Source organism: Ranitomeya variabilis, chromosome 1, assembly GCF_051348905.1.
Source record: "Ranitomeya variabilis isolate aRanVar5 chromosome 1, aRanVar5.hap1, whole genome shotgun sequence".
NCBI lineage: Eukaryota > Metazoa > Chordata > Amphibia > Anura > Dendrobatidae > Ranitomeya > Ranitomeya variabilis.
The window spans coordinates 1,119,121,922-1,119,194,010 of NC_135232.1; the positions used below are offsets into that span (position 1 = coordinate 1,119,121,922).

At 43.4% G+C, this 72,089-nt stretch overlaps 1 protein-coding gene and 1 long non-coding RNA gene across 2 annotated transcripts; one reads left to right on the forward strand and one right to left on the reverse strand.

Moving 5' to 3' along the window:
- Nucleotides 1-5,178: 5,178 nt before the first annotated feature.
- On the forward strand, nucleotides 5,179-42,488 carry LOC143792903 (uncharacterized). Its single transcript, XR_013219993.1, has 3 exons — nucleotides 5,179-5,217; nucleotides 37,338-37,413; nucleotides 42,089-42,488. It is a non-coding gene; the product is annotated as an uncharacterized LOC143792903 (long non-coding RNA).
- On the reverse strand, nucleotides 16,872-36,167 carry CD8B (CD8 subunit beta). The gene is made up of 5 exons (XM_077279355.1): nucleotides 36,098-36,167; nucleotides 25,983-26,354; nucleotides 25,134-25,235; nucleotides 24,455-24,547; nucleotides 16,872-16,909 (listed from the first exon to the last, which is right to left on the reverse strand). The coding sequence occupies exons 1-5, from the start codon at nucleotides 36,165-36,167 to the stop codon at nucleotides 16,872-16,874; spliced, it is 675 nt and encodes a 224-aa protein (XP_077135470.1).
- Nucleotides 42,489-72,089: the final 29,601 nt, after the last annotated feature.

The window sequence follows — 72,089 nt, forward strand, 5'->3', positions numbered from 1 at the left end:
CATAGTATAATGCACCCCATAGTTCTTCATATAGTATAATATATTCCCCATAGTCCTCTATACAGTATAATGCAGCCCACATATAGTATAATAATGTCTCTCCAGAGTATAATGCAGCCACCCCACAGAATATATTGTAGCCCCCCGAGTATAATGTAACCCCCCCAGAGAATATAATGCAGCGCCCTCATATAGTATAATGCAGCCCCTGTATATATAATATATGGTATCCCCCTCATAGAGAATAATGCAGCCCCTCATAGAATATAATGTAGCCCCTCCATAAAATATAATACAGCACCCCATAGAATGTAATACAGCACAGCCTCCATAGAATGTAATGCAGCCAGCCACCATAGAATGTAATGCAGCCAGTCCCCATAGAATGTAATGCAGCACAGCCCCCATAGAATGTAATACAGCACAGCCCCCATAGAATGTAATGCAGCCAGCCCCCATAGCATGTAATGCAGCCAGCCCCCATAGAATGTAATGCAGCACAGCCCCCATAGAATATAATGCAGCCAGCCCCCATAGAATGTAATACAGCACAGCCCCTATAGAATGTAACACAGCCAGCCCCCATAGAATGTAATGCAGCACAGCCCCCATAGAATGTAATGCAGCCAGTCCCTATAGAATGTAATGCAGCACAGCCCCCATAGAATATAATGCAGCCAGCCCCCATAAAATGTAATGCAGCCAGCCCCCATAAACTGTAATGCAGCCAGCCCCCACAGAATGTAATACAGCACAGCCCCCATAGAATGTAATACAGCCAGCCCCCATAGAATGTAATGCAGCCAGCCCCCATAGAATGTAATGCAGCCAGCCCCCATAGAATGTAATGCAGCCAGCCCCCATAAACTGTAATGCAGCCAGCCCCCATAGAATGTGATGCAGCACAGCCCCCATAGAATGTAATGCAGCCAGTCTCCATAGAATGTAATGCAGCCCAGCCCCATAGAATGTAATGCAGCCAGCCCCCATAGAATGTAATGCAGCCAGCCCCCATAGAATGTAATGCAGCCAGCCCCCATAGAATGCAATGCAGCACAGCCCCCATAGAATGTAATACAGCACAGCCCCCATAGAATGTAATACAGCCAGCCCCCATAGAATGTAATGCAGCCAGCCCCCATAGAATGCAATGCAGCCAGCCCACATAGAATGTAATACAGCACAGCCCCCATAGAATGTAATACAGCACAGCCCCCATAGAATGTAATGCAGCACAGCCCCCATAGAATGTAATAAATCCCCCCAATGCCCCCACAATCCAGTTATCACTCAGTGATATATTTAAAAAAACAAAAACAAAAACACCGACCTCTCCTCGTGCCCCGCGCTGCTCCCCGCTCCGGTCTCAGCAGCTGCAGTCTGCCCGCCCGACACAGAAGGTGCGCAATGATATGACGTCACCGCGCACCCGCAGTGTCAGCGGCAGAGCGGGGAATGATGAGAGAGGGAGTGTAAGCAGACGCTCTCTCCCCCATCATTGCATTCAACTGTACCAGCGTCATAGACGCCAGTATAGTTGAATGTGGCGGCGCTGGCGGGGGGTGAGTTGGCGGCAGGGGGGAAGGGGTGTCGGCACTCGCGAGCGGCCCACGACTGCCACCGGCCCTTCTGGCATTTGCCAGAACTGCCCGATGCCAGTGACCCTGTCACAATATTTATTACTAGCTATTGAACCCGTTCTACGCCCGGGTGGAGAGCATTTATATTGGTATATGGTCTCCATCCTGGTATGTGCTGCTTCCATCCTGTGTCCTAACTTTGTTATGTGCTGCTACCATCTTGTACCTGCAACCTGTCATATACTGCTCTTATCCTGCGCTCATTTTCTGTCATGTGCAGCCCCTATCCTGTGGTCTTATCCTGTTTTGTGCGTCTGCATGTTGGCATTCTGTTATGTGATGATCACATTATGTCATGTGCTGCTTTGATCCTGCGCCCCAGTTCTGTCATGTGCTGCTTCTATCCTGCGACCTGTTTTGTGATGTGGTGCTGTCATCCTACGTCCCCATCCTGGTATGTGCTGGGGCCTAAGTAAGAAATTCGGTGGCATGAACTGCCACAGCGTCATGAGTGTGGGCTCGTGTCCACACGCCCCGTTTCCGGCTCCTAAATGTCCCCCTGCACCCGGAATCGGCGCCTGCGCAGTCCGCGCTTTCCGGCGCCATTTTCTTGAAGACACACTGCAGTGTGTCTTCAAGAAAATGGCGCCGGAAAGCGCGGACTGCGCAGGCGCCGATTCCGGGAGCAGGGGGACATTTAGGAGCCGGAAACAGGTGCCGTAAGTAAGAAATTGCTGTGGCATAAAGTGCCACAGCGTCATGAGTGCGGGCTCATGTCCACACGCCCCCTGCTTCCAGCTCCTAAATGTCCCCCTGCTCCTGGAATCGGCGCCTGCGCAGTCCGCATGTTCCGGCGCCATTTTCTTGAAGACACACTGCAGTGTCGGCGCCATTTTCTTGAAGACACACTGCAGTGTGTCTTCAAGAAAACGGCGCCAGAAAGCGCGGACTGTGCAGGCGCCGATTCCGGGAGCAGGGGGACATTCATGGGCCGGAATCAGGTGCCGTAAGTAAGAAATTGCTGTGGCATGAACTGCCACAACGTCATGAGGGCGGGCTCATGTCCACACGCCCCCTGTTTCCGGCTCCTAAATGTCCCCCTGCTCCCGGAATCGGCGCCTGCGCAGTCCGCGCTTTCCGGCGCCATTTTTTTTTCTACAATACGGACACTGGCTATAATCTAACGCTAGGAGCGTCGCGCCTGCGCTGTCTATAAAGGCTTCGGACAGAGTGACGCTCCCAGCTCCCATAGATACCGACATCAATTACTCACATGTAACTCTTCTATGGATGATACTATTACTATACCACTGTAAAGCCTCTAGAATATAATCACAATAATACTGTCCATTATACTGATCCCATCTACAAGAATATAACTACTATAATACTGCCCCCTATTCAAAAGTATATAACTAATATAATACTGACCCTATGTACAAGAATATAACTACTATAATGCTGCTCCTATGTACAAGAATATAACTACTATAATACTGCCCCTATGTACAAGAATATAACTACTATAATACTGCTCCTATGTACAAGAATATAACTGCTATAATACTGCCCCTATGTACAAGAATATAACTACTATAATACTGCCCCTATGTACAAGGATATAACTACTATAATACTGCCCCTATGTACAAGAATATAACTACTATAATACTGCCCCTATGTACAAGAATACAACTACTATAATACTGCCCTCTATGTACAAGAATATAACTACTATAATACTGTCCCCTATGTACAAGAATATAACTACTATAATACTGCCCCTATGTACAAGAATATAACTACTATAATACTGTCCCATATGTACAAGAATATAACTACTATAATACTGCCCCTATGTACAAGAATATAACTACTATAATACTGCCCCTATGTACAAGAATATAACTACTATAATACTGCAACTATGTGCAAGAATATAACTACTATAATACTGCCCCTATGTACAAGAATATAGCTACTATAATACTGTCCCTATGTACAAGAATATAGCTAGTATAATACTGCTCCTATGTACAAGAATATAACTACAATAATACTGCTCCTATGTACAAGAATATAACTACTATAATACTGCCCCTATGTACAAGAATATAACTACAATAATACTGCCCCGATGTACAAGAATATAACTACTATAATACTGCTCCTATGTACAAGAATATAACTACAATAATACTGCTCCTATGTACAAGAATATAACTACTATAATACTGCCCAGATGTACAAGAATATAACTACTATAATACTGCTCCTATGTACAAGAATATAACTACTATAATACTGTCTCTATGTACAAGAATATAACTACTATAATACTGCTCCTATGTACAACAATATAACTACTATAATACTGCCCCGATGTACAAGAATATAACTACTATAATACTGCCCCTATGTACAAGAATATAACTACTATAATACTGCCCCTATGTACAAGAATATAGCTACTATAATACTGCTCCTATGTACAAGAATATAACTACTATAATACTGCTCCTATGTACAAGAATATAACTACTATAATACTGCCCCTATGTACAAGAATATAACTACTATAATACTGTCTCTATGTACAAGAATATAACTACTATAATACTGCTCCTATGTACAACAATATAACTACTATAATACTGCCCCGATGTACAAGAATATAACTACTATAATACTGCCCCTATGTACAAGAATATAACTACTATAATACTGCCCCATGTACAAGAATATAACTACTATAATACTGCCCCTATGTACAAGAATATAACTACTATAATACTGCCCCTATGTACTAGAATATAACTGCTATAATACTGCCCCCTATGTACAAGAATATAACTACTATAATACTGCTCCTATGTACAAGAATATAACTACTATAATACTGTCCCTATATACAAGAATATAACTACTATAATACAGCTCCTATGTACAAGAATATAACTACTATAATACTGCCCCTATGTACAAGAATATAACTACTATAATACTGCTCCTATGTACAAGAATATAACTACTATAATACTGCTCCTATGTACAACAATATAACTACTATAATACTGCCCCTATGTACAAGAATATAACTACTATAATACTGACCCCTATGTACAAGAATATAACTACTATAATACTGCTCCTATGTACAAGAATATCACTACTATAATACTGCTCCTATGTACAAGAATATAACTACTATAATACTGCTCCTATGTACAAGAATATAACTACCATAATACTGCTCCTATGTACAAGAATATAACTACTATAATACTGCCCCTATGTACAAGAATATAACTACTATAATACTGCCCCTATGTACAAGAATATAACTGCTAGAATACTGCTCCTATGTACAAGAATATAACTACTGTATATATGCAAAAATCACAGCTGTCACCGCCACTTATGTGGTTAAAATTGCAAACAAAATCTTTATACCGTTGAGCTTTGTGTAAGCGATATATAAAGCTGCATTATAACCATTAATCATTCTTGTTACAATTGCATCAGATAAACAGTAAATTGTTGCTATAACAACCACTAGGGTTCCAATTAGCGTAAAGGATATAAATTAGAAGCTCGGCGGCAGGAAGCATGGATAAGTGTTTACTTCTGACTCCAGGTAGATGTAATCACCTAACATCCGCTCTTTCACCTTTCCTGACCCTTACACGCTCTGATGATAGCAGGAGTTTATACAGCTCCATGGGTGCAGTAGCGCCCACTAGGCTATCTACCACTAGGTGGCGCTGTGATATTGTGTATGGTATATCATCTCCTTTCAAAATAGATCAGAACTTGGGAGCATGGCTTATAAGAAGGGGTTAAATGTATTCATATACATATGTATATACACACTCACAGTACAGATGTAGCTGAGGTGAACATGGCTGAGCTCCAGGGAGTCTAAAACAACCTACTACACGGTGCAGATGGCCGAGCTCCAGACAAGAGCAACAGCCTACATAGTGGCGTAACCAAAGTCTGATGGGCCCTGGAGCAAAATTTGGGCCTGGGCCCCTACCTGCATTCTGAATCACATGCGACATATGTTTTTCCTCCCTACACAATGTAATAATGTACCCCATCCTGTACTATTGTCACCCACCCTGGGCCCCTTTCTGGTAAGGTGTCCTCCATCCTGGGCCCCTTCCGTTAATAATGTCCCCCATCATGTGCCCTTTCCCGTAATAGTGTCTCCCATTCTGGCCCCTTGCGGTAATAATTTCCAACATCTTGGAACCCTTCCTGCCCTAATGTCACCTATCCTGAGCCCCTTCCTGTGATAGTGTCCCCATCCTTGAACTCTTACTGGTATATTGTACCCCGTCCTGTGCCACTTCCAAAAATAATTCCTCCCATCCTGGTGTTATGTCCCCATCATGGCTCCTTTCTGTAATATTTATCTCCTATCCTGGGTTCCTTCCAGTAATAATAATAATTTAATAATAGTAATTTTTAATAGCGGCCAACATATTCCGCAGCACTTTACAATTAAGTGGTGATATATACAGACAGTAAATTGAACACAGGGTGAGACAGTGACATTAAGAGTGAGGGTCCGGCTGCTCGCAAGCTTACAATCTACAAGGAAACGGGGGGACACAATAGGTGAAAAGTGCCGGTTATTTCAGATTCCGCAATGATAATAAATAGGGATTGTCATATAAAAGTGTGATAACTGTGTAAGTGCAATAATCAGATAGTTATCATGTGCATGGAGGGTGTGGAGACAGATGAGTAGGAGGGGCAGATTCTGAAGAATATTTAGAAGGAGGCAGTAAGGGAGAGTTAGGTAAGTGAGTTGAGGTGGTAGGCTTGTTTAAAGAAGCACACTCAAAAACATGTGGGCTAGGTATCAGTTGGATCGTCTGGGATAGTGCATTCCAGAGAACTGGCGCAGCACGGGAGAAGTCTTGGAGATAGAGGTACGAGGTTCAGATTATGGAGGATGTTAGTTTTAGGTCAGTTTCATAATGGAGGGCATGTGTAGGGCGATAGACGGAGATGAGGGAGCAGATATAGGGTGGTGCAGAGCTGTGGAGAGCTTTGTGGGTGAGAGAGATGAGTTTATATTGTATTATGTAGCAAATGGGCAACCAGTGTAATGACTGGCACAGGGTGGAGGCATCGGTGAAGGGGCTGGACAGAAATAATGTTCCCCATCCTGGGCACCTTCCTGGTATAATGTCCCCCTTCCCCTTCCATTAATAATTTCCCCCATCCTGTGTAATGTCTCTATCCTTGCTCCTTCCAGTGATATATGTTCCCATCCTATGTCCCTTCCTGGTGTAATGGGTACACTTCCAGTAATAAAAAAAAGACCAAAAGGTATGAACTGGGATATAAACTGGTGTGCATGCAGCGTGTGAGCTGAGTACTTAGTTAACATGGTTTTTGATTAAAAAAAAATGCCAAAGCCATCCCACCTCGTCACGGCAACCATAACTGGGGGGTCCTAACTGTAATATTAACGCCTTCACGACATGCGCCGTACATGTACAGCGCATGTCATGTCGCTCCCTTTCATATGTTTTGAACAACTGACATGTGCCTCTAACAGCCGCGGGTGGAATCGTGATCCACCCGTGGCTGTTAACACGTTAAATGCCTCTGTCAATTGCTGACAGCGGCATTTAATCTGATCATCGCCTGTATTTAGCAGAGCCAATCAAAGTGCTGCAGCTTCTAGTCTCCAATGGAGGCCATTAAAGCAGGCAAAAAAATAAAAAAAGTTTTTAAAAATATAAAAAAATAAAAATATATAAAAGTTCAAATCACCCCAAAATTCGCCTCATTCAAAATAAAACAATAAAAAAATAAACATAGACATATTTGGTATCGCCACGTTCAGAAACCCATGCTCTATCAAGCTATTAAAAAAAATTAACCTTATCGGCAAACGGCGAAAAAAAAGGTAAAACGCCAGAATTACATTTCATTTTTTTGATGGCCGCAACATTGAATTAAAATGCAATAACGGGCGATCAAAAAAACGTATCTGCACCAAAATAGTACCAATAAAAATATCAGCTCAGCACGCAAAAAATAAGCCCTCACCCAGCCTGAGATCACGAAAAATGGAGACGCTACTGGTATCGGAAAATGGCGCACTTGGAATTTTTTACCCGTTTTTAAGCACATGACATGGTAAAATCAATGGTGTCGTTCAAAAGTACAACTAGCTCGGCAAAAAAAAAGCCCTCACATGGCCATATTGAAGGAAAAATAAAAAAAGTTATGGCTCTGGGAAGAAGGGGAGCAAAGAACAAATGCAAAAACGAAAAAGGGTTGCGGTGTGAAAGGGTTAAAAACCTTACAGTTTTTCAAGTGACACGCATGTGGATAAGGGCTGTGATGGACTGCGACCAACTGGTGGACACACAGCCATGAGAAACCACATCAATATAATGCCCAGCTCAAAGGAAACGCAGGCCACACATTTACATGCACATGAGGCAGACAGAGAAAATACCCAAAGGTATGAACTGGGATATAAACTTGTGCGCACTTGTGTAAGCGCACGTTCACATTGGCCATTGAACTGAAAGAAAACAAAGACAGAAACATAATGACCAAATACCCTGCAGTAAATAATAAATAGCATAGTGCATGAAAATAATGTACTGTATTTAGTTAACATGTTTTTTCACTTGCATTATTATATGTTCCCCATTCTGTGTCCCTTCCTGGTATAATTTCCTCCATCCTGGTGTAATGTCCCCATCCTGGTGTAATGTCCCTGTCCTGGCCCTTTTCACTAAAATATGTCCCTCATTCTTTTCCCCTACCAGTAATTATGTCCCCCATTCTGGCAATAATATTCCCCATCCTGGTAAAAATGACCCCCATTCTGGGCCTCCTCTTGGTATATATGTCCCCCATTCTGGGCCTCCTCTTGGTATATATGTCCCCCATTCTGGGCCTCTTCTTGGTATAAATGTCCCTCATTCTGGGCCGCTTCTTTGTATAATGTCCCCCATTCTGGGCCTCCTCCTGGTATGTTCCTCATTCTGGGCCGCTTCCTTGTATAATGTCCCCCATTATGGGCCTCCTCTTGGTATATATGTCCCCCATTATAGGCCGCTTCTTTGTATAATGTCCCCCATTCTGGGCCTCCTCTTGGTATGTCCCTCATTCTGGGCCGCTTCTTTGTATAATGTCCCCCATTCTGGGCCTCTTCTTGGTATATATGTCCCTCATTCTGGGCCGCTTCCTTGTATAATGTCCCCCATTCTGGACCTCCTCTTGGTATATATGTCCCTCATTCTGGGCCGCTTCTTTGTATAATGCCCCCCATTCTGGGCCTCCTCTTGGTATATATGTCCCTCATTCTGGGCCGCTTCTTTGTATAATGTCCCCCATTCTGGGCCTCCTCTTGGTATATATGTCCCTCATTCTGGGCCGCTTCTTTGTATAATGTCCCCCATTCTGGGCCTCCTCTTGGTATATATGTCCCTCATTCTGGGCCGCTTCCTTGTATAATGCCCCCCATTCTGGGCCTCTTCTTGGTATATATGTCCCTCATTCTGGGCCGCTTCCTTGTATAATGTCCCCCATTCTGGGCCTCTTCTTGGTATATATGTTCCTCATTCTGGGCCGCTTCCTTGTATAATGTCCCCCATTCTGGGCCTCCTCTTGGTATATATGTCCCTCATTTTGGGCCGCTTCTTTGTATAACGTCCCCCATTCTGGGCCTCCTCTTGGTATATATGTCCCTCATTCTGGGCCGCTTCCTTGTATAATGTCCCCCATTCTGGGCCTCTTCTTGGTATATATGTTCCTCATTCTGGGCCGCTTCTTTGTATAATGTCCCCCATTCTGGGCCTCTTCTTGGTATATATGTCCCTCATTTTGGGCCGCTTCTTTGTATAACGTCCCCCATTCTGGGCCTCCTCTTGGTATATATGTCCCTCATTCTGGGCCGCTTCTTTGTATAATGTCCCTCATTCTGGGCCGCTTCTTTGTATAATGTCCCCCATTCTGGGCCTCCTCTTGGTATGTCCCTCATTCTGGGCCGCTTCCTTGTATAATGTCCCCCATTCTGGGCCTCTTCTTGGTATATATGTCCCTCATTTTGGGCCGCTTCTTTGTATAACGTCCCCCATTCTGGGCCTCCTCTTGGTATATATGTCCCTCATTCTGGGCCGCTTCTTTGTATAATGTCCCTCATTCTGGGCCGCTTCTTTGTATAATGTCCCCCATTCTGGGCCTCCTCTTGGTATGTCCCTCATTCTGGGCCGCTTCTTTGTATAATGTCCCCCATTCTGGGCCTCCTCTTGGTATATATGTCCCTCATTCTGGGCCGCTTCCTTGTATAATGTCCCCCATTATGGGCCTCCTCTTGGTATATATGTCCCTCATTCTGGGCCGCTTCCTTGTATAATGTCCCCCCATTCTGGGCCTCTTCTTGGTATATATGTACCTCATTCTGGGCCACTTCCTTGTATAACGTCCCCCCATTCTGGGCCTCCTCTTGGTATATATGTCCCTCATTCTGGGCCGCTTCTTTGTATAATGTCCCCCATTCTGGGCCTCCTCTTGGTATATATGTCCCTCATTCTGGACCGCTTCTTTGTATAATGTCCCCCCATTCTGGGCCTCTTCTTGGTATATATGTACCTCATTCTGGGCCGCTTCTTTGTATAATGTCCCCCATTCTGGGCCGCTTCTTGGTATATATGTCCCTCATTCTGGGCCGCTTCTTTGTATAATGTCCCCCATTCTGGGCCTCCTCTTGGTATTTATGTCCCTCATTCTGGGCCGCTTCCTTGTATAATGTCCCCCATTCTGGGCCTCCTCTTGGTATATATGTCCCTCATTCTGGTCCGCTTCTTTGTATAATGTCCCCCATTCTGGGCCTCCTCTTGGTATATATGTCCCTCATTCTGGGCCGCTTCCTTGTATAATGTCCCCCATTCTGGACCTCTTCTTGGTGTATATGTCCATTCTGGGCCGCTTCTTTGTATAATGTCCCCCATTCTGGGCCTCCTCTTGGTATATATGTCCCTCATTTTGGGCCGCTTCTTTGTATAACGTCCCCCATTCTGGGCCTCCTCTTGGTATATATGTCCCTCATTCTGGGCCGCTTCCTTGTATAATGTCCCCCATTCTGGGCCTCTTCTTGGTATATATGTTCCTCATTCTGGGCCGCTTCTTTGTATAATGTCCCCCATTCTGGGCCTCCTCTTGGTATATATGTACCTCATACTGGGCCGCTTCTTTGTATAATGTCCCCCATTCTGGGCCTCTTCTTGGTATATATGTCCCTCATTCTAGGCCTCTTCTTTGTATAATGTCCCCCCATTCTGGGCCTCTTCTTGGTATGTCCCTCATTCTGGGCCGCTTCTTTGTATAATGTCCCCCATTCTGGGCCTCCTCTTGGTATATATGTCCCTCATTCTGGACCGCTTCTTTGTATAATGTCCCCCCATTCTGGGCCTCTTCTTGGTATATATGTCCCTCATTCTGGGCCGCTTCTTTGTATAATGTCCCCCATTCTGGGCCTCTTCTTGGTATATATGTCCCTCATTCTGGGCCGCTTCTTTGTATAATGTCCCCCATTCTGGGCCTCCTCTTGGTATATATGTCCCTCATTCTGGGCCGCTTCTTTGTATAATGTCCCCCATTCTGGGCCTCTTCTTGGTATATATGTCCCTCTTTCTGGGCTGCTTCCTTGTATAATGTCCCCCATTCTGGGCCTCTTCTTGGTATATATGTCCCTCATTCTGGGCCGCTTCCTTGTATAATGTCCCCCATTCTGGGCCTCTTCTTGGTATATATGTCCCTCATTCTGGGCCGCTTCCTTGTATAATGTCCCCCATTCTGGGCCTCTTCTTGGTATATATGTCCCTCATTCTGGGCCGCTTCCTTGTATAATGTCCCCCATTCTGGGCCTCATCTTGGTATATATTTCCCTCATTCTGGGCCACTTCTTTGTATAATGTCCCCCATTCTGGGCCTCCTCTTAGTATATATTTCCCTCATTCTGGGCCACTTCTTTGTATAATGTCCCCCATTCTGGGCCTCTTCTTGGTATATATGTCCCTCATTCTGGGCCGCTTCCTTGTATAATGTCCCCCATTCTGGACCTCCTCTTGGTATATATGTCCCTCATTCTGGGCCGCTTCTTTGTATAATGCCCCCCATTCTGGGCCTCCTCTTGGTATATATGTCCCTCATTCTGGGCCGCTTCTTTGTATAATGTCCCCCATTCTGGGCCTCCTCTTGGTATATATGTCCCTCATTCTGGGCCGCTTCTTTGTATAATGTCCCCCATTCTGGGCCTCTTCTTTGAATAACGTCCCTCATTCTGGGCCGCTTCCTTGTATAATGTCCCCCATCCTGGTATAATGTCCACATCCAGTAATAATGCCCCGCCTCCTGGGCCCATCCTGTAAAAATGTTCCTTGTTTTTTGCTAACACATTTAAAAAAAAAAATCACAAATGATTCTTCTCACCTTCACCTTCTTTCACGACGTCCGGTGTCCTCGTCTATCTCTGGCGTAGATGTCCGCAGCTGACTCTGGCGTGAGTGCTATGGGTGTGGAATAATGTCACTGCTATATGGCATCTGATATAGGCACGCATGCTGAGGTTAGCTGCCGGCCTCTGATTGGTTGGAGGCCTGTATTGCAGTGCAGGGAGCCTGTAGGTCACTGTGGCGTGATTCTCGGATGCGCCTTCAGCTGACATAGGCCCTGGTGTCGGCGCGCTCCATCCTGCATGGACAAGGTCATGGCCGCAACCTTTATGACTGCACTCTTTACCCCAAACTAAAAGGTGCAGATGTAGCAGAAGTGAGCTTGGAAAACATGGCTGCTTTCTTCCAGCACCACACTTGCCCATAGCTGACCCCCGGCTGTCATGTCAACCCATTGGTGACCCGCGATCACGTCATGAGTGGGCCGATTGGCAGAAGTACAGAGATTGACAGGTTAATAATTGCGGGCGGCGCTCCGATCCACCCGCGATTGTTAGCGGCAGGCGGACGCTGTAATACACAGCCATCGTCAGCCTAGTATTGGGGCGGGCTCGCTGCCTGAGCCTGCCCCATACAGCCGCTTCTGACTTGTGCAGTATATATATGGCGCATGTCATGAAGTGGTTGAAAACAGATGAATCCTTCTAAGCTCTATGTAAAAACATGAGGTCAATTTTGTGAGTCACTGCAAAGTCTATGGTAGTGGGAAGGAGGGAGCAGTCGGGTCAGAAGTTGAAGAGGGGAATGATAAATGCAAGGACAAGAGACTTCCTGTTTTTACATAGAGCAGAGAAAAGAAGAATTTCATACAGCAGATGTTTCGGAACCAACCGTAGAGAATCTGGCGCCTGCAAGGTGCAGCCACTGCGCATGTATCATCCACTCTAGTGCCATAGTGCCCCTTCATGTCCTTGCGATTTTCCATTTTTGTGATTTCGTTTTTCTCCCCTTATTCCAAGAGCCATAACCATTTTCATTTTCCCATCAATATGGCTCTATGAGGGCTTATATTTTATGGGATGAGTTGTACTTTTGCATGACACCATTTATTTTATCACGTCACGCACTGGGAAGTAGGTAACAAGTTCCAAGTGCTGTGAAATTACAAAGAAAAGTGCAATTCCACAATTAGTTTTTAGAGTTTTTTTATTTACCATGTTCGCTATATAGTAACACTGCCCTGCTGTTATGATTCTTCCCATCAGTACGAGTACGCAGACACCAAACATGTCTAGTTTATTTTAAAAGTGGTGAAAAAAAATTCTGAAATTTCTATGAAGAATTTTTTTTTTGCTTATGTTGCCATTTTCGGAGACCCGTAACGTCTCCATTTTTTGGGATCTGGGGCTGGGTGAGGATTTATTTTTTGTGCACTGAGCTGATGTTTTTATTGATACCATTTTGGGGTAGATACGATCTTTTGATCGCTTCTTATCGCATTATATTGCAATATTGCTGTGGGCCAAAAAACGTCATTCTCGTGTTTTAAATTTTTTTTCCTCGTTACGTCGTTTACCGATCGGATTAATTTACTTTATATTTTGATAACTCAGACTTTTACGAATGCAGCGATACCAAATATGCGTGTTTTAAATGTTTTATTTTTAATGGGGCAAAAGTGGGTGATTTGAACTTTTATGTTTTTTTTATTTTTTCATATTTTTTTTTTAATTTTTTTTTCTCACTTTGTACTTTCTTTAATAGCTTACTTGAAGCTGTGATTATCCGATCACCTGTGCTATACATAGTGATGATCATAAAAGATTACACTCTACAGGAGATATCAAACCAAAAATTGAGGACGGCTTGGGAGGAATATTAGAATTATTAATAAAGTGGGTAGAACCCCACAAACATCCCTCTCTATCAAACCATAAAATGTTGCTTTTATTAGGATTAGGATTAATAGGACAATCAGAATTTATAGCACAAGTTCCTCCAACACGTTTCACCCCATGTGCGGCTTCATCAGGGGATAGGACACTGGCATGAAACCTCAAACTCTGCCCACAATGGCAAAATTAAAAACAAAAATACAGAAAAAAACAAAAAATACAAAACAAAACCAGCGAACAGATAAAATAAAGTGCAAAAAAAAAGAGTAAAATAAAAGAATAATAAAAATGAAAAGTAGGTGAGTCTAGTTGTCAGCTGTGGGCCGACATGAGCTGCTGTGACCGGTCTCTCTGTCTGAAGCCAATTTTACAATTTTACCTTTATTTAGTCATGAGCACACAGAGGGGTTTTTTAGACAGTCAAAAACAATGACTTTTTTGGTCATGAAGCAGTTTTTATTTTAAGCATTTTAGAAATGTTTTTTTTACTCTCCGAAGAGTTCACTGCAGCATTTTGATTGGACGGTGCCCAGTTTTGGATCGGATTCCATCCTGCTGACAGATTCCCTTTAAGGATGTGTTCTCACTGGATCTTTTTGTTAAATTGGTGAAAAAACTCTCCAAAATCTTTGCCATAGAAATTAAAGTTGAGTTTTTCAAGAGTGTTTGAAGCAGCTTTTGAGAAGGATTTTGAACAGTTTTCGTGCAAAAAAACACATGGAAAAAAAACTCCCCAAGTGTGTGTGAAATAAAAAAATATGAAAAATACTCTTATTTTTCACATTGGACAATTCCATTTTGCCTCCTGTGATCTGTGTGATCTTTGGGAAACCTGGTAGTAAGTGTCCAGTTTCTCTGCACTGCCTCCACTGGTGAAATGAAGTATTACACAATTTCCATCAATGTGCTGTGTGTGTAACACAGGACAGGTCCTCCAGAGAGAGACACTCCGCATTCTGGTAAGAAAAAAAAAAAGTCAAAAAAATGATAAAAAAGAAAACCCTTACAACATCAAATAAGTGCACGGTGCGGGTATAATAGATGGGTTCAGTGGCACCAGGCAAACATTTTTATGAGAGATCCTTTATTGATTGAGAACGGAGTCATTGATTGGTTTTCCGGATATTTCCAGATCCGTTTCTGTGTCCAGATTGTTGTTGATCATTCATGTCGTCAATGTCACCAGCCGGATTCTTGTGCAAGGACGATCAGTCCAATATAATATCAGTCCAGGAGAAGCCAGGGATCAGTCAAGAGAAGGTTAGAAGAGTCCCAGACCGGGGCGGGTTGTCCCCGATTCCCACATATCTACATATATTTACAGGTCAGCATCACTGACGGCCACACTGTGACAATCCTCTGCTGTACATGGTCAGGATACATGACGGCTGGGAGGCTATTTTTTCGTTACTTTGGAGAACTGTGAAGAAATAAGAAATGAAAAAGAATCAACGAAACAATCGATCAGGAATGTCTGTGTCGCCTCTAGATCCCCCCCTCCATAGAACTGAATAAGCACCAACTGTCATCTCCTGGCGGAGGAATGGGAAATCTGAACTCACCGAAGACACTGAGAAAGATCAATCCGAGCCGACAGAGAAGAAGATTTCTCTGATAGCAAAAATGACAAAGTTACTTATTTTTATGTGTGTCTCCCTGATTTCTTCACAGAGGCGCTCCCTCCTCCTGGTATCTGTGGTCTATGTGGTTATTGTTATGCTGTAATGTCTATTGTCTGTATAAGTCCCCTCTAAAATGTAAAGCGCTGCGGAATATGTTGGCGCTATAGAAATAACATTATTATTTATTATTATTATTATTATTATTATGTGTGCTATTATCTATCTATCATTTATTATCTATCTATCATCTATTATCTATCAATTATCTATCTATCTATCATCTATCTATCATCTATCTATCATCTATCTATCTATCTATCTATCTATCATCTATCTATCTATCTATCTATCTATCTGTCTATTATCTATTATCTATCTATCTTTCTATCTATTATCTATCTATCATCTATCTATCTATCATCTATCTATCTATCTATCTACTATCTATCTATCTATCTATCTATCTATCTATCTATCTATTATCTATCTATCTATCTATCTATCTATCTATCTATCATTTATCTATCTATTATCATCTATCTATTTATCTGTCTATTATCTATTATCTATTATCTATCTATTATCTATCTATTATCTTTCTATCTATTATCTATCTATCTATCTATCTATCTATCTATCTATCTGTCTATTATCTATTATCTATCTATTATCTATCTATCTATCCATCTATCTATTATCATCTATCTATTTATCTGTCTATTATCTATTATCTATCATCTATCTATTTATCTGCAGATCATCTTCTATCATCTTCTTTCTATAAGAACACGCTGATAATTGTCTTATTTTCTGCCTCTTAATTATCTCTTCACATAAGAACGATGATATTGAGGCTTGGATTGATTTTCGGCTGTGGTTATGTCGGTGGGTTTGGGGCAGGTGACACAGCGAGTAGCAGCCATATTTGTGGTTCCTTCACACTAGAATAAGCTTCTGGCAGATAGTCCGGAGCGGACAGGATGGAGCTGACATTGTCAGCCGTCTCTACGATGGATTTTATACAGAGGTGTCGTTATGTGGGGTGACCACCGTATAGATGATATCTGTGATTATGTGGGAGCGTGCCCCTCGCAGCACATGGGTATGGAACACCCCTTTAATTTCAGGGTGTCTGTCCTGGCCATAGAGAAATTTAAGGATGGTGTGTGGGGAAGCCATCATGTGTCTGATACCAGGGAGCAGATGATATCGGGATGCTACGCAGCAGGTCGTATACACAGTGTTTGTTGTCGCCGTTGTGGCTTCTCTGTGGTTTTATGCCCAGTTATCAGATCGAGCTCACGACACGTTGACACCACAAACACAAAACACTTACTACTTTCTGAAGTACATGTATGTCCTCCGGTACACTCCTGCAACACAGAAAAATACAATTACTACACATCACAACACAGACTGTCATATTAATGCCGCCTAACCGTGCACAACTCTGTAACACTACTACATAGCAGCGCAGCAGAGCCCCCTAATGGTGACCTAATCACTAAACGCTGTGATAACTAGAATGAAACCTCTTGGAGACAGATGAACCTCAGGAGTGACGCCGCCACTTTTATAGGCTTGCATGAAACAGTGTTTGCCCCCCTCCTGATTTCCTATTCTTTTCCATGTTTGTCACTCTTAAATGTTTCCGGTCAACAAACAAATGTAACCCCTTAACCCCCGGAGCTTTTTTCAGTTTAGCGTTTTCGTTTTTCGCTCACTTCCTTCCTAGAACCATAACTTTTTTTTTTCCATTAATATGGCCATGTGAGGGCTAATTTTTTGTGGGACGAGTTGTACTTTTGAACGACACCATTGTTTTTCCCATGTCGTGTACTAGAAAACGGGAAAAAAATTTGGTGCGGTGAAATTGCAAAAAAGTGCAATCCCACACTTGTTTTTTGTTTGGCTTTTTTGCTAGGTTTCATAAATACTAAAACTGACCTGATATTATGATTCTCCAGGTCATTACGAGTTCATAGACACCAAACATGTCTAGGTTACTTTTTATCTAAGTGGTGAAAAAAAATCCAAACTTTGCTTAAAAACCAAAACCAAAAAAAAGCCCAATTTTCTAAGACCCGGAGCGTCTCCATTTTTCGTGATCTGGGGTCGGTTGAGGGCTTATTTTTTGCCTGCCGAGCTGATGTTTTAAATGATACCACTTTTGTGCAGATACAATCTTTTGATCGCCCGTTATTGCATTTTAATGAAATGTCGCGACAACCAAAAAAAATGTAATTCTGGCGTTTTTAATTTTTTCTCACTACGTTGTTTAGCGATCAGGTTAATACTTTTTTATATTGACAGATCGGGCGATTCTGAACTCGGCGATACCAAATATGTGTAGGTTTTTATTGTTTTATTTTGAAAGGAGCGAAAGGGATTTGAACTTTTATTTTTTTTCATTTTTTTCATATTTTTTAAAACTTTTTTTTTTTACTTTTGCCATGCTTCAATAGCCTCCATGGGAGGCTAGAAGCTGGCATAGCCTGATCGGCCCTGCTACATAGGAGCGATGCTCAGATCGCTCCTATGTAGTACATTTACTGCATTGCTATGAGCGGCGTCCACAGGGTGGCGCTCACAGCAATCTGGTATCAACAACCATGGAAATCTTCAGGAGACCTCTGGTTGTTATGCCAATGCACCGCTGACCCTTGATCACGTGACGGGGGTCAGCGATGCTCACATTTCTGGCCCGATGGCCGGAAGCGCTTGTTAAATGCCAGTGTCAGCATTTGACAGCGGCATTTAACTAGTTATTAGCGGTGGGTGGATTGCGATTCCACCCACCGCTATTGTGGGCACATGTCAGCTGTACAAAACAGCTGACATATCCCATCTTTGATGCGGGCTCACCGCTGGAGCCTGCATCAAATCAGGGGTTCTTTCATCGGATGTACTATTCCGTCCGAGGTCAGAAAGGGGTTAAATATTAGACAAAGATAACACAAGTAACCACAAAATGCAGTTTATAAATTAAGGTCTTTATTATAAAGGGGAAAAAGAAATCCAAACCTACAGGGCCCTGTGTGATAAAGTGATTGCCCCCTAAACCTAATAACTGGTTGGGCCGCCTTTAGCACCAACAACTACAATCCAGCATTTGAGATCACTGACAGTGAGTCTTTTACAGCGCTCTGGAGGAATTTTGGCCACTCTTCTTTACAGAATTGTTATAATTCAGCAACATTGGAGGGTTTCCAAGCATGATCATCCTTTTTAAGGTCATTCCTCAGCATCTCAATTGGATAAAGGTTAGGACTTTGACTTGGCCACTCCATAGTCTTAATTTTGATTTTCTTAAGCCATTTAGAGAGTAACACCACTGCCTGCATCCCTGCATGGCTTCCCATCCCCCACCATGCAGGGACACCGACGTACTCATCACCCCAGGCTGTGCAGCGAGCTCCTTGTCCTCTGCTTGCTGTGCGCAGTGAGGTCATGGTCCTCTGCTTCCTGTGCATGCTTAAGGCATCCCTGCGTGCACTTCCTGATTCTTAAAGAGACAGTGTTTGCATTCCTAATGTGTCCCCAAACTATTGCTGAGAGGCATTTGGTACTTAAGGCACCTCCACCTGTTGGCAGGTGCCTGAGCAATAATCTCTTTCAGTGTGTGTGCAACTTCTGAGTTGCCAGGTCCTTTCCTGTTTCTGCCACTCTGGGGGCTGCATACCCAGGCCTGAAACCATTGATCTTTCCTGTTTCTGTCACCCTGGGGGCTCAATACCTAGGCCTGAACCAAGAATCTGTACCTGTATCTGATCTTTCCTGTTTCCGCCACTCTGGAGGCTGATATCCAGGCCTGAACCATGAACCTGTGACTGTCCTTGTCTGAATTAGGACCAATCCCTGAACCTGTTTGTATCTAAGTCTGCATCTTTCTCTAAATTTCCTGTGTCTGAATCTATACCTATCTCTAAAACCTTCAGTGTCTAAACCTGTACCTATCTCTAAAACGTGCAGTGTCTGAACCTGTACCTATCTTTTATCTATTGCCTCTGTGCAACATTAGTTGTTTGCGTGTACTCTTGCTATTTCAATGTAAGTACCTTGTAGGAGTCTGGCTCTGGCTGTCCTCTGTGTATCTGTCCTTGTCTTCGGACCTACCCATTCCTGTTTTCTAGTCATACCTGCTAGTGACCCAGTTCTTCATGAAACTGTTCCTGCCCATCCAGTCTGAACTCTATCCGGCACCTGCTTGCCTGTATATAATTTGTGTTCGCCAGCATCACCATATCTCGATGAGAGACAGCTGCCATGTGACCGAGGTCAGTCCTTGTGTAGCACTTGGTCATGCCACCCTGGACTCTCCTCGGATCGCAGCACTGTCTGTTGCCGTGCATCTGGGGTCAGTCTTGGGGAGGCACTTAGTCATTCCCCTCCAGGCTCTCCTCGGTCCAGACCACAGTGGGACCACAATCCATGCTCGCGCTAAACAGTCCGAGCATGAGCGTAACACAGAGACGGACTTGCTGTTGTGTTTTGGAATAATGTCTTGCTGCATAACCCAAGTACGCTTCAGCTTGAGGTCACTAACAGATGGCCGGACATTCTCCTTCCGGATTTTTTTGGTAGACAGCAGAATTTATGGTTCCATTTACCAGCAAGTCTTTCAGGTCCTGAAGCAGCAAAACAGTCCCAGACCATCACAGTACCACCACCATATTTTACTGTTGGTATGATATTCCTTTTATGAAGTGTTTATGTAGTGGGACATACACCTTCCAAAAAGTTCAGATTTTGTGTTGTCAGTCCATAGAGTATTCTTCCAAAAGTCTTGGGGATTATCAAGATGACTTATTGAAAAAACTGAGATGAGCCTTTATGTCTTTATTGCTTAGCAGTGGTTTTCATCTTGGAACTCTGCCATGCAGGCCATTTTTGCCCAGTCTCTTTCTTATGGTGGAGTCATGAACACTGACCTTAACTGAGGCAAGTGAGGCCTGCAGTTCTTTGAATGTTGTGAGGTCTTTTGTGACCTCTTGGATGAATTGTTGTTGCGCTCTTGAGGTAATTTTGGATGACGGGCCACTCCTGGGAAAGTTCACTACTGTTCCATGTTTTCACCATTTGTGGATAATTTCTCTCACTGTGGTTTGCTGGAGCCCCAAAACTCGAGAAATGGCTTTATAACTAGTGATGAGCGAATATTCTCATTACTCGAGATTTCTCGAGCATGCTCGGGGTCCTCCGAGTATTTTGTAGTGCTCGGAAATTTTTTTTTTATTGCCGCAGCTGAATGATTTACATCTGTTAGCCAGCATAAGTACATGTGGGGATTCCCTAGCAACCAGGCAGCCCCCACATGTATTTATGCTGGCTAACAAATGTTTCTTATTTGTTCCTAAATTTCTTTTTATTTCAGCATGATGTCTAGCTTTTGAGGAACTTTTGGTCTACTTCACTTTATCAGGCAGGTCCTATTTAAGTGATTTCTTGATTGAGAACAAGTGTGGCAGTAATCAGGCTTGGGTGTGGCTAGGCAATTTGAACTCTGCTTCCCAAAGATGTGATAAACCACAGTTAATTTCTGTTGTAAGAAGGATGGGTGGCAATCACTTTTTCCACACAGGGCCCTGTAGGTTTCGATTTTTAATAATAAAGACCTTCATTTAAAAATTGCATTCTGTAATTACTTTTGTTATCTTTGTCTAATATTTAAATTTGTTTAGTTATCTGAAGCATTTAATTGTGACAAATATGCAAAAGAATAGGAAATCGGGAAGGGGGCAAACACTTTTTCACACTAGTGTACATAGAATCATGGAATGGTACAGTTGGAAGGGACCTCCTGGGTCATCTGGTCCAACCCCCTGCTCAATGCAGGATTCACTAAACCATCCCAGACAGATGTCTGTCCATACTCTGTTTGAAGACTTCCATTGAAGGAGAACTCACCACCTCTCGTGGCAGCCTGTTCCACTCATTGATCACCCTCAATGTCAAAAAGTTTTTTGTAATATCTAATTTGTGTCTCCTCCCATTCAGTTTCATCTAGTCTTTCCTTGTACAAATGAGAATAAAGATTTTATGTGTATTTCTAAATGTCCGGACAGTGTGACCACTTTTTGTGGAAAGCTGAAGGAATTAGTATAATATGAAAATAGTGATATGACTGAGTAATATTGTCGCTTGGGCTTACAGGGGGACGCAATAGAAATACACACGACTTACTGCAAGGGGAAAAATAACACTGTGGCCAAACACACAGGACCTCATATTTGGATACTGAGTCTAGTAATGTCATGGGGTTAAATGTGTAATCAGAAAATGGCCTAATGTTTAAATAACATTTTTGGTTGAATTAATTTTTGTTTTTTTAATTTACAAATCATAATCTACATAAAAAATTCTAATATGTTGTGATTTTCACATCGGCCACTAAGGAGGAGGAGGAGGTGAGCTGTGACATCATCTATTGTGAATGGTGGATCCTGTGTTATCTACTGTATATAGAGGTGTTATCAGTCATCGTACAGGAGGAGGAGGTGAGCTGTGACATCACTTATTGTGAATGGTGGATCCTGTGTTATCTACTGTATATAGAGGTGTTATCAGTCATTATATAGGAGGAGGAGGTGAGCTGTGACATCACCTATTGTGAATGGTGGATCCTGTGTTATCTACTGTATATAGAGGTGTTATCAGTCATTGTACAGGAGGAGGAGGTGAGCTGTGATATCACCTATTGTGAATGGTGGATCCTGTGTTATCTACTGTATATAGAGGTGTTATCAGTCATCGTACAGGAGGAGGTGAGCTGTGATATCACCTATTGTGAATGGTGGATCCTGTGTTATCTACTGTACATAGAGGTGTTATCAGTCATTATACAGGAGGAGGAGGTGAGCTGTGACATCACCTATAGTGAATGGTGGATCCTGTGTTATCTACTGTATATAGAGGTGTTATCAGTCATTGTACAGGAGGAGGAGGTGAGCTGTGATATCACCTATTGTGAATGGTGGATCCTGTGTAATCTACTGTACATAGAGGTGTTATCAGTCATTATACAGGAGGAGGAGGTGAGCTGTGACATCACCTATAGTGAATGGTGGATCCTGTGTTATCTACTGTATATAGAGGTGTTATCAGTCATTGTACAGGAGGAGGAGGTGAGCTGTGATATCACCTATTGTGAATGGTGGATCCTGTGTTATCTACTGTATATAGAGGTGTTATCAGTCATTATACAGGAGGAGGAGGTGAGCTGTGACATCAGCTATTGTGAATGGTGGATCCTGTGTTATCTACTGTACATAGAGGTGCTATCAGACATTGTACAGGAGGAGGAGGTGAGCTGTGACATCACCTATAGTGAATGGTGGATCCTGTGTTATCTACTGTATATAGAGGTGTTATCAGTCATTTTCCAGGAGGAGGAGGTGAGCTGTGATATCACCTAATGTGAATGGTGGATCCTGTGTTATCTACTGTATATAGAGGTGTTATCAGTCATTGTACAGGAGGAGGTGAGCTGTGACATCACCTATTGTGAATGGTGGATCCTGTGTTATCTACTGTATATAGAGGTGTTATCAGTCATTGTACAGGAGGAGGAGGAGAGCTGTGACATCACCTATTGTGAATGGTGGATCCTGTGTTATCTACTGTACATAGAGGTGCTATCAGTCACTGTACAGGAGGAGGAGGTGAGCTGTGACATCATCTATTGTGAATGGTGGATCCTGTGTTATCTACTGTACATAGAGTTGCTATCAGTCATTGTACAGGAGGAGGAGGTGAGCTGTGACATCATCTATTGTAAATGGTGGATCCTGTGTTATCTACTGTATTTAGAGATGTTATCAGACATTGTACAGGAGGAGGAGGTGAGCTGTGACATCACCTATTGTGAATGGTGGATCCTGTGTTATCTACTGTATATAGAGATGTTATCAGTCATTTTACAGGAGGAGGTGAACTGTGACATCACCTATAGTGAATGGTGGATCCTGTGTTATCTACTGTATATAGAGGTGTTATCAGTCATTGTACAGGAGGAGGAGGTGAGCTGTGACATCACCTATTGTGAATGGTGGATCATGTGTTATCTACTGTATATAGAGGTGTTATCAGTCATTGTACAGGAGGAGGAGGTGAGCTGTGATATCACCTATTGTGAATGGTGGATCCTGTGTTATCTACTGTATATAGAGGTGTTATCAGTGATTGTACAGGAGGAGGAGGTGAGCTGTGACATCACCTATTGTGAATGGTGGATCCTGTGTTATCTACTGTATATAGAGGTGTTATCAGTCATTGTACAGGAGGAGGAGGTGAGCTGTGATATCACCTATTGTGAATGGTGGATCCTGTGTTATCTACTGTATATAGAGGTGTTATCAGTGATTGTACAGGAGGAGGAGGTGAGCTGTGACATCACCTATTGTGAATGGTGGATCCTGTGTTATCTACTGTATATAGAGGTGTTATCAGTCATTGTACAGGAGGAGGAGGTGAGCTGTGACATCACCTATTGTGAATGGTTGATCCTGTGTTATCTACTGTATATAGAGGTGTTATCAGTCATTGTACAGGAGGAGGAGGTGAGCTGTGATATCACCTATTGTGAATGGTGGATCCTGTGTTATCTACTGTATATAGAGGTGTTACCAGTTACATTTCATTTTTCTCTAAGTGGTCCAGGCCAGAGCCGGGGTGATTGTCAGTATCCCCGGTGGTCTATGGAAATGAAGGGGTACGTGTCATTGTTCTTGGTGGTCTAGGGCTAATGTTAGGATCCCTGGTGGTCTGAAAAGGTCATTTTGCCCCTGTACCGCCACTCTGACACCCATCTGAATGTGTTATGTCGGCACCTCTGGATGGTGGTGGATGCGGTGTATCCCCCGCACTGCACTATATATACACAGATCTGTGTTGTATGGATACAGCAGGAGAAGACTTACGGTACGTATGCAAGGCCAGAAAGTATAGGCCAATCAGGAGCACGAGGGCCAATCCTGACAGAGGGGCCCAGACCACCGTGCTGCAGCTCACACCTAAGCACAACATGAAAGCATTGCGGGATTATGTCACAGGAGATGGAGAGCAGATCATTTGAATATTACAGTGATATCAACATTTATCTAAAAATTAATGAAATTCTGTGCTGGTTAATGTCATAATCTCTCGTTTTAACGTTCCGAATCTGCTGCACAGGTATAGACACAAAGATACTGGCTACCTGCAGCTGCCACTAGGGGGAGCTTAGGAGCTGACTGCATACAGATAGACATAGAACTCAGTAATAGAATGCTATGCAGTAAGCTCCGGCGCGCCCCCTGGTGGTGGCATCATCAGAGGATCAAGCCGTGCACAATGCTTTGCACTGCAGCTCTGATGTTCTACACATGGCTCCAGGCGCTTAAAGCAGGATAAAAGTTCAAGTGCAACCAGAGTAACATGGCAAGGGGGAAGGGGCTGGAAATAATGTCATCGCTCACTGTGCCAGACTGACTAATTGGTTGGGGTCCCCATTAAGACCACCCAATGTCCACCTCCATCCTTCATTCTCTGATTGCAGAGCATTGCAAGTCTCCAAGTCCTGCCCTAAAGTAAAGATAATCTCTATGTATTATCATTTACCTGGTAGAGATGTCTTAGAGATTTTCTTGCATTTACATTTTTTTACATTTTCTTGCTTCTTTTTAGTCGTCTTTGGCTTTATTGTTGTAGGTAGAGAATCAACTGCAAGATAAAAGAAATGCAGCTTATATATAGCAGCCATGACAGATAGATAGAGAGATAGGATAGATCTGGAGGCAGATTCTTAGGGAGATCTATGTCCCGCCCATAGATCTTAACAGCTCATTTACATATTAAGAAAAATGTGGATTTCTCTGGAATACAACATCGGATTGCAGATATCAAGGTATCATTTTATTCATCTTTCTATGACCTACATGCCCATATAGATGGTTTAGGAAAGTTCATCCTACTGACAGATTCCCTTCAAGATCTACTTGAAAGGCACAACTCAGCACAAAATATTATATAAGGGACCAGTAAATATTAGTGAAACCTCAGCAGTAAAGTGTTGTTTTGTTTTGTTTTTTTAAAACAAACTAACTGAAAATTTGTCCTGTTCTGAATCAGACATACAACCCTTTAGTTTGAATGTGTAATACTTTATTTGTCCTGTGGTGGCGCTACAGAAATACTTGAACGCTTACTACTATATTGCTTGGAGCTGGTCTCTGGGGTTCTCAGCTGGAAGGCACTTTGGTCTCGACTCATCAACGATTTGAAGCAAAATTCAGCAACTTTTGGCAGTTTCGCACCAGTTTCTCAATCTGTTGCTCAACAGGGACACGGAGGGACACTATGCTCCAGCTTATCTAATTCATGGCATTCCCTACTCAAGTTTTCTACTGGAGCAGAGCTCTGATCTGGTCTGACATGTATAATCTGAATTTATAGAGAAGAATCACTCACCGACCCTCAGCCACGTCCCATTTCCAAACACGTACTCGAGTTTGAGCGATGTTCCGGCCATACAGTAGTAGACACCGCTATCGGAATGATCCAGGTTGGCTATGATCAAGGTGAAATAATCTTGAAATTGGGTTCTTTTCATTTTGAACTTTTCTGGTTTCATTTTGTTCCCGTAGGAAGCTTTGCCCAATTGACTTGTTGAGCTAACGATGAACTCCAAGTCTTCATTGTTCTCGAGCTTTCGATACCAGTAAAGTCCCAGACTTTCCATGGATACTTCCTTGACAGTACAAGAAATTTCTACCACTTGATTAACTAATTGGATCATAGGTGATGGACTTTGGCTTAGTAATGCAGATAATGAATGAACCCCTGCATGAAGAGAGAAGACGAGGAGAACATGAAGGACAAGCCCAGTGTGATGGTCCACATGCTGTTAACTATCGGGCACAGACACAAAAACATCTGGGGAAAGTAATTGTTGAGGACATCTTCTACAGCACTTAGGTAGAAGACATCCTAACACCATTTAAAACGATTTTCCATAAAGTTGTTCCTAAATGCTTTTTGGATGTCTTTTTTTTTGCTGAGCCTTTTTTACTGTTTTCAGAGCAAACACTGAGCAGGAACCTCCAAGTTTATGAGGAGTTTTGAGATTTGGAGAGTTCCCACGCAGTTTATGCTACAAAAACTCATTAAAAATCTGTGTGGAACTCTCAAATGTTTTAAAAACTTTTGAGGTTTTAAAGATTTTGGAGAGCCTTTGTTACAAAAGACCTAAGGGTATGTCCATGCTGATTCTTTTTGCTGAGTTCTTGGCGTGGAATCTCCCAAAATTTTGAGGAGTTTCGTGTTCTTGGGAAGGATTTTGGAAAGCTTCTGCTCCAAAAACTCAGCACAAAGAGCTGGTATTCCCCTTCGTCGGTTCCAGAGCCGGTTCTCCGCTGCTGCCCTGGCCTCCAATTACTGAGCTGCACGGCTCTGCTGATGTAGACCTCCTTCGTTACATCTTGGCTCTGCTATGCCCAGCCATAGGCTAACCTCCAGAAGAGACAATGATGAGTGCTCTGTATATATTGCAATCTTTTGCCACAACTTAAAACAAATCAGGTCTTAAATTTATCCCTTCCCCCACAGAAGCCATTTTTTTGTTTTTTTATCTTTTTCGTTTTATTCTTCCACATAACTTTTTTTTCAATTTTTCCATTGACATAGCTTCCAGAGGGCCTATTTTCCACTATATAAGTTGTAGTTTTTAATAACATCATTATTTTTTTACTGTATAATGTACTGGGAAACAAGAGAAATGTGTACAATTGATTTAATCGCAAAAAAAAGGAATTTTGCCATTGAATTTGGATACTGTTCACATGTGGGTTTTTTTGTGATAAAAATTAATTGGCAGAATGATATTTTTTATGTCAATACAATTACGGCAATGCCAAGTTTGTATTATTTTCTTTTTTTTTCTTTGTGTGGCTGTTTTCTGAGAACCAAACTTTTTTCCTTCCTATTAATGAAGCTGTGTGAGGGTTTTATTTTTTTGCGTGGTCTGCTGATGTTTTGATTGATATAATTTTGGAATGCATAAAATGTTTTGATCACTTTTTATTTTATTTATTATTTTATCGAGGTCTGGTGTTAAAAAAAAAGTTTTGCGATTTTTTTTCTTTGCTTTACAACATTTATCGTAAGGGTCAAATAATTGTAATAGCTGTAAGAAACTCATCACTAATGTGCAGCCCCCCAGTCACTGTGGTATTGCAGTATATAGAATAAGCTACCGCAGGTTCAAGTCCCTTATGGGAAATAATAAAAAAAATAAGTGTATGCTAAAAAAAAAAAATGTTAAAACAAAAACTTATCACCAATTAAAAAAAAAAAAAAAAAAAATACAAGAAAGAAATAAAAATACAAACAGATTTGGTATTCGTCTGTCCGTAAAGGTCCTATCTACAAAAATATAAAATAATTTAACTCAATAGACAAATGGCATAAAGAAAAAATCAAAATGCAAAAATTACCTATATGTGACCCTCACTTCACCCAAAAAAATGCAATAAAAAGTAATCAAAGCCTCGTGTAAACAAATATGGTGCAAATAAAAACTAACGCTCAGCACTAAAACACCCCGAATCCCTCACATAGCTCCATTGTTGGTGAAATTTGGTTTTGGTTCTTGGAAAATGGTGACACAAAACATTTTTTTTTTTTGCCAAAATTTTTAAGGCACTAAAATAATAAAGTTATGTTCTAAAGTAGGGTACATAGGAGATACTGTAACACGGTTAACACCTCCATTGATTGCCGGTATAGAAAGTGAGAGCTCAGAGCTCGGTGTTAGTCATTGCTGGGGGAGATCTGTTTTACCTCTGACTCCTACATGGATGGAAGCCCCTTGTTCTGCTTTATATGCGTCACTTAATATGATTCATGGAGAATAACAGCGAGGTTTCCCTGCAAAGTCTCTGCTAAGTTAGAATGGAAAAAAATATTTATCTTTTATAGCATATTATTATATATTTTTTCCAAAATACTTTATATATTTATTAATATATTTTATTTTTTTACTGTTGTATTGTGGCATTTAATTTATAATTCATATACATAGAAATAGCATGATTTCCATACTGCTTGATGTCAGGATGCAAAGCACCCCACAAAATAGTTATTTAGGGGGTCTGGTACCATTATTACATCCGAGTTTGGACCATGATGCACGGACTGGCTGCAGGTCTTCTGACTCAGGCTTGATATGCCTGTGAAGCCAGGATTACACATGCGAGAAACACGGCCGAGTTTCGCATGTTAATACCCGGCCCTGCCGCCTGCACTCCGGAGAGGAGCGTGTGGCCGCATAGCAATACATGGAGCCGCACGCTCCACTCCGGAGTGCAGGTGGCAGGGCCGGGTATTTACATGCGAGACTCGGCCGGGCATGTGTGATCCCGGCCTAAGGCTGTGAAGATAGAGTGAAGAAATGCCATGGGTGGTTTGTGCATCAGTCTGTGAAAGATGAATGTGTGATTCTGGGCCTAAGGGTGCAGTTAGACAGCCATATAACATGGACGACGATTGCATCGCAATGCTTGGACTGGCCGGTCGGCTATTCTGACCCGAGCATGACAGCATGTATTGCTTTGCAGCTGTCACGATCAGGTCAGAAAAGCCGCTGGCCAGTCCGAGAATTTGGATACGATCATTGTCTGTGTTATACGCCCTTAGGCTTGTTCACCCGGCAGAGCCTTATGCATAGAGTGCGCACAGCAGTGCCCGAACCTGACCGATTTGCACTTAGCTCCGTGGCGCCAGCTGGTGTCGAACTTCTGAAAAGTTTACAGGAGTTTTTCCAAGAATTTATTCTCACAAGTCCCTTTTCACAAGACGTATCCTATGATATTTGGATGCCGCGTCATCTGTCCAGGTGGTGGTTACTATCAAGTTAGAGTTTTCTAAGATTCCTTGGGTGGCTTTCACTAGGTTTCTCCTCTCCAGTTAAAGTTCAATTTACAGAAAAAAAGATGACTATAATGATAGAACGAGCCAACGACAACAAAATCACCAACTAAGCTGCTTAAGAAAAAAGACTGCCGGCTTTTTTCTGATGCGGCTTCGCCTAGAAAAACCTTGGCATATGCGCCGGCACCTTAAAGAACACATAGCCTGAGACTATTTTTATGTGGAGTTTTTTGAGACAATCATAAACTTTGAGTCTTTCACGTGGACCCCTTCATTTTTTAGCAAAGATTTTGCTGGAACATTTTTACAGCTTTTTCTTTGGACAGTGCCTAGTTTGGAGTGGATGTGTTCATAACCAAGTATTTTTGCTGAGGTTTATGAGTGGAAATTGGCTATGTACACACACAGACTTTATCCTAATCCTTCTGCAGAACTCAAAACTTCTCAAAAACTTGGAGTTTCTGATGAGTTTTTGCTCCGACAACTCAACAAAAAGACTCTGTGTGCACATACTCACTGGGCGGAAACTCCTCAAAATCCTTCTCAAACATGAAAAACTCCTCCAAAACTTGGAATTTTGCCTCACTTTTCAATCTGAAAACTGAGCAAAGAGATCACAAATGTGAACACATTCTAAAACCTCTTCATGCTCAGAAAACTCTTCACGTGAACGGCAACGTGGATTTCTTGTAGGAATGAATAGGAAGAGTTTTCCATATGTTTTAAGAGGATTTTTGGAGCAGATTTGTTACAATGAAACACTACAAAAACTCTGTCTAAGGCTGCCGTCACACTAGCAGTATTTGGTCAGTATTTTACATCAGTATTTGTAAGCCAAAACGAGGAGTGGGTGATAAATCCAGAAGTGGTGCAGATGTTTCTATTATACTTTTCCTCTGATTGTTCCACTCCTGGTTTTGGCTTACAAATACTGATGTAAAATACTGACCAAATACTGCTAGTGTGACGGCAGCCTAAACCTCACCTAATACCGCCATGTACATAAGCCTAAAAAGTATCACAGGCCATATACCACGGTGTGCACATATACACATGTTTTGTACAGACAGTGAGGTCCTAGCGTGTCTAGCATTAGCCAAGATTTCAGAGATTAGGGCCAAGTTTACATGGAGGAATTTTTTTTTCTACTGCTGCTTTGTGTTTATTGAAAGACGTAATAGTGCTACTGCTTTACGGCCTTTATTGTACCGCTGTATGCCTCTGATTTCACACACAGACATATAGAAGTGTTGGTTCCGTAGCGAGCACCATGGAATAAGAACGAGGATAGAAGAACCAGAGAAGAACCTGGATATTCTGGATACAAGTGAGAAAAGCAGCAATACTCAATGTCAGGCAGCAGCTGCAAAGCTGGAAAAGAGAAGGTTGTTAAAAAAAAATACCACTGGCGGACACAGATATCTTCTATCTGTGTATGCCAGTGTATTTTTTTTATGCAACCTTCACTTTTTCAGCTTCGCAGCTGCTGCCTGACATTGAGTATTGCTGCTTTTCTCACTTGTGTCTAGAATAGCCAGGTTCTTCTCTTGTTCTTATATCCTCGTTCTTAGGACAGAGACAAACTGCTGTATTTCTCATGCGAGAATCGCATCGTAAAGTGGCTGTTGGCTCTCCTGACCTGAGCTTGACAGCTACATAGAAATACATCACACTGTCTTGCTCAGGTCAGAAGAGGTGCCGGGCCAGTCCATACAGTGTGATGCGATTCTCACACGAGAAATACAGCAGTCTGTCTCTGCCCTTATCCTCGTTCTTCTATGCTCATTCTGGTCCCTGTGCAAGAACAATATTTGGGCCCTTTACAGTCCAATAAATCATCATGCACTATTCCACTTTTTTGGAGGTAGAAATGGGCCCCTGTGCAGCTGCACAGGTTGTCCACCCCTATGTAATATTTCACCTAAATAAATGCTTTTTAAAATTACATCTTAAATGTGGAAAATAGTTTTGGGCTTCACATAAACAAGGGTCGGAGAGGGATTAAAAGTGGACCCCTAGAATATTAAATGGGAGGCGAGGTCGGTCTTATAACGAGACGCCTTCATTTTGAACTTATTAACATTTATAGAGGTTTTTTTGGGTATAAAGAAACAACTCTTGATTAATCAAGAGAGGACATTAGATACAAGTGGAGAAAAAGGAGATTCTGACATCCGTACATGAAGGATCCTTTATAGTTAGAGCAGTGAAGCTTTAGGAAAGGAGATCTGTTAGGCCGGATTCACACTTGCGAGGGTAAAGGGAGAAACTCGCGTGAGTCTCTCGTTTCAATACCCGGCACTGCCGCCGGCACTCGGGACCGGAGTGAGTGGCTGCCTGTATTTCTATGCAGCGGAACACTCTGGTTCGAAACGCAGGCGGCAGTGCCGGATAGTGATTCGTGAGTTTCTCGCATTACGCTTGCAAGTGTGACCCCGGCATTAAGAGTGAAATGTCTTCGATCTTTTCTATGGAGTAAACAATGATCAGTCAGGTTGGAGTTGCATTCCACCGGGTATCTCCTGAGCTGGATAGACCTTTCTCACATCGTAGAACTCGGCCTGACCCCAATGTCCTCCAACCTGAGCTAATTGCTTCATACGCTTATCTGAAGCAGTTCGCTTAGGTTGGGAGATCCGGTGGTTAATATGAGTTTTCTGATCCACTTGGAGACCGTGTACTTGGACCATGTGAAACTGGCCTAAGGATTTGGAAATTAGGACTGTTAATCATTGACCAAATGATCGTCGAGTTAACAGTTGACCTATTTCTACAGCCATCATTATAAGTGACATTCATCTTAAAATATCTAAATATTCCCGTAAACATTCGAGCACATGGCGTCCAGCTGCAGGAAATGTGAGATACTGGTGCCAAAACCTTCTCTCTCAGATAAAAATAATAACTTCTAAGGGTGTCTGCACAAGGACCCGCATAGTTATTGAAGCAGAACACTGTTCAGGAAAACATTGTATTTTTTCTGAAGCGTCTTCTTCCTTGTCTTTTTGTCCTTTTTTATCTGCAATTTTGTAGCACTTTACACCAATTTTCTGTTATTTTTAGCTGGGGATGCAGAGTGAATTACATAGTGTAACTTTCCGGCCGCTTCTGGAGCTCTACAGCCACTGGAAAGTGGCGCTATAAAAAGTCACCATGTAGCCTCGGACTTACGGTCCCAAGTGTCTTTTTTTTTTTTTCAAGGCATAACAGATCACCATTTTTTTCTAATTAAAACATATTCCAGGTAGGAAATGGCCATTAAATGAGCAAAGTATATAAAAAACTCAAATTCCACTAAAAAATTATCAACTTTCTGGGACAACAAAAAAAATCAAAAATACTTCTGAGACTAATTCCTGTAGATTCCGAAAAAATGTCAAGTAAAATGAGGTAGAAAATATATTTTTTTCAGTGTCCTGGTATCCCAATTTTTGTCACAGCTGTTTATTTGCGCCTTTGTTATGTGTTTACTGCAGTTTTTCTTTCACTTTTTGATCTTTTGCTACAAAGTAACTTCTGACCCAGATTGATTGTCATCTGTCAACGTGAGGAGCATCTGCTCCGCTTTCTAGTTTACCGAAAAGTCTTTACTTACAACCTTCATTCTCCTAGAATCTCATTCATACGACATATTGCCAATTCATGCAAAGTTTTAGAATCAAATTTGGAATTTTCCATTGGAAGTGGATGTTGCACATGACATTGCGGACCGAGATGGGATTGCGATGCTCAGGACTGGCCGTCGGCTCTCCCCACCCGTGCACGGAAGCTGCTTAGAAATATATGCAGCTTTCACGCTTGGGTCGGGAGAGCCGCCGGCCAGTCCTGAGCATTGAGATTGGATCTCGGTCCAATTTTTACGGCTGTTTGACTTATCGAGACACATGATGGCATAAATCTGGGCTGGTGCTTGGATTACTCCTGTGAATATGCCGGTCAGTGTTCAGCTTATCCGCAAGATGATTATATCCATTCAATGGGACTTATCGTTGAGATTTCTGTGCAGAATTGGCAAAAAATGAGTGTGCCATTTATTTCGACAGCAGATTCGAAATCTGCTAGATTTCAATCAACTGAATGTTACCAAAGTTGCAGGAACCTTGGTCACCATAAGCATGGGGCGCAAATTGAGGTCAGGTTTGATGCATATTTTGGCACAAAAGCTGTGCCAAAGTCCATATCAAACAATATAGAATAATGAGGATGTGGTGACATTCAACATTTCCAACTCTTCCGTTTACCGTATTTAGGCCTCATGCACAAGGAAAAGCCGACACAGCGGCACAATTTTATTTTTCGAAATCACGGGCACTCCAAATGCCGCCATAAAGTTCTCCCAAAAGCCACATGTTAAACCACTTTTCACAAAATTGGAAATTCTAAGCCAAATATTAATATATTGTCTGATCATCTATGCTCGCTTTTGATCGGTCTCATTGGTCGGGTCACGAGTGGCCTGAAAAATCGTGTCTAAATAGTAAAATTCTTTTTATTTTTATTGAGTGATTCAAGCAAACAAAAAATGTAAAAAAAAAATAAAAAAAATACCCGTCTACTTCTTGGCTATTATTATGTGACCATATAGTATTTAGGTTATAGGTGACGTTATATTAAAAATATTACTCTCCTAGTCATGATTGATGGTGACTAAAAAAAGAAAAATAAATACATTAAGCTCCTCTTCACCCCTATGGTTCCCACATATCCTATGACCCTTTCATTTTCTTCTTCTTTTTTGTTTTTACTTTGCAGATTTTATTGTTTTCTTTTTCTTCAGTTTTTAGGCCAATTTTAGCAAACAGCATTAAACATTCAGGGGGGAATATAGCAATTAATAAAAGAATCGAACCCATAAAATATAATAAAATACAGAAAATAACTGAGACATCGGTGTTAAATTGTTTTCTACATTTTAAGACGCTGCTACTGTTTATCGCCCCCCCCCACGATAACACCGGTTGTTGGGAAGGTGTTTTGTTTTCACTCTCAAATTGAGAGTCGCCTCAGTTTTAATAAGCGTAGGAGGATATAGACTGTCACAATAATCTGCGTACTTTTTTTGCTTAAATTATTAAAAAAAACACCATTAATATGAATACTACTAAAATAAAAAAGGCACTAAACATTTCCTTCCCCCTGCGATCGATTCGGGACTAATAAAATATGCAAAGAATTAAATTTCTGTTTCGTTTTAGCAAAACAGACGTCTAAAACTGGACTGAAGTTTTTGAAAAAGTTTTAAAATCTTCCTGGTCGCTCCTTCACCCAGTCCGGATAGGATCTTTACAGTCAAATAAATATTATACTCAGAGAATTTTCTTGAAAATATTTATTAAAAAAAAGTTCTAAAACTAAAAGTAATTATTTTTTTTGTAAAAATGTTTGTGATTTTATTTAATAAAAACTGATAAGAACAATATATTTGCGTCTGTCGAAAAAATAAACACGGTAAAATGTTTTAATTCCTCCTTTGCAGACTTTTGTGGCAGAATTACAAAAGTCTCAATGTTTGTATTTTGTGCATTCATTCATTGCATATTCCATCGCTCATCTGTTTTGTGTACGTGATTTTGATATATTTTTTTGTTCTAGTGGTAAAAAAAGGCAAATTACATTTATGTAACTGAGTATTAGAAAGTTAATGATGATGTTACTCTATGAATAAATCATAAATTAATCGAAATCATCGTCCAACAAAGGCCCAATGTGATGTCAGAAAAGTAAAAACTTTTTTTTTTATAAATAAAAATATAATAATAAAAATAATAATAATAATAATAAATAGTAATAATAATAAATAATAATTGTAATAAATTTGTAAAACGTCATATACAATATATAGATTTAAGCTATCTGAAGAGAACATTATTACCATAAAAATAGACAGAATAAAACCAGTTGGAGACCACCATGAGCAATTAAAAGAGAAGAACCAAAAATACAGAATAGAGAAAAATGTAAAAAATGAATTTAAAAAATTGCTGTTCGTCACAAAGTGTTTTTCTGAAAAATGTGGTTCTTTGTATACTTTTTCCCTCGATAAATGATCTATATGAGCTACATAGTTCTCGTTAGTATCCTATAAAGTTATTCCCCCATAGGTAGTGGAGGCTCGGGCCCACACGAGCGTCGATCGGAGCGATCCCATTAAGAACCCTAAAGGTTGGGTTTACGGAATGGGGATGAAATTTGCACTGAGCAAGATGGTCGTTGTCAACCTACCGAGCCGTGAGGGCAAGGATCCGGACGTGCAAAGTGGAGGACGTTAGCCTAGAAATCGGTCATGGCTCCTTTTGTGCCCTTAATTGCACCATAAGTGATATATGAGGTATAGGGCCAGTGGCGTATCCTGAAGCTCATGGGCCCCAATGGCAAAACTCCAACGGGGCCCTCAGTTATTGCAAGTCTTTAATAGTAATGGTGTTTTTATATGAGCCAAAGGGATTTTTGGAGGTCATTAGGCTCCAGGGCCCGGGTGAGTTTGGAACCCCTGCCCCTATTGTAGGTACATCCCTGAATATGGCTCTGGTCTTATGTAGAATTGGTTTCTGTCAAATCTTAACATGAGTCAGTAAAAAAACAAACTATCACGCTTGGCTGCCACTTATGTCCTAGATTTCTTATCATCTCATCTCTCCCCCCTGTAACTGGCTTACCTGTGACACAGAAACCGATGAGAAAGAGGCAACGAGTGATGCAGGACCCCCTCCGGCCGAGCTGCTTCATCTCTGCAGAACACTTGGGTGTAAGATGCTCGCAGCTGATTCTGTGTAAGCCATGTACAAGCATCCTCCTCCAGAAACACGTGTGCCGGCCACAGCCAATCCCCCGTATCACATCCTCTATCGAGAAGCCAGCAAGTCACCCAGACATCCTGTAGAGGTCATTAGTGGCCATACTGGTAGGGTTAGAGGGTGTCAGGTGTGGACACATATGAAGGTTACACCACGCTCCACCATATATCACCACATTAGTCGTTATTGGATTTATCCTATTCTAGAGGGTTTTCTACCTTTAGACTATTAGGTCTAGAAAGATGGAGGTAACGATCTCCGCAGAACCTCCTGACATCTATGTCATTCCCCCCAATGCATCATTACTCTCATACAAGACCCGAAAAATGGAATTGATTTTTAAGGACAATTTATTTTTCGATACACAGCCTGGTCCAACAATATGTGTTTGTTTTTTTTGCTTGAAATTTTTTGATCATCATTTGTGTTTGCATTTCTTCATGTGGAGGTTTTTGGAGTTTTTCTTTTAACCATCCATATTTTACAAACACATAAAAAAATAAATAAAAAAAATGTATACATATATAAAAAGGAACAATTCAGAACACAATGCGGAAAAAATCAAAACAAATGATAAATACAAGTTCACCATGTAATGTAACTCATATCTATATCTATCACATAAGGTCGAATAAAGGCCATATCCCTCCAATATCTGTCTCTACCTATGAGGTGCGGTGTCTGTACAATATTACATACATAGATACGAGAAGAATTCCAGCAACAGGAAGATCCCGTAAAATATTCCAAGCATTTATTCATATAGTTATTAAAATCCACAAACATCCTTCACCCACCACCTCTTGTGAGGCTAAAATGTCTGGCAGATGCGGTTTGGATACGTGTCCTTAATCATTGCTCACCTCAGCCTACCCGTGAGGGTCGGAGTCCGTACAATATTATATACATACAGGCAGGAGCTTTGAGGATGATAATGACTCGCAGAAGGAATGTTGTGGGATGATGACAGCTCCTCGCTTGCTGTGTCCGGTGTGAGGTGGCGCTTTACGCTATGTGACGATATATGGCATTGCGCCACCAATATCAGAATGATTTCCTCTCTTATTGATGATATTTAATGTATTATTCTCTTTTTCTATAGACTGACATATTGTACACAATGCTGCTTCAGAAAAACTGACCGATGATTGATTCTGGAGGCAAAACCACTGAGATGGGTCGGTAATGTACCCCCACTTATTGCCTATTTATTTTGGAGTGCTCCCTACTTTTGTTTTAGCTCTATCTATCCCATATCTATCTATCTATAGAATATCTATCTATTATCTCTATTATCTATCTATTATCTATATATCATCTATGTATTATCTATTATCTATCTCATCTCTCTGTCTGTCCTTCGGTCTATCTATCCTTCCATCCACCCTTCTAGAACACGGAGGCACAAGGTCCAACTCGTTATAGAACCAATATATAACTTAAATAACTAAAATAAAAGACACAGACAAATTCATTGGATAAAATAGGCCGCGATATTTATTAAGGGTTACCAATAACAACTACTTTAATAACCAATTAAAATCAAATGCTTAAATCCATTAAGAATTCATAAATAAATAAATAATAATCAAATAATTTATATGACCTTTAAAAATAACCAAGTCCACCCAGCATTAGCTGGGCGACTATACCTTCTAACAAATATCGCAACGGGAATTTTTACATTTATTAGGGAGGGAGGGAGGGGCACTTTTCTTTCTGGCTGCGCACGGACTGACTGGATTGCGCAAAAGAAAAGCCTTATAAACCTTTGATTTTCCCGCACTTTTCAGTCCTGAGCCAATCAAATCAACGTTTTTTCCCGCTAAAACCAACGGCCCCTTCTTCCCGCATTTTTTCCTGGCAGTTGCTGGTGACCTGTAGATGACTTCAAAGATAGGTAAGTACCATTCAAATCACAGCAATAATAGAGAAGAGGGGGGAGTGGGAGAGACCAATATGGATGGACAAAAAGGGGGGGGGAAAGAGTACGAAAAATAGACAGTAATGAATGGGCCTGTGCCCCCGTGTGTCCCCCTAGCTAAGCGCTTTGGGTGGCCTTTTCATTTGTCCTTTGTCATCATCTATTATCTATCTATTATCTATCTATCTATCATCTATTTATTATCTATTATCTATATCTATTATCTATCTATATCTATCATCTATCTATATATCTATCTATTTATCATCTATATATTATCTATGTATTATCTATCTATCTATCTATCTATCTGTCCTTCGGTCTATCTATCTATTATGTATCTATCTATCTATAATCTATCATCTATTATCTATCTATTATTTATTTATTATCTATCTATCTATCTCTCATATTTATCATATTTATCTAATCCAGAGAAAAGGAAAACTCACTAAAACACCATCCATCCAGGCCATTCTCAAGCAGTGCACTTTGGGAGTCTAGTACTTATTATAATTTCATATAATGATACAGAATATTAGTAACACCACATATAAGTATTAGACCCCCCACTAGAGATGAGAGAATATCTTCATCTCCCTCCTTATTCAGCAAGCTATAGCGCTTACCGAAGAAGCTGCGGAGGGAACCCGGATACCTGGAGCGCTCCCGATAATCAGCCGTCCGGCGCTGCTGCTGCATGTGTCCCGGCTGTGTCACTGTCACAACATATGCATGGAGGGTCCAACACACAGGCGCTGAACAGCTCATTATAGGGAGCGCTTCAGGTATCCGGGTTCCCTTGGCAGCTTGTTCGGTAAGCGATAAAGCTTGCTGAATACGGAGGGAGCCGAAGATATTATCTCATCTCTACAGAAGTCATGTTGCTTATCCATGTTATGTAAATAAAAGCTTATAACCTGATGTTAAATTCATCCATTGGTTGTATAAATTATTCATTTGAAAGCTGAAACCCTCCGAAATGTGGTTTAGGTTAAGAAAATAAATTGGCATCAATGCAGAGATATTGATCATTTAATGGGCACAAAATGGTCAGATTTTGGCAAGAAAAGTTTTGTCACCTGGTCATATAATGCACCCAATCCTAGTTTACATCCTCACCTGTGCTCAGTAAATGATTGGTTATTTAGTGTATGTATAAAAAGAAACCCAGCACCCCAGACCTTCACTTGAACTGCAACTTGAGCTCTGACAACATGCCAAAAATCCACCCTGCGACCAAAGCCTGGATTATCAAGAGGCTGAAGACCAGATCTACTATAGAGGTGGCAGGCACCTTTAATGTGTCTCAGTGTCAAGTACAAAGAATTAAAAAAAGATTTGAAGAGACTGGAACTGTGTTTGACAAGCCCAGGTCTGGCAGACCCCGCAAGACAACTGCTCAGGAGGAACGTTTGTTGGTTAGAAAATCCAAAGCAAGCCCCTCTTCCACTGCAGCAGATGGAAGTCACACAAAATATTAAATATGACTCTAATAGCACCACAACTTCATTCACCAATGTTATGCAACAGATATTTGCATTTTAAGTTAATTATTAGTTTGAATATCACATTACTTTCTGTGGGAGACAAAACTTTTGTCTTGCCAAAATCTGACCATTCTGTGTCCATTAAATGATCAATATTTCTGCATTGATGCCAATTTATTTTCTTAACCTAAACCACATTTCGGAGGGTTTCAGCTTTCAAAAGAATAATTTATACAACCAATGGATGAATTTAACGTCAGGTTATAAGCTTTTATTTACATAACATGGATAAGCGACATAACTTCTGTCAGGGAGTGTACTCCCCACATGCGCAGCCTGAGGACGTCTCAGGATTTTGTTTGTAGCTGTCAAATTTACACTAATGGGCGAATTAAAAAAAGTCAGTTTCTTTACCTGTTATGGGAGCACTCATATTTATTGTTACACTAATGCTGCTTTAATTCTGCCTTTTATGTCTATCTGTCTGCCAACATCTCTTTATACCCATCTGCCTACCATCTATCGCTCTCATCTACCAGCCACTCTTCATCTATTTATCTGCATTTATATTTATTTTTCTCAATTTGGCTTTTTTTAGCCCAATAAATAAAAATAGTAGAAAAATGAAGTCAGATGCTAGAAATGGTGCCGTAACCCAACACGGTTCGGGCACAAAGTAAAACCTCTACAAAAGTTGATCACTTTGGTAATTGCGCCCCGGAATTTTCATTGAATTTCTTACAATCGTTCGCGGCTCAGCCTCACTGATTATAGAGCAGCGTGTCGTGTGCGCAGCGAGGCGCCATCTTGATGAATTTGCTCCTCAGTATTAATCTGCTTGCTTATAGAGCGTCCTCCTATACGGCCCAGATGGCCATATGGACGGTTTTATATTTAGGTTTACTGTATTTTTAAAGAGAAGAAAAATAATATTAGGGAGTTTTTTAGCATAAATCCTTCCGCTTCTTGTACGTACCATCTATAAAGTAAAAATTAATAATTTTAATACATAAATGTTATAACATCAATAACAGTAATAATAGCAAAATAAACGCATGATAAATAAAAATGTAGGTGCAGGAGGTATGTGTGTCTCCAGCGATTCAACATCTGGGACATAAAACATCACACAAGTCTGCGCTCCGCACCTGGAAACCTTTCATTTAACCACAAAAACATTATACAACCCCCCCCCCCAAGTCTCAAACTAAGACGCCAATATTAGACGTTGTATTCGGCAAGTTACATATTTTACATTTGGGCCCCTGAGTTTTAAGTTCTACCTTTCTTTTTATTTTTTTTGTAACCATACATATCATTTTGGGGAATTTAAATGTTTTTTTTTTTTTGTGACAAACACAAGAACTTTTCTATCTTGCAGAACAGTTTTTTCTACTTACATACTTTTTGTAACCTAAAAGAGTATTTTTGTAACTTATAAAATGATTATTGTAAGTCACACAATTACTAACGTCACAAAAACAAACGCGCTGCTCATGTCCTGAAAGTAACCGTTGTCTAATTACGTGAGGATTTGGAATTAAAAATAAAATAAATAAAATATAGCAAAAAAAATAATTAATTAAAACTAATTTAATAAAGTTATTCTATAGAAAAAGGGGAAACAAATGTCTTTATCGGCAGTTTTTATAGATTCTTCTGCACTGATTTTTTATTAGTGTATTATTACTACCGTACATATATATACCCACACATATATATAAATATACACACACGTATGCAATATACACACATACATAAATATATACACACACACATATATACATATACACAAATGCATATAAATATATACATATATATACACACATGCGTTTATAAATCTATACACGCACATGTATATCTACAGTATATATATACACACATGTTTAAATATATACACACACACATATATCTACACACACACACACACACACACACATATATATATATATATATATATATATATATATATATATATATATACACATATATATATATATTTATATATATATATATGTATATATATATACATATAATTCAAATTCAATTCAAAGAAGCTTTGTTGGCAGGACCAAATAAACATTAGTTTTGCCAAAGCACATGTTTATATACACACACATATATAAATCTATACACAGACACATGTATATAAATATATGTACAGACATCTATATATACATATATATATATATATATACACACAAACAAATATATACACATAAACATACATGCATATATACACATATATATATATACACGCACACATATATAAATATATACATACACATACTGTACATACATACATACACACACACGTCTGTGTGTATATATATATATATACCGTATATATATATGTATATATATATATATATATATACACACACACACACTATTTGTTGAAAGAATAAAGAATTCAGGGAGAACTTTCTTTCTTTGTAGAGCCAAGATGGAGAAACCAAGAAATGCCATTGTTCTAGCTGTAACTGTAACCACCCTTATAGAAGAGCCTAGTCCTCCGCTGTACCTGGCCATCAGCACTGTCTAACTATTGGCCAACTCGACAATTAATACTCTTTTTTTTTGCCTTCCATGGAAATCAATGACTTGTGCTATGGATCATCTTGCTTACAAAGTTGTCTATCGAACCTTTCCTATTGTGACTCCACCAACAGATGTGGGAACCGGAATCGTTGAGTCTTCAGTGCAAAATTCAGAATAAATATTAAAAAAAGTACACCGTAGTGACCACAAGAACTAGAAGGGACGAGCCTGTTCACATTGCTTGTCTTCCATTTGAACCCCGTTTTTCGTCAGTAGGAAGCTGCGGACGGAGACACGAATGCACTGCACCATGTAATGTGAATGGGTCCTAATGATGCGCCAATCTGGCCTTCTCCCTCCAAAAAAACCCAAACCATATTTTATCGCCCTGCATGTGTTAAAATCATGTATGATGCTGGGCATGAGGACTCCTATTCAAGAGCAGCATATTACAAGAATCCCCCTCCCCCGCTCTGTCTGCGATCATGCTATTAGCAATCAGGAAACCTCCTTATACTTATGACTTATGCTTTCTGGCTCAGAAAAAAGCAGAAACTCTAAAATGGCAGGATTCCCCATGAGTCTAAATTATATATTGTTTTATTAAGAAACCAAAACAGCTTTGAGTTAGTTCCTTTTCCTAAGTGAAATGCATTTTCTCTCCCAACTCAACACACTTGCATGGTGCCAGTCAGTTACAATGGCAGCCGAGGTGCTACTGAAGGCCTGTCACCGTCATCTTCATGTTCCTCTGAACTCCAGCCTGCAACCGGGCTTTATAGCCTGGTAAACTGACAATATACTGAGTATTGTACAAGTGCTCAAACAATTAAAGGAGCAAGTTCCCTCGGGGGAGGGGAAACGGGTTATAGAAATGTTAAAAAAGTTTAAAAAAAGTTAAAAAAAACCCTCATTGCATCATTTCCTTTTGTATTCCCCCCCAAAAAACAAATATATAGAAAAATAAGCATATTGGATATTTCTGCATCTGGGAAAATAAAAAAGTCAGAATCGTCATGTTTTGGCCATCTCATCCTTTCCCCATTACACTCATAAAAAGGGAATAAAAAGCTTTCAAAAAGTTGTATGCATTCCAATAAAAACAAAAGTACAACCCATGATACAGTGATGTCAATGGAAAAAAAAATAAAACAAGAAATAGGTCTGGGAAGAAAAAAATATAAAAGTATTAAAAATAAGACTGGCCTTGACACAAAGAGGTTAAAGAGGACCTTCTGGAGCGCCCCCACTCTGCCGCAGGGCCGAGGGGTACCCGGTACCGGGCCTCTGAGTCTCTGCTCTGGGGTTGTCACGGCGGCTAGGCCCGGTCCGTGACCCTGCCGAGGGGCGCACAGTAAATGATAGATATGATGTGGATAGCCCCCACTCTGCCGCAGGGCCGAGGGGTACCCGGTACCAGGCCTCTGATTCTCTGCTCAGGGGTTGTCACGGCGGCTAGGCCCGGTCCGTGACCCTGCCGAGGGGCGCACAGTAAATGATAGATATGATGTGGATAGTGGTGGTGGTGGTGAGGCTGTAGTGGTGCGGTGCAGTAAATAACGAGGACACCAGGTTGCAGTCTCTTTACCTCTTTACTGAAGATCTCTGGGTCCTCAGTCTGGAGTCCGGGTAACCAGGCTGCGCAAGTCCGGCCGGTCCAATGGCACCTTCGGAGTTCTCTTAACAGGTGGAAATCTGTGCCTTCCTTCTAGCGCTATGTGTTGTGGTCCTTCCCTGCTGTGCTTACGGAAAGTCCCCACAACTGTTGTGTCTGTTTCTTAAGTTCCCTCACAACTCGATTAGATGATGTTCTGCTAATCCTCCGTCCTTCCCTGATGTTACGGTTAGGACGGCACCCGTTTGACGGGTAGGCTCGGAGCTCTTCCGGGACCCTAGAGTCGCCCCTCTCCACAAGCTGCCCCCCAAGACTGCATAGGTGATTTAGGTGAGACAGCCCGCCTGAGACTGACTGTCCTGCCGTAGGTTCGAAGTATTGCCTGAAGCTGTATGTAGAAATACTTCCTTCGGCGTTCCGGCCACCGGTTGTTTGCGCCTCAGTAGGATGTTGCCTCGGTCTTACAGCACGACCCCTACTGGTATTCTCCTTCTTGCTTTGATCTCGTTTCTCACTCAGCACAATCTATCTCGCTTCCAGTCCCTTCTTGGGCACCGCCGCTATGCTGAGCAGGCACGGTCCCGTTACGTTCGCTCAAGTCGCCAAGCCCCTGTCAGGATCCCACCCCTGACAGGGACCCTACTGAATCTTCTCCCGCAACACCCTCTGCCACAAGGTGTTGCCTGGTTCCCATCCAGTCAGCTTTCTCCCTAACTTCCTGCCTGACCCCCAGTTTTACCAGTGTGTGGAGAGTGGCCTAGTAAATAGAACCCTTAGCTCCCCCTGGAGGCCCGGCGGTGAAATGTATTGGTGTCTGTGATACCTGATCAGATGAACTCCTTCAGTGCCATCAGACGTACCATAGCTCCCCTTAGTGGCGGAGCCACAGTACTGCAACGACCAGGACTCTGGGGCGCTGCACTCCCCCCCGGTTAAATCCAGTACTCCGGGACTGGGAAGAAAACAACAATACAGGTTAGCAAAAAGACATACAATTTGTTGAGTGCTAATAACAATAAGTATACTTGAACAGAGCTTCCCTTTATGGGAGGTGAGGACACTTGAACGTTACAAACGTGGTTAAATATCATAGCAACATGCTATAAATAACTTCTCTTACCCAACCGGGTATTCTACTTAGTACAAATTCCTGAACAATAATTTAACTCTGCCTTTAAGGATGCACACTCTAAATCCACTAAAGACCTTCTTATACACATTATAAGGCTTAAGCAACTGTGCTGCATTCTCCTTCTTTAAATCTGCAGGACCGCCTGTCCTAACGGCGCCAGACCTACTGCCTCTCCTTTCTTACAGGACCGCTCCTTTCAGCCCGAGCCTTCTGTCTTTTCAACTACTATACATAGTATAGAACATAACGTACTTTCAGTTTAGGAACACTGAGCCATCTTCATATGGCTCCTAGGAGGACTCAGGGTTCACCTTCTATCCTCATCTTCTATCAACGTTATCAACATTTTCTTAACTTCCATCATTACTTTCTTACTAGCAACTATGCAGGACGCTATGTCTACCCCTACGGGCCTACTGCATCTTTCTTCTAACTTTCACTTTCCTTCGGGAAACATTATCAGCATTCTTTTACAATTAACTAGTTCAATACATATAACTTTTACATGTAAACAGTATCATTTTCTTTCAAGGCATCGTTATCACTCTACCGTTCTAAGGCAGTATTACTCAAAAGTACACCGATGCACATCCCCTTTAAGAGGGGACCAAGTCTGTATGAGGTAGCATATCTTCTCAGGCTACCAGTCCGTACTCATCAAAAGGCTCCGGTGCGGTATCTTCGCAAAGAGTCTCTCTTTAAGTAAAACCAGTAGGGAGCGCCTTTAAGAAGGTGCAAACTATTTACAAAAAGTTTGTATCATGCACTGTTCATGATTGCGGCAGTTCTGGAAACTTGTGCAAACTTAGAAAAAACAAATAAAACAATAGGGATCCCGGGTCAACAAAGGGATCCCTTTAAGAGTTAACCCTAGACGGGTTCAGCAATATCAGAAAACGAACAGTTAACTATTTACATTCTCGTGGTTTCGAGGTTAATCCTCATAGTAGGTTGCCAGACATCAGCCGAAAGTGGACACCTTCCGACTGTGCAGGCCTCAATCCTTGATCCATGGCTGATGTCGCGCCAGTGTCACTGGGGAATCTTCCCGGTGCAGTCAGACCACCTGATGCCTGAACCTGAAGGCGGATTCTAGCTGCCAGCTCAGTTGCTGCAATAAGACGTACGGTGGCAATGTTGGTAAGGTCTGCCACACCCGGTTCCATCATGGTTGAAGCAACAGATGCCACTCTCCCAAGTTCACAGCGGCGAACATTCCGGGCGTACCATCCGTACGCATTCCGATGACGGGTGTAGGTCACCTGATCCCCTTTTTGCAAGGGGTCACCATCTCGGCCGCAGCAGGAAGCTTTCACGTTGCAACTGGTAACGAAGACATCAGTAGGTAGCCCCGGCTCCTGTATGGAACCCCATCCCCTCTTCGGGTGGAAGGCCAACACAGTCCCCCGCTTTACCATGTCCTCCTTACCACACGTAGGTGGTTGTACTCTCGGCGGGTCAGTCAGTTCTGCCTCTTTTTGTCTTTTCCAATGTAGAATCAAGCATTGTTTGTATTGTTCCCAGGTAAGCACGGCAAGGGTGAACCCTTCCTCCCGAGCCCCATCTGGCCCAATCCGGGGGGTGTCCCATTGGAGGATCACCCCGTCTGGGCCCACGTCTATGGGTTCTCCCATCCTAGTCGGCAGCGGCGGTACCAGCTTCCCCATGGCGTCGGGGGGTAACACCACTAGTTCCGCCGAGAGGAGCCGGCTCCTATTGGGGTGAGGGTCGGTCGCGGGAGCGGGATCGGGCAGGGGAGCCGGGGCGTCTTCCATACCTGCACCGGATGTGATTCCACCGATGTCGATCTGGTCCACTGACGAGGACGCTGGAGTCGGCTGCAACCCGGACCGCGGCTCCTCCAATACGGTCCCCAGACGCGGCTCCGCCCGCCGCGGTTCCTCCTCCGCTGACTCTGAGGTCGGGATGGGTAGGCTCAGCTCCGCTGCCGGTCCCAAGGACTTCGGGTCCTCCCGCTGCGGTGGACGTGGGTCCGCCTCTGGTGGATGAGGGCAAGCCGGGATTGTTCCTTCCTCGTTCCGGCACTTGCTGTTCATCGTCATGGTCCGATAGTCGGTGGCAGTGCATGCATCGGACTCCGCCATTTCTCCGGGGCCGAGCTTCTCCGTCACCCGCTTCCCGCCGTTGCAGGTCAGGGGGTGGTCCTCTGCTTTGAGGCAGGTCATCGCTTTGCAACAAGAGGCGCAGGGGGCGGTCGCCGCTTCTGGCGCCACTTTGGTAGTCTCCTCCCATGGCACGCCCTCCTTCTTCTCTGGCGCAGCAATGGCGGCGGCTTTTGGCGGGAACTTCTGGCAGCAAATGGCAATACACAGTCTCTCAATAAAGTACAGTCCAAGCACAATAAATCACAGTTCCAAGGCACACATGACCTTGATTCTCCAGGCTTAAGTAGATCCTGTTCGTGACGCCAAGTTGGAGCGCCCCCACTCTGCCGCAGGGCCGAGGGGTACCCGGTACCAGGCCCCTGAGTCTCTGCTCTGGGGTTGTCATGGCGGCTAGGCCCGGTCCGTGACCCTGCCAAGGGGCGCACAGTAAATGATAGATATGATGTGGATAGTGGTGGTGGTGGTGAGGCTGTAGTGGTGCGGTGCAGTAAATAACGAGGATACCAGGTTGCAGTCTCTTTACCTCTTTACTGAAGATCTCTGGGTCCTCAGTCTGGAGTCCGGGTAACCAGGCTGCGCAAGTCCGGCCGGTCCAATGGCACCTTCGGAGTTCTCTTAACAGGTGGAAATCTGTGCCTTCCTTCTAGCGCTATGTGTTGTGGTCCTTCCCTGCTGTGCTTACGGAAAGTCCCCACAACTGTTGTGTCTGTTTCTTAAGTTCCCTCACAACTCGATTAGATGATGTTCTGCTAATCCTCCATCCCTCCCTGATGTTACGGTTAGGACGGCACCCGTTTGACGGGTAGGCTCGGAGCTCTTCCGGGACCCTAGAGTTGCCCCTCTCCACAAGTTGCCCCCCAAGACTGCATAGGTGATTTAGGTGAGACAGCCCGCCTGAGACTGACTGTCCTGCCGTAGGTTCGAAGTATTGCCTGAAGCTGTATGTAGAAATACTTCCTTCGGCGTTCCGGCCACCGGTTGTTTGCGCCTCAGTAGGATGTTGCCTCGGTCTTACAGCACGACCCCTACTGGTATTCTCCTTCTTGCTTTGATCTCGTTTCTCACTCAGCACAATCTATCTCGCTTCCAGTCCCTTCTTGGGCACCGCCGCTATGCTGAGCAGGCACGGTCCCGTTACGTTCGCTCAAGTCGCCAAGCCCCTGTCAGGATCCCACCCCTGACAGGGACCCTACTGAATCTTCTCCCGCAACACCCTCTGCCACAAGGTGTTGCCTGGTTCCCATCCAGTCAGCTTTCTCCCTAACTTCCTGCCTGACCCCCAGTTTTACCAGTGTGTGGAGAGTGGCCTAGTAAATAGAACCCTTAGCTCCCCCTGGAGGCCCGGCGGTGAAATGTATTGGTGTCTGTGATACCTGATCAGATGAACTCCTTCAGTGCCATCAGACGTACCATAGCTCCCCTTAGTGGCGGAGCCACAGTACTGCAACGACCAGGACTCTGGGGCGCTGCACTTCCATCAAATTTTTCATGTTGAACTAGACACAGAATGTAAAGGTGGCTGCGCAGCGGAATAAAATGTTTTTATTTTTTTTTAGTTCACCTATTAGTAATCAAAGTATTTGACACGTAATTTGTCCAAGAAGGTTTTATCAGACAGTTTTCTCTGGGGACGTGTACTTCTCTTTTTTGTATGATGCTGACCTACCATGAGCAGGCAGCAACACACCGGAGCAAGAACATGCCCCCAGCACAGCTTAAAGCAGGTTTCTCAGTGTACGGGATATAATGAGACAACTTTGATCTCCTGGTCTAACCTCCTGCATGATTAGGAAGTGCTGAGAGAAAAGCACAGATAACAGTTTTCAAAAAAGTTCTCTGTGGGGGAGGGACAGCACAGCTGAGTTTAGCTGTGTTATATTACAAACCCTGGCATCAGCTCTCGTCCTCTCAAAGCAATGTCAGCTCTGCTATACTGCTGCTTTCCCACACTGCCTATCCGTAGATGAGTCAGTAATTGCACTTACGGTGGGGAAAACAAGTATTAGCTGTGTAATGGTTATTATCGTAGGTACACTTCACCTCTGAGACACAGAATCTTAAAAAAAAAATCCAGACAATCACATTGAATGATTTTTACATAATTAAATTGAATGTTATTGCATGGAATAACTATTTGATACAATAGAAAGAGAACTTAATATTTGGTACAGAAACCTTTGTTTGCAGCTACAGAGGTCAGATGTTTCCTGTAGTTCTTGACCAAGTTTGCACACACTGCAGCAGGGATTTTGGCCCAGTTTTCTATACAGATCTTCTCCAGATCTTTCAGGTTTTGGAGCTTTTGCTGGGCAACATTGAGTTTCAGCTCCCTCCAAATTCGTTTAGGTCTGGAGACTAGCTAGGCCACTCCAGGACCTTGAAGTGCTCCTTATGGAGCCACTCTTTTGTTGCTCTCGGTGTGTGTTTTAGGTCATTGTCATGCTGAAAAACCCAGCCACGATCTATCTTCAATGCTCTAACTGAGGGAAGGAGGTTGTTGGCCAAAATTTCTTGATACTTGACCCCATCCATCCTACCTTCAATACAATGCAGTAATCATGTCCACATTGCAGAAAAGCATCCCCAAAGTATGATGCTTCCCCACCAAGCTTCATGGTTGGCATGGTTGCAGCACCCCAGGTAACCGGTTGCTGCAGTGATGTTGCCTTCCTTTCGGGAAGGGTGATGTCTCGCTTGGAGGCAAGGGGGATTCTTTCTATCAGGTAAGGCACGCACATTCCACACATCTGAGTCTAGGCCAGGAGAGGGAGCTCAGGACCCAGATTCAGGGGAGCGTCCTTAGACCTTATGTATCCTGGTCTGGAGGAGGAGTCAGCCAGTTGTAGAGGAGTGAGGAGAGGAGAAAGATGTCTAGAAGAGACAGAGGGGCTGCACAGCCAAGTGGGAGCTGTGGCCTCTGGAAAGAAGGAGAACTTGGAGGAGTTGAATAGCGGAGAGCTTACAGGGAACAAGCACAGTGGAGGAAGAGGCTCAGCAGGGGAACAGCGGAAGGACACCCTCAGAGCCAGAGTGCAGAAACCGGGTACAGGGAGCCCGAGGTCGTGCTGTTCTCCAGGACGCGCGACAGAACCGGAGGGCATAGGACTATATGCCAATTGCCCACAACAAGTCTGAGGTGAAGCAGTGACCTTAGAGCCGGGTCATCTAAGAGATCCTATAAACAGGCTTGCACTGCCTATCGTACAGACAGCTGTCCTAGGACAGGAGAGAGGGGACTCTGCAACCAAGCTTTAAGCAGCAGGAACTTCGCCAGCTAAAGTAGTGCAAGTAGGAAAGGCTTACGGACCTCACCTGGAAGTGGGATCCCTTATTGCCTCCAAGCCAGCTGGACTACAGCTACCCTGCACCTGGTACCCTGGACTGAGGACTGCTGTCATCAGTAAACCAGGTAGACTGCAAACTCTGTGTCCTCCACTTATTCGTCGGCATACACCATCCTTGCCACACACCTTGGGAGCCCTGGGGACCCCGCTTCACCTGTGGGAAGTGTTACCATCTTGCTGCAACAACATCACTCCAGAGGACCCCATTAAACAGCGTCGGTCCCTATTGACCGAGAACCACAGGTGGCGTCACAAACAATAGGCTTTATCCACAAATCACCTTTAAAAGTCCTTTCCCCTTTTATTGGGCGACCAGGGCCACAGACCGGGTCAAAGCCACCGTGACATCCCCTTTAAGACCGGACCCGGTACCGAGTACCCCACGACCCAGGTGGGCGACTCCCTGTTTTCTTGGGATGTACTCCTCGTTCTTCTTTCTTCAAACACAGCAAGTGGAGTGGAGACCAAAAAGTTTTATTTTGGTCTCATCTGACCACATGACCTTCTCCTATGCCTTCTCTAGATGGTCATTGGCAAATTTCTAACGGGCCTGGACATGTGCTGTCGTGAGCAGGGAGACTTTGCATGCCCTGCAGGATTTTATTGTGTCCAGTTCAACATGAAACATTTAGTGAAAGTGTTATTCTGCTGTACATGATAGCAGGACTGCTTAGGTGAGTGATTGGCTGCAGTGGTCCCATGGATGTGGAAGATTCCACTATATAAAAAAAATATGATAACCACAGGAGAATGGGCGCTGGAGAAGTAGGGGATTTAAAAGGTGAGTATTGGTTATTATTTTTCTTTTTATTAAATTTCCTGTTATAGAATATATTAAGTTCCTGGATAACTCATAAATACTGATTAAAAAAATAAAATAAAAGAATAAGCATAAAATAGTAAAAATAAATATAAAAAAGTTAAGAAATATTTACAAGATAAAAATATAATAAACAATAGAGAACAGTCATATTTTACAGGAAAAAAAATAACTGTACAAGAAATTTCAGGCTGAGACGGGGTGTATAGGAGCTGTGTACATGGCAGGAGATGCAGAATGATGATAAACCAACATGCTGATAGGCCTAACCACAGAATTCACCACATTAACATCCTATCTAGGATACATACACTTCACAGCCCTGATAAACCGCTTAAAATGTGCTAGAAGTAAAGTGCCTCAGTCTGTACGATTACATCTGCTTACGAGAATATAATATGGAGCTTCTGCATTTATTTTTTAATTTCACATCCTCCTTTTCCTCACTGAGGATCATGGACGTGCTTGATAATCTTTATTTATTTAGTAATATATTTGCTTGTAGTGTATCTAATACTTTTCTTCTTGTGCACAAAATCTAGAACAAGCCCCAGTCATAATATATGAGAAAAATCAAGATCCGCTGCTGGCAGCTCCCTTTGTAACTGCCGACCAATGGCACAATATATCACGAGCACCATGTGGCCTGGACTTGTGTTGATCTCTCCTGGGACGCTATGGAGAGATCTACAGGAAGTGTATGTAGATGATGACAGGAGGAAGTTGTACAAGTAGGAATGGTCTATGACGACTCCCATGTCGTGTGCAGGTTACTTTCACGCAGGGCGACATAATGCTTTATTTGTACAGATGGGTGTCTCTGATTTGGCTGATTACCCTCGACAGGTTTCAAGTTCTTTTAATTGATCAAACAGGAAAATCATTAATCTAGAACATAAAAGTCACAATTTTTTGCCCAACATTTTCTGCAGGGGTATTGTTTTCCACCATAGAAAGGTGTAAGTGGTAGAAATGTACTCAAGCTCATGATTGTAGTACCTTTTCTAACATTGACACACAAAAGATATGCCAAATTCAGAAAAAATACGTAAATAGCCCATTGACCCAGCCAACCAGCCTCCTACATTGTACTGATGAGGGGCATGAATCCCGAAACAGCTGTCTATAAATGGAGTGTTTTTTTTCAAGATTTTGGTTTGACTTTATATCCTAAGCCATGAAAGGGTCACCTGCATTGGGTGATACCATAGACCCTATTGTCGTCTTCCATGCAGAGGATATCGGTATCTATTTCCCAGGGATCCATTTCATGGCCTGTAGATCTCCCGTTACAAATTTTGGCACTCTCCTCAAAGATAACCTATCACTCCCACTGATTCCCTGAGTATTCTACTTTTTGTTTAGTTTTTTTTTTTTAAATCCAACATACGGTTCCAGAGATATGGGCCCTTTTATTTAGCGCTAATTGTTATGAATTTTTCAAAGTGGGCGATGCTCTCAGGGTAATAATGCAAAGTAGCTTAAAGTCACGCCCTTGAGGAATTCTAACTTACATCCCTTGTAAAGACAAAAAAAAAATAGCATAAAGAAAAAAGCCTAAATCTTTAGAAGTGTACGGTGGATTTAAAAAAAAGAAAAAAGGAGTATACTCAGGGCAACAGAGGGAATATAAGAGCTAAACCTGGTCACATTCGACCCGGACACATGTCCTCTTTCAGCAAAAACGTCTCACCCTAAATAATATAAAACCAAAAATGTAATAGGCATAACCATTCTACTGAAAGCAAAGAAAACAGAGGCTGTAAAAAAAAAGGATGTCAAACTCAAATACATACAGTACAGAGCAAAAGTTTGGACACACCTTCTCATTTAAAGATTCTTCTGTATTTTAATGACTATGAAAATTGTACATTCACACTGAAGACATCAAAACTATGAATTATCACATGTGGAATTATATACTTAACAAAAAAGTGTGAAACAACTGAAAATATGTCTTATATTCTAGGTTCTTCAAAGTAGCCACCTTTTGCTTTGATGACTGCTTTGCACACTCTTGGCATTCTCTTGATGAGCTTCAAGAGGTAGTCACCGGGAATGGTCTTCCAACAATCTTGAAGGAGTTCCCAGAGATGCTTAGCACTTGTTGGCCCTTTTGCCTTCACTCTGCGGTCCAGCTCACCCCAAACCATCTCGATTGGGTTCAGGTCTGGTGACTGTGGAGGACAGGTCATCTGGGGTAGCACCCCATCACTCTCCTTCTTGGTCAAATAGCCCTTACACAGCCTGGAGGTGTGTTTGGGGTCATTGTCCTGTTGACAAATAAATGATGGTCCAACTAAACGCAAACCGGATGGAATAGCATGCCGCTGCAAGATACTGTGGTAGCCATGCTGGTTCAGTATGCCTTCAATTTTTAATAAATCCCCAACAGTGTCACCAGCAAAGCACCCCCGCACTATCACACCTCCTCCTCCATGCTTCACGGTGGGAACCAGGCATGTAGAGTCCATCCGTTCACCTTTTCTGCATCGCACAAAGACACGGTGGTTGGAACCAAAGATCCCAAATTTGGACTCATCAGACCAAAGCACAGATTTCCACTGGTCCAATGTCCATTCCTTGTGTTATTTAGCCCAAACAAGTCTCTTCTGCTGTTGCCTGTCCTTAGCAGTGGTTTACTAGCAGCTATTTTACCATGAAGGCCTGCTGCACAAAGTCTCCTCTTAACAGTTGTTGTAGAGATGTGTCTGCTGCTAGAACTCTGTGTGGCTTTGACCTGCGATTTCTGAGGCTGGTGACTCGGATAAACTTATCCTCAGAAGCGGAGGTGACTCTTGGTCTTCCTTTCCTGGGGCGGTCCTCATGTGAGCCAGTTTCTTTGTAGCGCTTGATGGTTTTTGCAACTGCACTTGGGGACACTTTCAAAGTTTTCAGACTCACTGACCTTCATGTCTTAAAGTAATGAAGGCCACTCATTTTTCTTTACTTAGCTGCTTTTTTCTTGCCATAATACAAATTCTAACAGTCTATTCAGTAGGACTATCAGCTGTGTATCCACCAGACTTCTGCTCAACACAACTGATGGTCCCAACCCCATTTATAAGGCAAGAAATCCCACTTATTAAACCTGACAGGGCACACATGTGAAATGAAAACCATTCCCAGTGACTACCTCTTGAAGCTCATCAAGAGAATGCCAAGAGTGTGCAAAGCAGTCATCAAAGCAAAAGGTGGCTACTTTGAAGAACCTAGAACATAAGACATAATTTCAGTTGTTTCACACTTTTTTGTTAAGTATATAATTCCACATGTGTTAATTCATAGTTTTGATGCCTTCAGTGTGAATGTACAATTTTCATAGTCATGAAAATACAGAAAAATCTTTAAATGAGAAGGTGTGTCCAAACTTTTGCTCTGTAGAGGCCCAAAATGAAAAGCTTGGACAAAGTCGCGGGCTTGATATGTATTAACAAATGTCTACAATTGAAGACGTTTTTCCTTATCATTAAATATAACAATAAACCTTTCATATGGAAACAAACTTAAAGTGGTTGTGCTAGGACACTGCCAGCGCCCCTGCACATATCCTCTCCCTCCTCCCTGCATAGACGCCAGCTTGAGTACTTACCTGTCGGAGCTCCATCGATGTCTGTCTGCTCCCAAGACCTGCATGTGGCATGCAGAACTCCTGGGAGTAGATTTAGGGAATGCGCTCCCTGTCTCTTAAAGGGCCAGTGTGCGTGTGCTGCTAAGGACATTCACAGCCAATAGCTGGGAGACGTCTTGTATATAAGGCATCCTCCCCTATTGGGAGGTGCCTTAAGAACTCAGTTAGTCTGTTTCCTGCTAGTTAGTTGTAAGGTCCCTGGGCTCCTGATCCGATCTGTCTGTACCTGTCTCTGTTCACCCTGCTGTACCCATACCCGAATCCACCCAGCCTGTGTCTAGTCCCAATCCTGATCCATTTGACCTGCACCTGTGCCGCTTACTTGCCCAGTCTGAACTTGCACCTGAGAACCTGCATCTGTGATCCTGCACTGTGGTTGTACCGTGTTCCTGTTCCAGCCCTACTTGTGCCATACCATCCCGCTAACCAGTTACTGCTTCTCTGTTGCCCGTGGAGGTCAGCCGCCATGATGTCTCATCTTGGAGGAGAGAACCTGGCATGGATCAACCCCTTGTGGGAAAGAGGAGATTCGATAGTCTCGGATTTGCAAACTTTCCTGAAGTCATTCCGCAAAGTATTTGATGAACCAGGCCAAGGTACTTCTGCCGCCTCATCCCTCTTCAGATTACCTCAGGCCAGACTGTCTGTAGGCCAATATGCACTCCTTTTCCGCACTCTGGCTTCTGAACTCGGCTGATACAATGCACTTGTTTGCGCCTTTTGTGAGGGATTATCTGGAAGGATTAAGGACAAACTAGCAGGCTGGGGCATTCATACCACAATAGTCGACCTAGTTTTCTTGGCCATTCATATTCACCCCCGGTTCCAGGGGAGCTCCTGAGAGATGGTGTGGGAGAGAAAAATCGCCCCGCCTGGCCCTGTCCTTCCAAAGGCTGCTCATTACTCAGTCTGCTGTATCCGCAGTATATCTTGTACCTATGCAAGTCGTCAACGTGGGCCTGGCTGAGCAAAGACAGGAGATCCATCAATTCAAGGGCTTGTTCTTCTATTGTGGAGAAACTGGTCATCTCATTCGGGCTTGTCCCAAGAAACCAGAAAATTCCCAAGCCTAGGGCCACTAGGAGAGGCTACCCTGGGTGAGAACAATTCCTCTCTGCCAGTGATCTTGACCATATTGGTGACTTGTGAAGGGTCTCGGTTCATTGAGACAGCATGTCTGGATTCTGGTGCAGCAGGGAACTTCATACAGGAAGCAGTGGTAGATCGCTACCAAATTCCTGTTTGATCACTCAAAGATCCATTGCCGATGTCATCTCTATACCGGAGGCCCCTATCTGTAGCCATTTGGCTATTCACCAGGCAAGTAGTGCTCTGGATAGGAATGCTGCACACTGAGAGGATTGCCTTCTACGACCCCTGGCAAAAATTATTGAATCACCGGCCTTGGAGGATGTTCATTCAGTTGTTTAATTTTGTAGAAAAAAAGCAGATCACAGACCTGGCACAAAACTAAAGTCACTTCAAATGGCAACTTTCTGGCTTGAAGACACACTAAAAGAAATCAAGAACAAAAAATGTTGTAGTCAGTGTTTGTTACTTTTTTTTTAACCAAGCATTGGGTAAAAAATTATGGAATCACTCAATTCTGAGGAAAAAATTATGGAATCACCCTGTAAATTTTCATAACCAAAACTAACACCTGCATCAAATTAGATCTGCTCGTTAGTCTGCGTCTAAAAAGGAGTGATCACACCTTGGAGAGCTGTTGCACCAAGTGGACTGACATGAATCATGGCTCCAAGGTCGGTGATTCCGTATTTTTTGCCAGGGGTTATATGTGCTTCCTAGCCTGTCTCACCCTCTTCTTCTGGGTCTTCCGTGGCTCTGTATGCATGGACTGGAGATCTGCTTTGTTGGGGCTAGTCTTGTCACGAGAGGTATCTAGTACCTGTACTAGACCTGTAGTCTTGTCCGGCCACCGGTGGCACCATCTTCTCTGTCAGCATTGCCATCAGCCTACTGGTCATATGCAGACGTCTTTGACAAGAAAGAAGCAGAGACTTTACCTCCACATAAGCCGTCCGACTGCCTTATAGACCAGCTTCTAGGATCCTCAACTCCTCTAGACTGTATTTACCCTCTGTCCCAAGGAGAGACTCTAGCCATGTACAAATATGTCAAGGAGAATTTAGCTAGGGTTTTCATTCAAAAATCCTCTTCTCCAGATGAGGCTGGCTCCTTCTTTGCAAAGAAAAAGGACTGGATCCTCCAACCTTACATCGATTATAGGGGGACTTCATCAGATCACGGTGAACAACAAATACTAGTGATGAGCGAATATACTTGTTACTCGAGATTTCCCGAGAACGCTCAGGTGTCCTCCGAGTATTTTTTAGTGCTCGGAGATTTCGTTTTTTTCGCCGCAGCTGAATGATTTACAGCTATTAGCCAGCTTGATTACATGTGGGGATTCCCTAGCAACCAGTCAACCCCCACATGTACTTATGCTGGCTAATAGCTGTAAATCATTCAGCTGAGGCGATGAAAACTAAATCTCCAAGCACTAAAAAATACTTGGAGGACACCCAAGCGTGCTCGGGAAATCTCGAGTAACGAGTATATTCGCTCATCACTAACAAGGTGCCATCTTCTTTACCAAACTGGATCTGCGTGGTGCATACAATCTCATCCGGAATCATCAAGAGGATGCATCTAATAGGAAATCAGGACTCTTTTGGGTATGTGCACACGTTGCAGATTTGCCTGTGGAATTTTCTACGCAGATTCTGCATCTCTTGGCAGAAAACGCAGGTAAAAATCCAAGCAAATTTGATGCGTTTTTGATGCTTTTTTTTTAAAGCTAAATAAACATTTATTATTTAAGAAAACAAAAAATTATGATGTCATTTCTAGCACAACCTCTTCATTTATATACTCCATTGAAGAATAATGTTTACACACAGATAGATAATAGATAGATTTATAGATAGATAGATCTACAGATAATAGATCTATAGATAAGATAGATCTATAGATCTATCTATTGATAGATCTATCGATCTATCTATAGATCTATCTATCTATAGATATATCTATGTATAGATATATCTATCCATCTATCTATAGATGTATCTATCTATGTATAGATAGATACATCTATAGCTAGATGGATAGATAATACCAAGCCCAATGTGTAGCAATAAGCATAATAAAATGGTACATAAAGAATTAAATAAAGACAGACACACACACACAAAATCTGCGTTAGTCCGGGGTCACACTTGTGAGAAACTCGCATGAGTCTCTCGCATCAATACCCGGCACTGCCACCGACACTTGGGTCTGGAGCGTTCAGCTGCATAGAAATACGTGCAGCCGCACATTCCAGTCCCGAGTGCCGGTGGCAGTGCCAGGTGTTGAGGTGTGACACTCGTGCCAGTTTCTCAAGTGTGACCCCAGCTCTGAACGCAATATTAAAAAAAACAAACAAAAAACTGGCTCCCACGCAATTTTCTGTGCCAGAGAGGGAAAGCCAGCAACTGGGGGACGATGTTTATAGCCTGGGATGGGGTTAATACACATGGATCTTCCCAGGCTATAGATATAGGGGGACCCCCCCAAAAAATGACTTGGGGTCCCCATATAATTAATAGCCATAAAAGGCTATATGCAGACAGCTGCTGATATTCATAGCCTAGGAAGGGACCATGGATACTGCCCTCCTGGCTACAAACACCAGCACACAGCCGCCCAGAAATGGCGCATTTGTAAGATGTACCAATTCCGGCACTTAGCCTCTCTCTTCCCACTGCCCTGTAGCGGTGGCATATGGGGTAATAGTTGGGGGTCGATGCTACCTTTGAATTGTAAGGTGACATCAAGCCAACTTAGTAATGGAGAGGTGTCAATAAGATACCTATTCCATTACTAATCCTATAGATGTTAAAGGGTTAAATAAAGACACAGCCGGAATAAAGTATTTTACTGAAATAAAACAACAGTTTTGCCATCTTTATTGTTCTGCCAATCCATGCGACGCCCTCGAGCTCCTGCAAAAAAAGAAAAAATAATAAACCAACAGTAAACTCCCTGCTGTCAGCAAGGATTTGGATTTCTAGATCACAGAGTGAATTATCTATCTATACGATAGACTACTTGCTAGAGATGGATTGCACTTTACCAAGACTGGAAAACACATACTGAATTTGGAAGTCGCCTAGCTGCTCTCATCAGGGTAGCTTTATACCAGAAAATTGTTGGAAGTGAAGCAAAAGACAAGGAAAAGCCATACAGTGAATAATTATTATTGAGAACTCTGCTATTAGACGTGGAAAGGAAGAACAGAGATAAAAACACCGGATTACGTACCGGTAATGCTCTTTTATAGAGCCACGACAGCACCCACTGAGAGAGGGGATCCGCCCCTAGGAACAGGAAACCCTACGGAGAGATAAAAGGGGCGGTCCCCCTCGCTCCCACAGTTTGGGTTACAGAGATTGCGAGGAACCGCCCAACAGTTTTATTAGGTAATTCTTAGGGTACTGTCACACAGTGCAATTTTGATCGCTACGACGGTACGATTCGTGACGTTCTAGCGATATCGTTACGATATCGCAGTGTCTGACACGCTACTGCGATCAGACATCACGCTGAGAATCGTACGTCGTAGCAGATCGTTTGGAACTTTCTTTCGTCGCTTGATCACCCGCTGACATCGCTGGATCGTTTGTGTGTGACAGCGATCCAGCGATGTGTTCGCTTGTAACCAGGGTAAACATCGGGTAACTAAGCGCAGGGCCGCGCTTAGTAACCCGATGTTTACCCTGGTTACCAGCGTAAACGTTAAAAAAACAAACAGTACATACTTACATTCCGGTGTCTGTCCTCCGGCGTCTCAGCTTCTCTGCACTGTGTGAGCGCCTGCCGGCCGGAAAGCGAGCACAGCGGTGACGCGGTGACGTCACCGCTCTGCTTTCCGGCTATGGTGCTTACACAGTGGAGAGAAGCAGAACGCCGGGGGACAGACACCGGAATGTAAGTATGTACTGTTTGTTTTTTTAACGTTTACGATGGTAACCAGGGTAAACATAGGGTTACTAAGCGCGGCCCTGCGCTTAGTTACCCGATGTTTACCCTGGTTACCCGGGGACTTCGGCATCGCTCCAGCGCCGTGATTGCAAAGTGTGACCGCAGTCTACGACGCTGGAGCGATAATCATACGACGCTGCGACGTCACGGATCGTGCCGTCGTAGCGACGAAAATTGCACTGTGTGACAGTACCCTTATACCATCACTTATCTTAACGTAATTACGTATATTTACAAGAACCAATCACCCTTAACAGTGCTATATGCAAACTAATATATATAAGGGAGGGAAGTGAAGGGGTGCTGTCGTGGCTCTATAAAAGAGCATCACCGGTACGTAATCCGGTGTTTTCTCTTCGCCACGACAGCACTCACTGAGAGACTTTCAGAGATAGTTATTTGGGGGGGATTATCGTATTAAGAACTGATCTACCGAAACACAAGTCAGTGGAGGCAGATAAATCTAGTCTATAGTGACTATAGAAGGTAGTAGGAGACGACCAGGTTGCGGCCTTACATATGAGTTCTATTGGAACCTCTGCTCGTTCAGCCCAAGATGATGCTATCGCCCGGGTGGAATGTGCCTTTACAGTCTCAGGTGGATTCTCCCCTTTAGACGAATAGGCCAGGTATATCGCTTCCCGAATCCATCGGGATAATGTGCCTTTTGTAACACCAGCTCCTTTCCTTTGACCCTGGAAGGAAACAAAGAGAGCCCTGCTCTTCCTCCAGGGACTAGTCCTGTCTAGATAGGTTATTACAGCCCTTCTCACATCTAAAGTATGGTACTTTTCTTCTTCCTGATTTGTAGGGTTATTATAGAAGGTAGGAAGAAGAATTTCTTGAGATCTATGGAATTTAGTACACATTTTAGGTAGGTAGGAAGGGTCTGTTTTCAGGACAATCCTATCTGGAAATATTGACATAAAGGGAGGATCCACTGATAGTGCCTGCATATCACTCACTCTTCTTGCCGATACTAAAGCGACAAGAAGAGCAGTCTTGAGGGAAACGTGTTTAATGTGAGCCGAGTGTAGGGGCTCGAAAGGGTGATCTGTCAAGGCTTCAAGGACTAAATTAACATCCCAAGGAGGTAAGCGGGGAATTTGAACTGGTTCTGATCTTTGGCAGGCTGAAATAAATCTGGCTATCCACCTATCACCCGCAACGTTGTGACTATACAGGGCCCCTAGTGCCGAGACTTGTACCTTTAAGGTACTAACTGAAAGGCCTAGATCACGTCCTTTCTGGAGAAACTCTAAAATAGTAGAGACTGGAATTTCATTTGACAGGGCCGATGGATAGAGGCTTAGGAATTTTTTCCACACCCTACATAGATAGATGTAGTGGATTTTTTCCTAATTAATAATAAGGTATTGATTACGTTATAAGAGAAGCCTCTTAATTTTAACAGCTGCCTCTCAAATTCCAGGCTGTCAACCGTAGACCCTTCACATGAGGGTGGTTGAAGGGCCCCTGGAAGAGAAGATCCTGATCCTCTGGGAGAATCCATGGATCTGAGATGGACTTGGCTCTGAGCAGGGAGAACCATTGTCTTTTCGGCCAAAATGGAGCAATAAGGATTATATTTGCTCTGTCCTCCCTTATCTTCCTGATCACTGTTGGAAGAAGTATCAGAGGAGGAAAGGCATATGCTTTCTGAAATGTCCATGGAACCTGGAGTGCATCGAGAATATCGGGATTGTCGGTTCGGAACATTGAAGCGAATCTTTTTAACTGCCTGTTGTCTCTTGTAGCGAAGAGATCTATTTCGGGTATGCCCCATTTCACGGCTATCATTCTGAAAATCCGATGATTTAGAACCCACTCGCCCTGGTGGAGGGTATGACGACTGAGGAAGTCTGCCTTTGAGTTGTCCACTCCTCTGACATGAAGTGCTGATAGGGACGGAAGATGTTCTTCGGCCATAGTTAGGATGTCCTCGGCTATAGACATGAGAGTGCCTGATCTTGTTCCTCCTTGATGATTGATATAAGCTACTGATGTCATGTTGTCTGATAGAATCCTGGTATGTGTTCCGTGTAGCTGTGGAAGGAATTCACATAGGGCATGATAGATAGCTTTTAGCTCTCTTTTATTAGATGAGTCGTCTGACTCCGTAATTGACCATAGTCCTTGGACTAACTGGTCCTCTAAGTGTGCTCCCCAACCACTAGGACTGGCGTCCGTAAATATTGTGTTCGAGGGTTTGATTACCCAGGGAACTCCGGTAACCAGATGATTTGGTTCTAGCCACCAGTTTAGAGATTGGATTACCTCACTAGAAAGGGAGATCTTACCGTCCAAATGACCTTGTAATTTTACCACTTCATGTAAAATTGCATACTGTAAACGCCTCGAATGGAACTGAGCCCAAGGAACAGCCGGGATACACGATGTGAAGGAGCCAAGAAGGGACATGCCTTCCCGCAAGGAAATTAAAGGTTTATTTATTACCGACTGAACCTTATTTCTAACTGTTATTTGTTTAGTTTCTGGGAGAAAACATCTTTGGCTTATGGAGTCCAATATAATCCCCAGAAATATTTGCCGAGTTGTTGGGAATAGCCTAGACTTTTCCCAATTTATTAGCCACCCTAATCTCTGTAGAGTTGAAATCATATCACTCAATCGTTGCCGACATTGAGAAGGGGAATTTCCCACTACCAAAAGGTCATCTAGGTATGGGATTATTAGGGTGTCTTTTAATCTTAGATATGACATTACCTCCGACATTAGTTTAGTGAATACTCTTGGAGCTATTGATAGTCCAAAGGGCATTGCTGTGTACTGAAAGTGCCGTATACACCCCTTCAATACAATTGCCACGCGGAGATATTGTTGGTGTTCCATAAAGATTGGTAGATGATAATACGCATCTTTAAGGTCAAGAACCGTCATAAAGCAATGGGGAAACAGGAGTTTTATGGTGGATCGGATAGACTCCATTTTAAAGGTTTGATTTTCTAAGAAGGTGTTTAACTTTCTAAGGTTTATAATGGTTCTGAATGATCCATCCGGTTTTGGTATTAAAAATAAAGGGGAATAAAAACCTTTGCCCTCCTGAAGAAATGGAACTTCCACCAAAACGCCCTTGGATAGAAGATTCATTACTTCTTGCTCCAATGCCTCCTGTTGCGATTGAGATTTTAATGAAGTCAATAGAAATGAGTCCGGAGGGACTCGGGAAAATTTTAATTTTAAGCCGGAGGTGATGAGATTATTTGCCCAACTATTTGATGTTATCTGCCGCCATTTATCTGAGAAGGAGGACAATCTACCTCCTACAGGTAGATCCGCTCTAACGGGGTTTGTCCTCAGGTTTGAAAGGGCGCTTCCCAAAGAATGCACCTCTTTGTTTGGTGTCTCTAGTGGCCCAGCGGTCTTGGTTCTTAAAATCTTTCCTTCTATTAAACACGGGCTTCCGGAACGCTCTCCTATAGGATGGAAGGTAATTAACATTAGGGGAGCCCTTCTTTCTCTCTCCCGCTTTGGTTAAGATCTCGTCCAGTTTAGTACCAAACAGGTACTCACCCTGACATGGGAGGCCACACAATTTGGATTTTGTCTGGGGATCACCTTTCCATCCTTTAAGCCACAGGGCTCTACGTGCTGCATTCGTGAGGCCCGCTGACTTGGCTGCCAAGCGTATGGAGTCAGCAGATGAGTCCGCCAGGAAGGCTGTAGCCCCTCTGATCAGGGGTATAGAGGACATTAATTTATCTCTGGGGAGACCGCTTTTTAGTCCTTCCTCCAAGTCATTCAGCCAGACTAGCAAGGACCTGGCGGTGCATGTAGCCGATATTGCCGGCCTAAAGGCTCCCGTACATGACTCCCAGGCTCTTTTTAAAAGAGAGTCGGTTTTACGGTCTAGTGGGTCTTGCAATGAGCCCGAATCCTCCACGGGCAGTGAGGATTTTTTGGATGTGGATGCCACTGCTGCATCCACCTTCGGGGCTTTTGACCATAATGAGAATTCTTCATCATTGAAGGGATAACGCCTTTTTGAGGTTGGTGGTAAACCCCTTTGCCCCTGGCTTTCCCACTCTTTTTTGATTAGATCTTTTACCGCCGCTATTACAGGAAAGGAGGGCCTTTTCCTTTCTGACAGACCAGCGAACATTATATCTTGCTGCGTTTTAGGGACCTTAGAATCTTCAATGCCCAAGGTGTTGCAAACGGATTTTACCAGGTTATCGATGCTATCGGTGGGAAAGCATGTATCTTGATCCTCATCTGAGGAAACGTATTCGCGGGAAATGTCAGAGTCTGCATTTTCTCTATCAGAAGACTGGTCAGACATAGGGGAAACGTACCCCTTTCTTCCCTTAGTACGCGGCTCTTTGTCAGAACTATGTAGGGCGCGTAATTCCTCCCTGATCATGACTCTAATGTCTTCTGATTTAACCGAGGCTTCTTCCCGTAAGGTAGAGTCAATACACGGTTTACAAAGCCTTTTTGTGACTATCCGGAAGGGGCTGGAGACATAACGCACACTGCCTGTGTTTCGTTTTTTCAGTCCTTTTGGCCTAGGGTGTATAGAGGGAGAGGGAACAATAATCAGCCTAATAGGGTAGATATACACTCACCCCAGTGAAGCTGTCTGTGGAGGTACCGGCTGATGAGGAGGAGACTGAGGCACAGGTTGAGGATTCGCTCGATCCGACTTGCTCTTCCTAGAAGATCCGCTCTGTTTAGAACGGCTGGTGCTGGCATGGCTGCGTGGAGTGGATGCGGTGGCTTCAATGGAAGACATCACAGGGTCCTGCGCAGAATGCATAGTGGACGCCGGAGCGACATTGCCGGTGTCTTTTCACATGGGGGCCGCCATCTTCTTCCGGTTGTACCCGGAAGTGCTAATCACTTCCGGGTCGCGGCCATACTCTATGCGCCTGCGCTGCCACAGGTATCAGCGCAGGCGCCGTCCTCCTCCTCCATAACCCCGGAAGCTTACCTGTACTTCCGGGGGAATACACTGGGGCTCCACGCTGTTCATGCGCCCGCCGAGGACGGCGCGACGCTGACCGTATCACAGCGCTTGCTCCCGCAGACGATTCCAGATGGTACCTCGTGAGCCAGCAACGCCCATCCTGGCCTCACGGCGTCTGCCAGCAGAGGGGGGAAACTGAGCCAGGACCCCCGACGCCGCTTCCAGCTCTGAGGCCCTTGCCGTCCTCAAAGGTAAACTGCGCAAGCGGCATCCAGGCTGGGTATCCTCTTCTCTCCGTGGATTCCCGTAGGAACAGGAAACCAAACTGTGGGAGCGAGGGGGACCGCCCCTTTTATCTCTCCGTAGGGTTTCCTGTTCTTAGGGGCGGATCCCCTCTCTCAGTGGGTGCTGTCGTGGCGAAGAGAAAACATCAGAATAATAAAAATATTGGAGAAAGAGAAACCGATCACAAACTAAGATGTTTCTATACAAATGCACAGGGCAACAAACAAGGAAAATTGGAGCTACTAAAGCAGGAAAAAAAAATATGATGTTATTTCGCATAACCGAAACTTGGTGGGATGATACATATGATTGAACATGAGTCAACAGTGTGATACAGTAGCAAAATAGGCAAACAAAATTCTGTGTTGCAGTAACAGAAGCATAGAGTCTACGCTGTGTGCAGAATTATTAGGCAAGTTGTTTTTTGGATCGCATGATACTTTTTATACAGGTTTTCCTACGCCAAGCTGTTCAGGCTTGAGAGCCAACTACAAATTAAGTAAATCAGGTGATGTGCATCTCTGTAATGAGGAGGGGTGTTGTCTAATGACATCAAAACCCTATATAAGGTGTGCTTAATTATTAGGCAACTTCCTTTACTTTGGCAAAATGGGTCAGAAGAGAGATTTGACGGGCTCTGAAAAGTCTAAAATTGTGAGATGTCTTGCAGAGGGATGCAGCAGTTATGAAATTGCCAAACTTTTGAAGCGTGATCACCAAACAATCAAGCGTTTCATGGCAAATAGCCAACAGGGTCGCAAGAAGCGTGTTGGGCAAAAAAGGCGCAAAATAACTGCCCATGAATTGAGGAAAATCAAGCGTGAAGATGCCATTTGCCACCAGTTTTGCCATATTTCAGAGCTGCAACGTTACTGGAGTAACAAAAAGCACAAGGTGTGCGATACTCAGGGACACGGCAAAGGTAAGGAAGGCTGAAAAACGACCACCTTTGAACAAGAAACGTAAGATAAAATATCAAGACTGGGCCAAGAAATATCTTAAGGCTGACTTTTCAAAGGTTTTATGGACTAATGAAATGAGAGTGACTCTTGATGGGCCAGAGGCTGGATCAGTAAAGGGCAGAGAGCTCCACTCCGACTCAGACACCAGCAAGGTGGAGGTGGGGTACTGGTATGGGCTGGTATCATCAAAGATGAACTTGTGGGACCTTTTCGGGTTGAGGATGGAGTGAAGCTCAACTCACAGACCTACTGCCAGTTTCTGGAAGACAACTTCTTCAAGCAGTGGTACAGGAAGACGTTGACATCGTTCAATAAAAACATGATTTTCATGCAGGACAATGCTCCATCAGATGCCTCCAACTACTCCACAGCGTGGCTGGCCAGTAAAGGTCTCAAAGAAGAAAAAATAATGACATGGCCCCCTTGTTCACCTGATCTAAACCCCATAGAGAACCTGAGGTCCCTCATAAAATGTGAGATCTACAGGGAGGGAAAACAGTCCACCTCTTGGAACAGTGTCTGGGAGGCTGTGGTGGCTGCTGCACGCAATGTTGATCATAAACAGATCAAGCAACTGACAGAATCTATGGATGGAGGCTGTTGAGTGTCATCATAAAGAAAGGGGGCTATATCGGTCACTAATTTTTTTGGGTTTTGTTTTTGCATGTCAGAAATGTTTATTTCTAAATTATGTGCAGTTATATTGGTTTACCTGGTGAAAATAAACAAGTGAGATATGAATATATTTTGTTTTTATTAAGTTGCCTAATAATTCTGCACAGTAATACTTAGTATGAAAAGCAGGATGTGATTATTTGATTAAAAATTAACTTTTAATAAACTCGTTAAAATAGGGTGCCTGAAAAAACACACATATAGGACAAACAGTATATCACCTTACAAGAAGGGAAATGCCAAAATTAGAAATACCAATGAACCGCACTGCTATAGACCTCACAATCCTGAGATTCCTATATACAGGACTGTCGCACACCTCAAGATGTACCGTCCTAAACCTTTTGACAGTGCGGAATAATGTCAGCTTTCACCTCAAAAAGTCATTTAGCCAAACAAGAAATAGATATATCCTATAGGTAAACAACTATTGCTGGCTGAATAAACAGACTACTTAAATAATGAGTGAAAGAAATGCAAAAAAATTACACAATCTCACCCTGTTGTCATAATGGGTAAGATAATAACCGTTTTTATATATATATAGCTGGTGTTATAACTGGGGAGATGGCACATACTCGTCCATACTAATCCCCCATCACTTGAAACCACCAGTATCTATGCAAGCCCCCAGATAAGAGTAGATACGAAAAAGGTATACTTCCCTACGCGTTTCGTTTCCATTTACTCATCAGGGGAAGGTTCCTGTATCCCTCCATCTAAGTGGGAGGTTCATCCGGCAAAAAGGGGTGCTATAACGGTTATAGCACCCCTTTTTGCCGGATGAACCTCCCACTTTAGGACGGTACATCTTGAGGTGTGCGACAGTCCTGTATATAGGAATCTCAGGATTGTGAGGTCTATAGCAGTGCGGTTCATTGGTATTTCTAATTTTGGCATTTCCCTTCTTGTAAGGTGATATACTGTTTGTCCTATATGTGTGTTTTTTCAGGCACCCTATTTTAACGAGTTTATTAAAAGTTAATTTTTAATCAAATAATCACATCCTGCTTTTCATACTATATTTGATTGGTGGTCACTAGTGTTGAGCATTCCGATACCGCAAGTATCGGGTATCGGCCGATACTTGCGGTATCGGAATTCCGATACCGGGATTCCGATACTTGCCGCGTATCGGATACCGGAATCGGAAGTTCTAAGATTCAAAAAGCAGAAATTCAGCCAATGAGATTGATTCCAAGTGTGGGCACATCCTGTTTAGCATGGAGGGCATGAAACTACTGGCAAGGCTGTGATTGGCTGCTGAAATGATGTCATGATGCAGTTTAAAAGTCGCTGGCGCCATTTTGCGATCACTCTGCTGTGAATTCAGTTAGTGACAGGACGCTGTTTGCTGACTGAGGGACAGTTTAGAGATAGCGATTTGCTTCTTTGTGCTTTCCAAAGGCTAATTTAGCAACCGCTGTGTTCACCTACTATTCACCTTGCTTTTGCCTTGTAGCGCTGTTTTCACAGCGATCTGTAAGGTCTGTGTGTGTGTGTGTGTGAGTGCAGCCCACTCTCTAGTCTGAGTGCAGCCACATAGGCCATCCATAGCTGGTTGTATTCAGTTCAGGGAGGGTGGTTCATTGCCTCATACTGTTCTTTTTTTTTTTTTTTTTTCAAGTAGTGTAGTCTGCTGCTAATTTATTCAAAAAAATCCTATTAGTGTCTTTCCACCCATCTCCAGCTAATATGTGGAAAAACACTACATAGGATAACGTAGAGGAGGGTTTTTGGGCCTTGCAGCGCCGTTTACGGCTGTCTGCACGGTCTCCGTGTGACTGCAGCTCGCCCTGTAGTCTGTGAGCAGCCGTAGCCTGGTTGTCTCCAGCTCAGGGTTGTTCACTGCGTCATACCGCCAAATCAATTTTCATTTTGTTTTAAGTAGTGCAGGCTGCTGCACATTTTTTCAAAAAATTCCTATTAGTGTCTTTCCACCCGTCTCCAGCTAATTTGTGGAAAAACACTACATAGGATAACGTAGAGGAGGGTTTTTGGGCCTTGTAGCGCCGTTTACGTCTGTCTGCACGGTCTCCGTGTGACTGCAGCTCTATCTGTTGTCAGTTCAGCCCCCAAAAAATAAATAAATAATAAAGTTCACCAAACACACCAGTTACACCACTTTACATTTGTGTAGGCCACATTAGCTCATATTAAAGTCTAGTCCACACTTTAGAAAATTAGTGTTTCTTATACCTGTTAGGAGGAGTTGCTCAGGAATAAGCACACAAATCCGTTAGTACTTTTCTGCTTATCTTTATCAGTCAACCAAGATGAAGAAGGCAGTGAGTAAGGCACGTGGGCGTGGGAGCCGTCGCGGAGCAGGGAGGGGACGTGGGGATTCTGTGCCTGCTGCGGGCACCGGTGACTCATCAGCACCCACTTTCACCAGGCAACAGTCATTCATGCGTAGCTTGGTGTCAGAGCGCCGTACACCGCTGCTGCGTGAAGAACAAATTGAAGCTGTTGTCGGATGGATGGCAGCTAATGCATCAACTTCCATTAGTGCCACATCCTCTCAGACACAGAGCACTGGAGAGCAGCCATCTGTCTCTTCACCACCTGCCAAATTGCCCAGGCAGACAGAGAGCCCAGGACAGGAGCCGTCTCTACTTCTGTTCTCTGAATCTCTTGGCTTGGAAACAGGGGGCCAGCCAAGCAGCATTGGAGAAATGGAAGAAGAGGCAGGGTGCAGTGATGCCCAACAGCTTTTTCTCTCTTCCTCTGAAGAGGCGGGTGGGCCAGTGGCTCCGGTCACCACATCGCAGGCCGCATCAGCTGATGATGACACTCAGGTGCCACTTACTGGTGCGTGCTCTGCTGCTGAGACTACCCAGGAGGAGCAGTTGGGGGCAGAGGGTAGTGTAGATGATGAGGTCCTCGACCCATCTTGGCGTGAGGGACAGGAAGGTGGTGGGAGCAGCTCTGAGGAAGAGATTCCCCGTACGGCCCAAAGAGGGAGAGGGAGGGGGAAGACTGCGGATCCTGCAGCCTCCGCTTTGGCACCCGTTAGGAGCATGTCTCTTCCAAAAGCCAAAAAGGGCGCTCCCAAGACTTGCAGTGCCTGGTCCTTTTTTGACACAGTTGCAGATGACATTTGCTATGTCAGATGCAACGTGTGTCATCAAAAAGTCAAAAGAGGTCGAAATGTCAGCAACCTCAATACCTCCAACATGTGGAAACATGTGCGCAACAGGCACCCGGCGGAGTTAGAAAAACACACTGAAGAGGTAGGCCAACCAACAGCGGCAGCTACCACCTCTTCAGCTCGTGTTGCCTCTTCCTCTAGCTCACACGCAGCTGGTTCGGCTTCCTCCCAGGATCGCCGTGGAAGAACCTCTGGCCCTGTTGTCCAGAGACCCGCTGTAATTCCACCCGCAGCGCCACTTTCCCAGTCATCCACACACTCCCAGCCCAGTCTACAGCCATCGGTAGTACAGGCATGGGAGAAAAGGCGGCCTTTCTCGTCAAACCACCCACGAGCACAGGCTCTGACTGCAGGCATTGCCAAACTTCTGTCACTGGAAATGCTGTCATTCAGGCTGGTGGAGACTGACAGCTTCCGTGACTTGATGTCATTGGCAGTCCCACAGTACAATGTGCCCAGCCGCTTTTACTTCAGCAGGCAAGCCGTCCCTGCCCTGCACAAGCATGTGGAGGGACACATAAAACACGCGCTACTGAACGCCGTCAGTAGCAAGGTCCACCTCACCACCGATGCGTGGACCAGTCAACATGGACAGGGGCGATACCTTTCCCTCACTGCCCATTGGGTTAATGTTGTTGAGCCAGGTACAGACCGTGCGAGTGGCGCAGGACGTGTCCTGCCCACTCCAAGGATTGCAGGAATCCATTCTGTACGCATTGACTCCTCCTCTTACACCAGTTCCTTAGAATCATCGCTGCAGGAGCCGTCACAGTCCACCTCCACATGGACCCGTGATGAACGTGTACCTGTTACGACCGACATGAGCACAGCCGTGGCCAAACGTCAACAGGCCGTCTTGAAATTAATTTTTTTGGGGAATCGTAGCCACACAGCGCAGGAGCTCTGGAATGCCATCAAGCAGGAGAGCGATGTGTGGTTTGTGCCAGCGAATCTCCAGCCAGGCATGGTAGTGTGTGATAATGGCCGAAATCTGGTGGCAGCTCTGGGCCTCGGCAACCTCACTCACATCCCATGTCTGGCACATGTGCTCAATTTGGTCGTGCAGAGCTTTTTGAGGGACTATCCGGATCTTGATGCACTGCTGCACAAGGTCCGCCTAGAGTGTGCTCACTTGCGGCGTTCCAGCACGGCAAAAGCGCGCATTGCGGCTCTGCAGCGCCGACACCGCCTGCCGGAACATCGCATCATATGTGACCTACCTACCAGGTGGAATTCCACGTTACATATGTTGGAGCGGTTGTGTGAGCAGCAGCAAGCTGTAATGGAGTACCAGCTGCTTCAGGCGCAAAAAAAGTCGCAGTCAGCGCCGTACAGACTTCACAACCACAGAGTGGGCCACTATGAATGACGTCTGCCAGGTTTTGTGTCCCTTCGATTATTCCACGCGGATGGCGAGTGCAGATGATGCACTAGTCAGCATGACTGTCCCCCTTATCTGCCTGCTTGAAAAATCACTGCAAGCGCTAAGGGATGATGTTGTGGAAGAGGTGGAGGATGAGGATTCACCATTTCCATCATCTTCTGGACAGTCAGCGCCACGTGGTTCCTCACAAACGCGTAGGCAGGGGACAGTTTGTGAGGAGGATGAGGAGGAGTCAATGGAGGAGGAAGATATCCGTCCAGAGGAGGGAGTTACCGAATTGTCCAGTACTCAGTGTGTACAGCGAGGGTGGGGTGATGACGAGCGGGCAGATATCACGCCTCCAGCAGGGGACAGCGTTTCTTGGGCAGTTGGCAGTCTGCAGCACATGGTGGATTACATGCTGCAGTGCCTGAGAAACGACCGCCGCATCGCCCACATTCTCAACATGTCTGATTATTGGGTGTTCACCCTCCTCGATCCTCGCTACCGGGACAACGTAGAAAGCCTCATCACACCGTTGAACCGGGAGCGAAAAATGCGGGAGTACCAAGACACACTGGTCAATTCCATCATCTTCTCCATTCCAACTGAGAGAAGTGCTGCTAGTGCATTCCAAAGCAGCTCAGTGCGTCCAGGCAGTGGTGGAGGCTCTGCACAAAGAGGGAGCAGAAGCAGTGCCTCTGCCCAAGGCAAGACCAGTATGGCCCAACTGTGGCACAGTTTTCTGTGCCCCCCACAAAAGTCTACACCATCACAGACGGCTCCAGTCAGCAGGAGGCAACGGTTCCGTCAGAT

Bases quoted from the DNA above. Each gene is read 5' to 3' on its own strand.
- CD8B (XM_077279355.1), bottom strand. From the start codon at position 36,167: ATGAAGCAGCTCGGCCGGAGGGGGTCCTGCATCACTCGTTGCCTCTTT. The intron at 25,236-25,982 runs GTGAGTGATTCT...TTTATCTTGCAG, and splicing joins TGGGACGTGGCTGAGGGTCG to TTGATTCTCTACCTACAACA. The intron at 24,548-25,133 runs GTAAATGATAAT...TGTTGTGCTTAG, and splicing joins CTCTAAGACATCTCTACCAG to GTGTGAGCTGCAGCACGGTG.